Source organism: Ovis canadensis, chromosome 9 (genome assembly GCF_042477335.2).
Source record: "Ovis canadensis isolate MfBH-ARS-UI-01 breed Bighorn chromosome 9, ARS-UI_OviCan_v2, whole genome shotgun sequence".
NCBI classification, from domain to species: Eukaryota; Metazoa; Chordata; class Mammalia; order Artiodactyla; family Bovidae; genus Ovis; species Ovis canadensis.
In genome coordinates this window covers 1,136,971-1,204,848 of record NC_091253.1, presented here as the reverse complement: position 1 = coordinate 1,204,848, position 67,878 = coordinate 1,136,971, and the positions used below count along the sequence as shown (strand labels likewise).

Here is a 67,878-nt window from a genome sequence, read left to right as displayed (position 1 = left end):
CAGCGAGGCAAGTCTGGGCAAGGCTCGCCGAGGGCAGAGCAGCCTCGCGCCAGCAACTCTGCCAGATCGGTGCTCTCACCAGAGCTCGAGCTTTGCCGTCCTGGAGGCGCACTCGGCTCCAGCCAAGTAGGGCTTGAGACAAACGACGCTGGGCTGCCTCTTCTTCCCTCGAGGGCGCTCGCCTCCCCGCCAGCTGTTCACTCGGCTTCCAGGTGGGGGCGCTCAGCGACTCGTGCAAGTCTTGGCTCAGGGGCTGCTTGCCCCGAACTGGGGCTGTGGCGGGAGCCCAGCCACGCAGGGGCAGGCCCCAACCAGCTGCACACGTCTCTGCTGGGGAGGAGAGCGCTAGGGAAGCTACGTGTGTGAGTCAGCTGCTGGGTGCCCACGGAGTCAGCCTCCGGGTGTGCGGGGCTGCAGACCCCTGCCAGGGACCTTGGGAGCCTTTTGCACTCCGTGCGGCGAAGAGTCTGGGCAGCCCAGCAACCGCTGGATGAGCCCTGCACTAGCCCTTCCCTTCCCTCGCACAGAGCTCTTCCTACTGGAGCCCTTGGCGGTGTGCAAGCCACCGGCCCCTAAGCGCTCCCAAAGGACGCCTGGGGCCTAGGAGGCCAGGAAGGCGCCAGTGGCGTCTCCCAGCCTCGAGCAGCCGGCTCCTTCCTGGGCAGGAAGCCTAGCAGCGAGGCAAGTCTGGGCAAGGCTCGCCCAGGGCAGAGCAGCCTCGCGCCAGCAACTCTGCCAGATCGGGCCTCTGAGCAGAGCTGGAGCTCTGCCGTCCTGGAGGCGCACTCGGCTCCAGCCAAGTAGGGCTTGAGCCAAAAGAGGCTGGGCTGCCTCTTCTTCCTTCGAGGGGGCTCGCCTCCCCGCCAGCTGTTCACTCGGCTTCCAGGTGGGGGCGCTCTGCGCCTCCTGCAGGTCTTGGCTCAGGGGCTGCTTGCCCTGAGCTGGGGCTGTGGGCGGGAGCCCAGGCACGCAGGGGCAGGCCCCAACCAGCTGCACACGTTTCTGCTGGGGAGGAGAGCGCTAGGGAAGCTACGTGTGTGAGGCAGCTGCTGGACTCCCAGGGAGTCAGCCTCCGGGTGTGCGGGGCTGCAGACCCCAGCCAGGGGCCCTGGGAGGCTGCTGCACTCCGTTCGGCGCTGAGTCTGGGCGGCCAAGCAACCGCTGGAGGTGCCCTGCACTTGCCTTTCCTTCCCTCTCACAGAGCTCTCCCTGCTGGAACCCTTGGCAGTGTGCAAGCCACCGGCTCCTAAGCCCTCCCTAAGGACGCCTGGGGCCTAGGTGCAAAGGCAAGGTAGGAGCGGAAATGAGGCCAGGAAGGCGCCAGTGGCGCCTCCCAGCCTCGCGCAGCCTGCTTCTTCTTGGCAGGAAGCCTTGCAGCGAGGCAAATCTGGGCAAGGCTCGCCCAGGGCAGTGCAGCCTCGCGCCAGCAACTCTGCCAGATCGGGGCTCTGAGCAGAGCTGGAGCTCTGCCGTTCTGGAGGCGCACTCGGCTCCAGCCAAGTAGGGCTTGAGCCAAACGAGGCTGGGCTGCCTCTTCTTCCCTCAAGGAGGCTCACCTACCCGCCAGCTGTTCACTCGGCTTCCAGGTGGGGGCGCTCTGCGCCTCCTGCAGTTCTTGGCTCAGGGGCTGCTTGCCCTGAGCTGGGGCTGTGGGCGGGAACCCAGCCACGCAGGGGCAGGCCCCAACCAGCTGCACACGTCTCTGCTGGGGAGGAGAGCGCTAGGGAAGCTACGTGTGAGAGGCAGCTGCTGGGCGCCCAGGGAGTCAGCCTCCGGGTGTGCGGGGCTGCAGACCCCAGCCAGGGGCCCTGGGAGCCTGGTGCACTCCGTGCAGCGCTGAGTCTGGGAGGCCAAGCAACCGCTGGAGGAGCCCTGCACTAACCCTTCCCTTCCTTCGCACAGAGCTCTTCCTGCTGGAGCCCTAGCCACGGGCCCCTAAGCTCTCCCCAAGGACGCCTGGGGCCTAGGTGCAAAGGCGAGGCAGGAGCGGAGCTGAGGCGAGGAAGGAGCCGGTGGCGTCTCCCAGCCTCGCGCAGCCGGCTCCTTCCTGGGCAGGAAGCCTAGCAGCGAGGCAAGTCTGGGCAAGGCTCGCCCAGGGCAGAGCAGCCTCGCGCCATCAACTCTGCCAGATCGGGGCTCTGAGCAGACCTGGAGATCTGCCGTCCTGGAGGCGCACTCGGCTCCAGCCAAGTAGGGCTTGAGCCAAAGGAGGCTGGGCTGCCTCTTCTTCCCTCGAGGGGGCTCGCCTCCCCGCCAGCTGTTCACACGGCTTCCAGGTGGGGGCGCTCAGCGACTCGTGCAGGTCTTGGCTCAGGGGCTACTTGCCCTGAGCTGGGGCTGTGGGCGGGATCCCAGGCACGCAGGGGCAGGCCCCAACCAGCTGCACACGTCTCTGCTGGGGAGGAGAACGCTAGGGAATCTACGTGTGAGAGGCAGCTGCTGGGCGCCCAGGGAGTCAGCCTCAGGGTGTGCGGGGCTGCAGACCCCAGCCAGGGACCCTGGGAGCCTTTTGCACTCCGTGCGGCGATGAGTCTGGGCAGCCCAGCAACCGCTGGATGAGCCGTGCACTAGCCCTTCCCGTCCCTCGCACAGAGCTCTTCCTACTGGAGCCCTTGGCAGTGTGCAAGCCACCGGCCCCTAAGCCCTCCCAAAGGACGCCTGGGGCCTAGGAGGCCAGGAAGGCGCCAGTGGCGTCTCCCAGCCTCGCGCAGCCGGCTCCTTCCTGGGCAGGAAGCCTAGCAGCGAGGCAAGTCTGGGCAAGGCTCGCCCAGGGCAGAGCAGTCTCGCGCCAGCAACTCTGCCAGATCGGGCCTCTGAGCAGAGCTGGAGCTCTGCCGTCCTGGAGGCGCACTCGGCTCCAGCCAAGTAGGGCTTGAGCCAAACGAGGCTGGGCTGCCTCTTCTTCCTTCGAGGGGGCTCGCCTCCCCGCCAGCTGTTCACTCGGCTTCCAGGTGGGGGCGTTCTGCGCCTCCTGCAGGTCTTGGCTCAGGGGCTGCTTGCCCTGAGCTGGGGCTGTGGGCGGGAGCCCAGGCACGCAGGGGCAGGCCCCAACCAGCTGCACACGTCTCTGCTGGGGAGCAGAGCGCTAGGGAATCTTCGTGTGTGAGGCAGCTGCTGGGCGCCCAGGGAGTCAGCCTCCGGGTGTGCGGGGCTGAAGACCCCAGCCAGCGGCCCAGGGAGCCTGGTGCACTCCGTGCGGCACTGAGTCTGGGCGGCCAAGCAACCGCTGGAGGAGCCCAGCACTAACCCTTCCCTTCCCTCGCACAGAGCTCTTCCTGCTGGAGCCCTTGGCATGTGCAAGCCACCGGCCCCTAAGCCCTCCCAAAGGACGCCTGGGGCCTAGGTCCAAAGGTGAGGCAGGAGCGGAGCTGAGGCCAGGAAGGCGCCAGTGGCGTCTCCCAGCCTCGCGCAGCCTGCTCCTTCCTGGGCAGGAAGCCTAGCAGCCAGGCAAGTCTGGGCAAGGCTCGCCCAGGGCAGAGCAGCCTCGCGCCAGCATCTCTGCCAGATCGGGCCTCTGAGCAGAGCTGGAGCTCTGCCGTTCTGGAGGCGCACTCGGCTCCAGCCAAGTAGGGCTTGAGCCAAACGAGGCTGGGCTGCCTCTTCTTCCCTCGAGGAGGCTCGCCTCCCCGCCAGCTCTTCACTCGGCTTCCAGGTGGGGGCGCTCTTCGCCTCTTGCAGGTCTTGGCTCAGTGGCTGCTTGCCCTGAGCTGGGGCTGTGGGCGGGAGCCCAGGCACGCAGGGGCATTCCCCCAACCAGCTGCACACGTCTCTGCTGGGGAGGAGAGCGCTAGGGAAGCCAAGTGTGTAAGGCAGCTGCTAGGCGCCCAGGGAATCAGCCTCCAGGTGTGCGGGGCTGCAGACCCCAGCCAGGGGCCCTGGGAGCCTGGTGCACTCCGTGCGGCGCTGAGTCTGGGCGGCCAAGCAACTGCTGGAGGAGCCCTGCACTTGCCCTTCCCTTCCCTCTCACAGAGCTCTCCCTGCTGGAGCCCTTGACAGTGTGCAAGCCACCGGCCCTTAAGCCCTTCCCAAGGACGCCTGGGGCCTAGGTGCAAAGGCAAGGCAGGAGTGGAGCTAAGGCCAGAAAGGCGCCAGTAGCGTCTCCCAGCTTCTCGCAGCCTGCTTTTACTGCTGGAGCCCTTGCCTCTGCGGCACTCAGTAGCCCCTAATCGCGACTCCAATCCCGGAACTCCACCCTGACCTCAAAACCCTATATCCCAAACCTGTAAACTGAATGCCTAGCTCGAATCCCCAAACAATGAACCTGAAACCTGATACCTTAACCCTAACCCGACCTCAAACCAAAACACCTACCCCTTAATCCCAAACCCAAACTCCAATCTCCAAACCGCAACCCCAAACCGCAAACCTCTAACCCCGAAGCCGAACCCCAAACCCCAAGCCCCTAATCAGAACAAGAACCCCCAAACTCCGAACCCCAAACCCCTAACTCGAACACCATACCATGAACCCCAACCCATTTCCCGAATCCAAATCTCTAACCCCAAGCACCGAACTCCCAACCTGAACCCGAATCCCCTAACCCAATCCCCTACCTGAACCCTTTACCATAACCCGAAAACGAAACACCAAACCCCTAACCCATAACCTGAACTGCGACCCCCTACCCTAAAACAGAAGCCCCTGTCACTAACCCCTAACCAGAACAGCGAACCCCTTAACCGAACCTCAAAGGCCGAACCCCAAACCCCTAACCCGATCCGTGAACCCCTAACTCGTACCCGAACCCCTAACCCGAGCCCCAAACCCAAACCCCGACCCCCAAACCCCATACCACAAACCCCGAACCATGTAGCCCAAACCCCGAATCCATAACTCAAACCCCGAACCCCAAATCTGGAACCCGAACCCCCAACCCCAAACCGCTAACACGAACCCCACACCCAGACCGCACACCCCTAATGCCTTACCGGAAACGCAAACCCATAAAGTGAACCCCAAACCCTGAACCCAAACCCCTAACCCGTACCCCACACCCCACACCCCCAACCCAAACCCCAAACCCCTAACCCAAACTGCGAACACCTAACCCGAATTCTAAACCCCGAAACCCAAACCCCAAAACCCAACCCTCAAACCCAAACTCCAAACCCCTGATCCGAACCCCAAACCCCAAACCCCTAGCCGGAACCCCAAACCTCAAACCCCAAACCGCACACCCCAAACCCCTAAGCCGAACCCCGAACTCCCAACCCCTAACTCCTAACCTGAACAGCAAAACTCGAAACTGCACCTCACACCCCCATCCCCAAACCCTGAACCCAAACCCCCGAAGCCCAAACCCCAAACCTCAAATCTTGACCCCCGACCCACAAATCTCACTTACTGAACCTCTAATCGGAACCCCCAACCCCAATCCTCGAATCCCAATTCCCGAACCCCAAACCCAAACCCCAAACCCCTAATCCGTAACCCAAACTGCAAACCCAAAAACCGAACCCCAAACCCCCAACCCACAACCCTGAACCCAAACCCATAACTGGAACCCCAAACCACGAACCCCTGACCCAAATCCCAGACTCCAAACCCCAAATCCCTAACCCCTAACCAAATCCGCGAACCCCTATCCCAAACCGCGAACCCCAAACCCCAACCCTCAACCCCTAACCTGAAACGCGAACCCCAAACCTCGAACTCCAAACCCCAAACCCGAACCCCGAACCCCTAACCAGAACCCCAAACCCAAACCCAAACCGCGAACCCCAAAACCCAAACCCATAACCCGAATCCCAAACCCAAAACCCCTAACCCGAATCCCAAACCTCCAACCCAAACCGCGAACCCCAAACCCCAAACCCTTCACCCTAACCTCAAACCCAAACCCGAACTGTGAACCCCTAACCCAATCCGAGAGCCCCTAACCTGATCCCCAAACCCCAAACCCAAACCTCAAACCACAAACCCAAACCGCGAACCCCAAACCCTTTACCTGAACCTCAAACCCCAAACCCGAACTGCGAACCCCGAACCTGAACTGAGAACCCATAACCTGATCCCCAAATCTGAAACGCGAACCCCTAACCCGAACCCCAAACCCCAAACCCAAACCGCGAACCCCTAACCCGAACCCCAAACCCCAAACCCCTAAGCTGAACCTTGAACCCCTAATCGGAACCCCAAACTTCAAACTAGAACCGCGAACCCCTAACCCCAAACGCTGAACCCCAAACCACAAACACGAACCCTGAACCCGAACCCTAAGTAGAGAGGGGATTCCCCGCACCCGAACTCTGAACCTGAACCCTAACAAGTTGGGGGGATGCCAGAACCCTAAACCTAACCCTAACAATAAAACTCTAACATAAACATAAACTTTTCTGGCCTAAGCCCCGCCCCTTGCTGTCCCTCACCCCCTAAAAGCAAACGAGGCAAAACTGGGACTTGAATGCCTGACCTACAGAGCCAAGTTGGATGTTTAACTGGTTGTCAGCCTAACCGCTTCGCTAGAGAGGATTACTGGGTTTTGTTTTGCTCCCAGGCGCTCTTCAAGCCTCACCCCGCCACTGCAGGCTAATAAAGAACTATGGACCCTATTAGCGCTCACTTTAGCTGTAACCCTAGAGTTAATGCCAACCCTAACCGTAACCCGAACCCTGACCCTGACATGAACCCTAACCCAAACCCGAACTCTAAGAAGAGGGGGGTCCCCGAATTCTAACCTGAACCCGAACCCTAACAAGTGGGGGGGGGTTGCCCGAACCCTAACCCTAAGCTTAACAATAAACCTCTAAAATAAAAAAATTTTCTGGTCTAAGCCCTGGCTCTTGCAGTCCCCTGCCCCTGAAAAGCGAAAAGGTCAGACTGGAGACTTGAACTCCTGATTTACAGGCCATAGCCTACCTGCCTAGTGGCCCACCTAACCCCTATGCTACAGAGGCTTGCTGCTTCCAGCAGGGCTCCCGAACCCTCTTCAAGCCTCGGCCCACCAGGGCAGGCTAATAAAGAACTATGGGCCCTATTAGGGCTCGCTTTAAGCTGTAACCCCAACACTAATGCTAACCCTAACCGTAACCCGAACCCTGACCCTGACATGAACCCTAACCCAAACCCGAACTCTTAGAAGAGGGGGGATCCCCAAATTCTAACCCTAACCCTGAACCCGAACCTGAACAAGTTGGGGGGTTGCCCGAACCCTAACCCTAAGCTAAACAATAAACCTCTAAAATAAAAATAAACGTTTCTGGTCTAAGTCCCGCCTGTTGCTGTCCCCCGCCCCCTAAGAGCAAAAGAGTTAAGCTGCAGACTTGAACTCCTGACTTACAGACCATCGTCTGCCTGCTCACCAGCGCACCTAACCGCTACGCTACAGAGGCTTGCTGTTCTGACAGAGCTCCCGGACCCTCTTCAAGCCTCTGCCCGCCAGGGTCTGGCTCTATAGACTATCATGGCTGTCCTAGGTCATCTTTGCTTTCTATAGTCATAGTTTTATCCCTAAATCATAGACAGATCAGCTGAGAAAAAGCTTGGATTGTCTCGGTGGGGTGGATTTGCTTGTCCTTGTGTTTCACCTGGAGGCAGTCGCGGTCCCGCGGGCCTGTCCTGGAAGGGGGCGTGGGGGTGGGGCGCACCGTGAGCGCGTCGGGGGCGGGGCGAGCCTGGGCGGCTGGTCAGGAGCGCGGCTCACGTGAGCGGGTCTGGGGCGGGATGAACATGGCGGCGCGTCGGGGGCCAGGGCTCTCAGGGCTCGCCATTGCAGCTGGGAATGCTCGTTTCGTGGGCTCCTGGGTCCCCGTCGATTGGCATCCAGCGAGCAGAGCGCAGGGCTGTGGGCCACAGGTAAGGGAACTCGGACTGGGCGGAGCAGGGAACCATGTATTCTGCCCTCTTTGTTTGCAGTCTCGGAGCCGACTAAAATGGCGGTCGCAGAAAAGCCTCGCCTTTGGGGCCAAGGGTTTTACTGCTTTACCCCTTTGCATAAAGCTCAGACCCGCGCGGTTTTCCCAAGCAGCCTAGTGTATTGCTTCCTACAGGCCTGGAGAGGATAACAGGCAGGAAGGCCAGGGGTCTCCAGACAGAGAAAATAGACTGCAAGTGTCAGACGTTTTTTTCTCTCTCTTAAGAGGCCGGAGGAGACAAAAGAGTGCTGCATTTTTTTTTCTCCATCTTGATACAAATTTAAAAGGTTTCTCAGAAATTTCTGTGTTGCCATGACCACTCCTGGCTCCACCTGAATTTAACTTTCCTCAAACCTTGAACTAAGCAATGCATTTTTCTTATGGAAATGTTTGTCTTAAGGTATGCTAATGTACTATGTATTTACCCAAGGCTCTGTCTTCAGGTCAGTTTCCCCTAAAGGCTCAGAAAAAACTTGACAAACCAGTATGTTTTACTCATACCTTGTTCTCTTAATCTATGTGAATGAAACTATATATTTGCTTGGAAATCTGCCTTTCTTCAAGATTCATGTCCATCATTTTATGGCCTGGGATGACTCATCTGCTGCCAATGTTATCTCAATGCATGCTGTGGGTGAGGGGCCTGGTGCCATTCTCTGACACATTGTCTTTCTTTCATTAGCAGACTGCTAGTGGCTCTATAACATCTGGCTAAAGACTAGCAGGGGGTACTCTTCCCCCTTTTACTGTCTACGTCAGCAGCTCTCTCGATCTCTTTTATATTTTAATAAAACTTTTTAACAGAAAACCTCTGAGCCATCAAGCTTCGTCACTTGCCCTGGATTGAATTCTCCTCTGGAGTCCAAGAATGCTGGCATCTTTTGTGGTTTAGCAACCACCTTTCAGCCTTTTGAAATTCATATTGAATCTTCATTTCAGATTGAAGATGCATTCCATGGTATTGCCAACTGAAGCCTTTTCATCGCTATGGCATATCTGTCCATGTCTTTAGGGTATTTTTCAGCAATCATGTATCATTTCCAGTGTGCCAGTCTTGTTATCCTCATTCTGTCCATAGCAAAGTCTTTTATTAATGTTGACATGACTGAAAGGGAATCGTTTGTTTAAATTCCTTTTCAGATTGTTATTTGCTGGTGTATACAGATAACACTGTGTCATCATTCATTTGTATCAGTTTGGACAGCTTGATAGTTGTCTTTAGTTTCTTTAATTTCTCATAATTTAAGATGACCCTGTCTCATATATTTACAGTCTCACCCCTAGTCTCAGTCATTTCTTCAAAGAACTGTCCTTTTTTTAAACATTACATTATTTTTGACTGTGCTGGGTCTTTATTGCTCGTTTGTCTAGTTGTAGTGAGCAGAGGCTACCCTCTAGTTGCTGTGCCATGGCTTCTCATTGCAGTGCTTTCTCTGTTTGCAGAACTTGGGCTCTGGAGCATGCAAACTTCAAGAGCTGTTCAAGGGCTTCGTTGCCCCTGGGCGTGTGGAATCTCCTACACAGGAATTGAACCCGTGTTCCCTGCATCGGTAGGCAGATTCTTTACCACCGGGCCATTGGAGATGTTTCCTGTTCCCTTTTATTAGAGAATGATATTTAAAACATACATGTAGGAGCTCAATATGCTCAGCTGACAATACATGGATATATATATATATATCCATGTATTCCAGCTCACCTTTGAACATATTCAGTTAAAGGTAATTTGTGATGTCTCCAACCTGATCCACCACGACATGGACATTGTAACGTTTCCTTTTGTTTATCTGTAACTTTGCATTCCAATGGTAAGATACCTGGCTTCCACCGCTTGTCATACACAGAATTCAGTGCTTGTCCCACGTGGTTACTGAAAAAAAAACTGTCAGATTGTCTTTCAAAGGGGGCTCTGCATGCATTGCACCAGTATCTTGAGTATGTTTTTGTATGATAGTTTACTATCAGTATACCCTCAGTGGCCAGGTGTCTATTTCAGTCGCTACCAATTATGAATGGGCTTGTTTGCTCTAGTGTTCTTGGACAATTCGAATACAGTTTCTTTGTCAGATATGCATTGTTTTAGGAAAACAGTTTTATTGATTGTTGGCTGTGTTGCCTCTTTGTGTGTGGGCTTTTCTCTAGTTTTGGTGAGCATGGGCCATAACTAGTGGTTTGCAGGCTTCTCACTGCAGTGTCTCCTCTTGTTGAGGGGCACAGGCTCACGGGCTTCAGTGGCTGCAGCATGTGAACTCGGCATCGTGGCTTCCAGGATCTAGAGCACAGGCTCGCTCGGCTGTTGTGGCACACGGGCTCCATAGGATGTGGGATCTTCCCATCCTAGGGATCGCACATGCATCTCCAGCACCGGGGGGTGGATTCTTTACTATGGAACCACCAGGGCATATTTTAGACTAGTTTTCCACACATGTATCTAGTGAAAGAGGCCAGGATCAAGAGGCATGGCAGCTGGGAATCCTCAGCCCCAGCTCTGGTGTGCTATCCAAAGCTCTGGGGCCTTTGGTGAGCAGCTCAGCTTCCCTGGGACTGTTTCCTCCCATCAGAAATGCCCTGCTTTTGGACTGTAGCCCACCAAGCTCCTCTGTCCCTGGGATTTCTGAGACCAGAGTACTGCAGGTGGTGCCATTTCCTTCTCTGCTGCTGCTGCTGCTGCTGCTGCTGCTGCTGCTGCTGCTGCTGCTGCTGCTGCTGCTGCGTCGCTTCAGTCGTGCCTGACTCTGCGCGACCCCATAGACAGCAGCCTACCAGGCTCCTCTGTCCCTGGGATTCTCCAGGCAAGAACACTGGAGTGGGTTGCCATGTCCTTCTCCAGTGCATGAAAGTGAAAAGTGAAAGTGAAGCCACTCAGTGAAGTCGTGTCCGTCTCTTAGTGACCCCGGGGTTGCAGCCTACCAGGCTCCTCTGTCCGTGGGATTCTCCAGGCAATGGTACTGGAGTGGGCTGCCATTGCCTTCTCTGATTTCCTTCTCTGCAAGATAGCGTTTTGAAGATATTTTCTCCTGGATATTGCTTTTGATGAAGGAAGGGGGATCCCTTTCAGGGCTTGAGAGTGAGTTCTTGTCTGACACTGGGCAATGAGTTGTCTGAGGAGAGGAGTGCTGTCCAAGCGAGAGGCTTTATTGGGAAGGGCTGCCAGGGTGGAGGGCAGGAGGGTGAGGGAAACGGAGAGAACCACTCTGTCACGTGGCTCACAGTCTCAGGTTTTATGGTCATCGGGCTCATTTCTGGTTTGTCTCTTGCCAGGCATTCTGAATTGGGATCCTTCTTGGGGGCACACGCATCACTCAGCTGAGATGGATTCCAGCGAAGTGGATCCTGGGAGGTTGGTAGGACCTCTGAACTGGAGCCTCCCATCTCCTGACCTCTCCAGAATTCTGGTTGGTGGTAGCTTGTTCGTTCCTTGTTCCTTCCCAGGACCTCCTGTTGTAAGATGATTCCTGCAAGTGTTTTCTTTTCTCTGTTGCCTGGCCAGGGTGGGTGGTCCGTGGTTCATTTAACAGTTTGTTTTTGGTTCTCTCGAGTAAGGTCCTCCACAGGGTAAATGTATGAAATGATAAAAGGCAATGTTTTAAATAATTTATATTCATAATTTGGTAAGTTGGCTTGTTTTGTGTATGTTAGACCTGATCACCAGACCAACGGTCATGTAGAACTTTTGCAGTTTTCTAAAATTCTATAGTTTTTTAAATGGAGTTACCTTGTTGCAAAGTTTGTGTTTATGTTCATATTTTTTTAAAGTTATTTCTTTTAGTTGATTGATCATTGCTTTACAATACTGGTTTGATTTGTCATACATCCACATGAATTAACCATAGGTGTACCTATGTCCTCTTGCTCTTGAATCTCCCTCCCACCTCGCACGCATTCCCACCTCTCCAGGTTACTACTGAGCCCCAGTTTGAGTTCCCTGAATCATACAGCAAATTCCCATTGGTTATCTATTTACAAATGTAGGTGTACCTGCATCCATGCTGCTCTCTCCATTCATCTCACCCTCTCCCTCTTGTTCCCCACCCTCGTCTGTAAGTCTGTTCTCTATGTCTGCACCTCCATTGCTGCTCTGTGAACAGACTCGTCAGTACCATCCTTCTAGATTCCATGTTTTTCTCTCTTTGACTGACTTCCCTCCCCTTTATTAGAACAAACTCAAATGTGTTCCTTTTTATGGCTGCATTCCATGCAGGCTCTGATTGTTCCTTAGCCATGTTTTGCGGAGGGTCATGGAGCTATTCTGCTCCATTTCAGTTTGGGCTTCCAGTCTGAGTGCTCACAGCAGAGCTGCTTCTGGGTGAGCCCTCTGAGGTCTGTGAGCACCGGGCTGCCCGCTCTTCTCTTGTGGCCCGCAGGGGGCGCCAAAGGCCCCTCTGACCCGCGGGCGCAGGACGCTTTGCCTTTAGACTCTGCTCCGTGAGCAGCTGGCGGGAGCTTTGTCTCCTCAGGACCATCAGGGCTCAGGCTTCTGGATAACAGGGCTGCATCCAGGCTGAGAGGAGCAGGGTTGCCTCAGTGCCCACCAGCAGGGAGGCGCTGCAAGAGCGAAAAATGAGGATGGAGTAGACGTTTCCTGTGTCCAGCTGAGGGCTGACTGGAGGTCCATCTCAGAGGACTCAGGGGGAAAGAGCTCCGTGTGCAAAGCGGTGGGTTTTCAGTTAGATTTGCGTTAGATGATGTAGAGGATGAACACTGATGTTCTTCCGTGTAGGTGGCCATTTTCCTGTCACTGTTTCTTGAGAAGACTGTCCTTTCCTCTTCGCTCGTTCCTGGTTTGATTTTCAGGAACTGACCATGTACAGGTGGGTTCGTTTCTGGGCTCTCTATTCTCTCCTGGAGTCCATGTGTCTGTGTTCCTGCCAGTTCCTCACTGTGGTGGTCACTACAGCTCCGTGATGTAGTTTGAAGAGGGATAGGAAGATGCCTCCAGCTGTGTTCCTCTTTCTCAGAGTCTTTTTGGCCGTTTAAGGTCCTGTTCAACAGTAGCAGCCTAATATTAGGAATATTTCTATTTCTGTGAAAAATGCCATTGAATATTATTTTGTGATTGCAGTCCGTGTATTTGTTGATGACTTTGGTTGGAATGGACCTTTTAATTCCTCATTGTTCCAGTGCATGAGCGTGGAATAATTTTCTGTGTGTTTGTATTTTCTTTGGTTTCTTTATCAGTGCCTTCTAGTTTTCTGACTACTGGTTTTTTATGTTCTTGATTAAGTTTGTTGCTAGATGTTTTATTTAAGTGGAATTTTCTTAATATTTTTTTCCTGATTGTTATTAGTGTATAGAAATGCAAGTGATTTTTGGACTGTAAAGGGTAGTATTTTATGATTGTAAATTAATCCAAAATGATTCAGCTTTACTGAATGTAGTCTAACAACTTTTTGTGAAGTGATGTGGAACATTTTATCTGTAAGATCTGTTTCTCCTGCAGTAGGTCATCCAGAGGACCCAAGACATGGTGGTTACTAATAGACTTCCCACACTACTTCTTCATTCCACGTGGACTCCTTCACGGGCAGTGAGCATCCCAGCTTCCCTTGAACTTCATCTGGGTAAGTCTTGGCCTGTATCAGAAAGTTTCCTGCCTGTCTGCGCTAAATTTCTTTTGTGGTATTGACATGGTTGTTTTGAAACCTAGTATACTTTCCAGTCATTTAAAATGTACAGAAAATGCCTAGCAATGGGAACAAGTGCTAGCATTTGCCACATCATCTAAAATACTCTATGTGTTTTATCCAAAATGGGTACCTTCTGCAGAACCAGCACATAATCTCCAAAATCAGGAAATCATATGGTACCTACATTATAATGTAATCCACTGCCCCACTTCCACTTTTAGCAATTGTTCAAGTGTATGAATATATCTTTTGTTTCCATCTTCATCCTTTTTTCTTTATTTAGAGTGTTACTGAGATTTTCAGTTATTTGGACAAACTTGATGGATTGAAAGCAGACATGGTGAATAAGGGTTCTGGGTGGCCTTTTCGATGTGGATTTCTTTTTCACTGAAGATGGTTTTAATATTTATTCATGTGGTAACATGTATGAATCCTGCATTCTTTCCCCCCCCCCCCATAGTAATTAAAAATAAATAATATGCCATTTACCATTTAGATATTTGTAAGCATACAGTGTTGTAGCAGACAACCTTTTCTTGTTTTGCAAACCAGTTTAATAATGTGCACCTTGTGCGTGCTTTGGAGAAACTCAGGAAACTGAGTCAGTGACTGAAATGGCCCAAGATATCACCTTAGATTCCATCTTCATCTGAAAACAAAACAGGCACTTTCTGGTGGTCCAGTGGCTGAGACTGGACACTCCCAAAGAAGGAGGCCCAGGTTCATTCCCTGATCCAAGAGCTAGATCTCCCATGCCACCAAGGAGAATTTGCATGTTGTAGCTAAATATCTGGCTTACCTCAATGAAGGTTGACCTGGCGCAGCCAAATTAAAAAAGAAACAAATATTTTACAGATACAACCAAAGGAAAGGAAGGGTATGGTTGTTGTGCAGATTTACGGCTTAGCTTTCCCTATCGATAGAAAAGAAAAAAGAGTTTCAAAAGACTGTGTCTCATCCTTCTATCTGGCATATAGAGAGGATTCCTTTGAAATGAGATTTCTCTGGTAAATGTGACTCACAGAAGAGCTGTCTTGAACTTGGGTTTCAGAGATGATCATGTGTCCTCTAAAAAAAAAAGTTAATTGGGTCCCACTAATTATCATGCTGAGGTGGTATATTTTGTGGTAGCATTTGCTCCCCTTCACTTTGGATGTATCCCCATTTGTTTACACTGTCATCTACTGAAGACATCCTGATATTTGAAAGTTTTTAGTTATTACAAGTAGAGCTGTTGTATATAATCATGTGATACTTTTTGTCTGGACGTTTTCAAAGCTGTTTAGTAAGTGCTAGCCATATAGTATTCAGGTCACAGGTGAGCTTTGTTTAGCTGTGGAAAAATCCAGCTATGTTTCTCTGTGGCATGTGGGATCTTCTGGGGTAAGGGATCAAACTAGAGTGTCTTGCATTGTCAGGCAGATTCTTTACCACTGAGCCACCGGAGAAGTTGTGCCCTACCCCCGTTTTTTTTTTTGAGTTTACTGGATCTAATAGGTGTGCAGTGCTACCTCACTGTTATTTTAGTTTGTAATTTCCTAATGATATGTGATTTTGAGTCTTTTTGATAGGCTTATTTACTATCTTTATATTTTTGTAGGACAGGTGTTTAGGTGTATACATTTTTTATGAGATTGTTCTAGATTTTTTGGTATATTTGGAGTACAATCCTTTATCAGATATGTATTTTATAAATATATTTTCCTGTGGCTTGTGTTTAAGTTTTGTGAATAAGGTTTTTCACAGTTTAAATGTCTAATTCTTTAAAGTTAATGTTATATATGTTTTATATCCTTTTTTGGATAGACTTTAGTGTGTTGTTGTTGTTGTTGTTAAATTTTATAAGCAGAAGTGAGGTACTGTAGATACAGTTTTAAGCTAAGCTGAGGTACCATAGATACAGTTTTGCCTTTTGTCTGTTAAGAAGTTTGAGTGAGTTTGGTGTACACTGTATATAACATTATGTCTACATTCATTTGACTGGATATAGCTTCCAATTATTTGTCTAATTGGTTTTGGAGATATCACGGGAAGTCAGTTTTTCCAAGGGAAACTGAGGTCCATGAAACATGAACTCTTTTCGATCGGTCGGAATCACTCTCTGCTATTTCTGACAGATTTGACTTGTTTGGATATCTCATATGAGTGGAATCACAGAACGTTTGTCTTTTCTTGGTCTGGTTTATTTCACATGATCTAATGACCATAAGGTTTGTCCACATTGTCGCATTGTCAGAATTACTGACTTTGAAGGGCCGAATCAGATTCCATTGTGTGTATACCACAGTTTGTTTATGGAATTGGCTGCCATGGACACTTAGATCACTTCTGTTTGTTTGCCAGTGTGAATCATGCTGTTGTGAGTATGACGGAAGAAGTATCCATTTTTTCAGCCCCCTTTCCCAATCCTTTTGGGTACATAGCTTGAATTGGAATCGAACTATGTATTTATTCCATGTGTTTGTTTTGGAGCCATTTCTGTAATGTCTTGCAGAGTGGCAGCACCATTTAATGTACTTTTTCGTATGGTGGAATACCGTTCAAGCTTCTGAATATACCTTGTGTTGCATATTCAGTCTCCCACCAACGGACACTTGAATGAGTTCTACCTTTGAGCTATTGTGAATGTCACTATGAGTATTTGTGTACCAGTTTTTGTTTGAATTATTAACAAGTACATTACTATATATAAAAGAAGCCACAAGGACCTACTGTACAGTTTAGGAAACTATTAAATATCTTATGATAATGTATAATGGAAGAGAATCTCAAAAGGAATATATGAAAAGCACATAGTAACCATGATATTTATTGTGCCAACACTATGAGTTATCATAGCACTACTCAACGTGTATTTATACATGTCAGTAAAATATTCACATCTGTAAGGATATTATAAAAAATTATATAAAAAATCAAGAATTCAAACAGAGATTAAATAAACTTCCTGTCATTGCTCATCATCATTTATACATTCATACTACCTGTAACACTCATTGTATAAGTGCTGGACTAGCAATTGATGTTCTCGTAAACCAAGAGATTGTGAAGGTGTAAGGAAATATAGCTTATTGAATTCCTTAATGAAGGATTATAGAACTCTATGTCCATGAAGTGAATGAAATTCCATTTTTTTGAACCACATTCTTACTAGAGTGATGAGCTTCCACCCCACCCAACGTTAGTTCACAATGAAATCCTGCAGTCCTCTGGCCTCAATGTCTGCTTCCTGCTACCAAGAAAGAAAAGATGAGGAAGTCCTGACAAAACCGATGCTATTTTTCTTTTTCTGATTTGTATTTTATCGCAGGGCTTGGCAAAAAGAGGGCCCAACCTGTTTTTAGAGTTCCATCCCAAGGGTTCCTCTGGCATGTTCCCTATGTTGACAAAGTGCTGATTATTTTCAACAAAGGACAATGATCTGCACTTCACTATCTGTTGCTTGAGCTGGAATAGCGGGCATCCCTTGAAGTGCATTCCTTCATGCTGAAGTAGGCATCCCTGAAGCAATAGTATAAGAGGAACACATTTATCACGTAGACATCGCAGCCCATGCATTTGTAATAATTTTTCAGTTATACCCATCATCATCGGAGGAACTGACTTGTCCCAGTAACAACGAGAGTACCCAGTATAACAGTTCCTTGACTTATGAGTACTTCCTATGAGTACCCTTATGAGTACTTCTTCCAATATTGTTTCTCCTACTTTGGTCATGAACAGTAGAAGCTGATGGCAGTGGTCCTTGAAATGTATGTCGATTCCTAGGTGGCACAGTTGATAAATAAAAAATCTGCCTACCAGTGCAGGAGGGGGAAGTGATGTGGGTTTGATCCCTGGTTCAGGAAGATAACAATTCATACACATGTTTTATGTGAACCAGTTTGATACTCATGAGTTTTTTCTTCTGTATACAGAAAAACAAATGCTGTTCAAGGACACTGAAAGAACCCTGATGTTGAAAATCAGATCTGTATTGTGAGCAATGCTTAGATATCCATGAGTCGAAGCATAGTATTATGCCTATCATCCTTGTATTTCTCTCAGTGAAATATGTTGAGGAAAACTCTTCATTCGTGGCCTAGATTCACGAAGAAGCTAAATAGCATTCATCCTTTACGTTGACAACTGTGAATTTAAATCTCCTGTGAATCCTATGTGACAACCACACATACCAACATGAGTTATCAGTATTATATCAATATTTTTAGTCCTATTGTATGTCAACTAAAAAAATCAGTATATAATTGTACATGAAGTCAAGACATAAAATCAGTGCAAATACAAAATGTTCCATCCTTTGAGAAAGGGAGAAAAACATCTCTGTGCTTAGCCTATTGCATTTTTATGTATTAGACCCTTAAGTAGTTTATTCACCACACCCTGTGAATGATTCACAAATCTTCAGAGAAGAAAGGATCATTTCTCTTGAACAATGAGTAGTTCAACTATTCTCAAAGCAAAGCCATAAGTGAGTCTTATTTTGGGTGAGACCATGAAAACTCAGTGTTTTCATTATGCTTGTGCTTATGATGGGAGGAGGTCTGAGAAAGCACTTCTGAAGGTTTATTCATACCAGTCGTTCTCATATGTATCGAGTCTTTAAAGGTCGAATCACCAAGGTGTTGCTTCTACACTTGTACTAGGCTGAGCAGCAACATTCCCTTTCTCCGTAAGTGCAGTAGACGTGTTCCCAACCTGTCTGTCTTCTGTCCTCTGGAGTATGCATTGCTTGAGCTCATCACAGCCTAGTAGATGGAAATCATCAGGATATTCTGGAAACCCTTTTTATTTCAGTCTGTTCAGGAGGTTACCACTGCTGCAAACCTCTGGATTTTACCAAGCGCTTTTAACAACCTCAGATGAAGGATATAAGTCAACACTGGTGACAGCCACGGGCTTCCATGGCCTATCCATGATTGTTGGCTTTGCTTTCATAATCATCCTGTTTCTTATACCAGCTAAACTGTCAGTGTATTTTTTAATTACCATTTTATCTTTGATGGTTTTTAGAGCTATTATGGATTTTCCTATATATCTTCACTTATCGGTGAGGGTCTTATGTTAGTAGTAGTTATGACAACTGACTTTCTGTCTGTTAGCTGTGGCAGAATAAAAAAAGAATGACCCACTGTATATTATTAATATTATGTATCAATATATTGTTAGTTTTATTGTTTGCAGTCATCCAATTCCAAGTTTCTGAAATAAACTTTCAGAAAAATCACATCCTTTTGAATGCCCATTTGACTGAATAGGAGCACGGAAATGTTCTTCCATAAAATTGTTTACAGTTTCCATTCCGTTTCTCCTGTTTGATGTAGATATTGGCCTTTGGTTCTATCAGTAGCTTTGCAAGTAAAAAAAAAAATTAATTAGAGCTCGTATGGTAATTTTACTGTTAGCAATAAGTTTAGCATAAAATGAACACAGAAGAGGTTACAGTAGACCAAATATGAAAGTCAGTTTAAAAGAAAACATAGTGTTGAATGTTTACAGTAGGAATATAGTTATGAAGTTCCTTTATTATTATTCTATCCTTTCCTTTTGTTTTGCAGGGGTGTTAATGTACAGATTCCAGTACTATGGCTAGAGCGAATAATAGTATCATTATTCTTGAGAGCAACTCTACTAAGTCTTCACGCTCATGTCACTCAAGGTTTTTTAATACCTATTATGTTAGTCGTGTTTGTAGTTTGTGAAGTCACATAAGTTGCATTCATTCAAGCAATAGTATCAAACAGCTATGGCATCAATTATAGATGTGAATCGATATCGAATGTGAATCCATTTCACTGTGACAAGTTATTATTGTAGATATTCTATTCATGCCAGTAACAAAGCTGTGCAGAAATAATACAATGTTTATTAAGAAAATAAGAGTTACTAATTTGTTTTATTATTCTATTTCTTTTAAACAGATTTAATGACAACAGGCTCAACTTTTCATTCACTTGTATGACTATGAGCGGTTTGACCAAGTTGAAGAAGATGACTCGTTTGTAGTCTTCCTCATCAGCTCATTCCATCTACTGGCTTTAAAATCATTTAGTACAGAGCTCACCGTCTAGGTGTTCATCCAGTGTTTTGTTTGCTTATCATGCAGGATCATTTTAAAAGGAAAAGTATGTGTGTATGAGTTAGAGCTCTGATCCCAGGAGTCCATGTAGAAGCTTCCCCTGAGAAATGTATCGTTTTTGCACCAATGCTACTGAAATGTGTGAATGTGGTATACCACGCGTCCCAATAAGTGTAAACAGCGTCATAGGCTACTTATTTGAAATGACCAGTACTCATGACATTCCATTCAACTGAGGACTAAATATAGCCAACGTAGGCTGTGTTTGCCAAATAGACTTTGAAGTATTCTTCACACAGTCCTTCATCGATGCCAGTTTTCAGATCGAAGAAACCCTTGCTCCATGAAGTTTGTGAACACATATACTCATGTTTTGTTTGAGATTTTAAAGTCATTCTTCAGTTTTGTTGGAGGAATGGTTCTGTATATGCCCCGTGGATCCCCAAATCCACTGATGTTCATGTGTCTTGGGGCTTCCCAGGTGGTTCTAGTGGTAAAGAACATGCAGAACATACCCATGCAGGAGACATGGGAGGTATGGATTCCATCCCTGGGGCAGGAAGATCTCCTGAGGGAGAGCATGGCAACCCCCTCCAGTATCTTTGCCTAGAGAATCTCATGGAGAGAGGAGCCTGGTGGGGCCTAGTCCATATGATCCCAAGGAGTTGGACACAATGTAAGTGACTTCGCACAGCACATGATTCGTTGTCATAGCTAATATAATGGAGATGACATAAAAAGAAGCACCAGCGGGCGAAAGTCAATATCCATCACTTTTAAACTTTGGAATGTATTGTGATATTTTACATCCATATTTGTATGACTTGATAGTTGGAGAATCGATGCATGTGAAGGCCTGGTTGTGTTATATGTATGTTGAGGGAAGATATATTTTTATGTGGTTTGACATATAGGTCCCATTTCATTCGTAGACATATGCATACTCATCACTTATCATCATTTTTTTTTTTTGAAAAGACCATTGTTTGGAAAGGTTGTTGTCTAACCATGAAAGATGCTTGAATTCTTGGGCTCCTTAGAGGAAGAATTCAACCCGGGGCCAGTGATGAGGGTTGATCAGTCAGAGCTTTTGTGTCCCAACGTTTTATTAAAGTATAAAAGAGAGAAAGCTTCTGACATAGACATCAGAAGGGGGCAGAAAGAGTGCCCCCCTACTCATCTTTGGCTGGATGTTATCTAGCTACTAGCAGTCTACTCATTAGAGAAAGGAATGGCAGCAGACCCCTCACCCACAAGATATATGGAGATGACCGTGGCACCAGGTGAGTCATCCTGGGCCATAAAACGATTGATATGAGCAAATGGATAGCTTCATTCACATAGATCAGGAGAGCCATGTATGAGTAAAGCATATTGGTTTGTCAAGTCAGTTCTGAGCCTTTAGGCAGAACCTACTTGAAGATAGAGTCTAGGGTAAATACATAGTACATTCACATAGCTTAAGGCAAACCTTTCCATGAGAAAAATGCCTTGGTCAGCTCAAAGTATGAGAAAAGTGAAGTTCAGGCGGAACCAGGTGTCATTATAGCAACACAGAATTGTAAGAGAAAATCTCTGTTTAAATTTGTATCAAGAAGGGGAAAAAAGATAACAGCTTGTTTCCTCCTGCCTCGGAAGTGACAGATAACAACTGTCTGACACTTGCACCCCATTTCCTCCCTTTGGAGACCCCTGGCCTTCCTGGCTGTTACCCTCTCAGTTTCATTCATTGAGCGTTTTCTGCCTTGTGAAACATTGGGCATAGAAGTATGTGTTTATTTAGGGGTATTTCATCCAATTTCATTTAAATGCATATGTGAATTAGAAAGTTTGACATGCTGTTGCTTTGTATACCGATTGGGAAATGTGAGCCTCCAAGCTTAATTTAGTTTTTCATGTTCATTTTTCTTTTTAGGGGTACAAAGAAAAATAATATGACTGTTAAGATCAGCTTTCGTATTTTTTGCCAAATATGAATTGGGATCACATCGATCAGAGATGAGTCTGTGCATGAAAGCCCTAATAACTAATGCTAATTGACTTCACTACCATGGGATGTTTTCATATCTATTGAGGATTTACTTCATGTATTTCGATTTTAACTTTCTGTCTCACAGCCTTGTTTGTAGATCAAAGCTATTTGAAATTGTCATCTGGTTTCAAATGGCTTGTGAGGTTATTCATGAGTGGTTCATAAAACCGAATGGATTGTACGTAGCCATACTTTGTTGTCATTCTATGAATTTGAAGAATGTCTGAAGAATGTCTGCAGTTATGCCTTAAAGATTCATACAATTGATGTCCAATATTTATCTCAATAGACTTGCTTTCAATTTGTAGTTTCCTATGCGTATGTCTTTCTTTATGGATTTGGGTAGAACTTGTATTGGAACACTGAAAAATCTGTGATATCAACCGTGCTGACCTTTCTGGTGGTCATCATTAAGATTTTCACGCTCTATGGATCCTAGTGGAAACAGGTGCTGTTCATCCTACTTTTGTGAAGATTGAACTCATCGTAGAAAGTGGAATTTGTTGAAATATTTATGGTATAAATAAATCTTGTCTCTATAATTACCCAGAGTCCTGGTGCGTATTTGATTGCTAAGTTATAAAATGTATGAGATAGATGTGATCCATCAATGGCGACTGGATAAGTGGTGGAGAGGTATTTTGGTGATGCAAGAGATTTAAATGATGTGATCATAGTATTTATATCCCTTTTATGTGGATAATGGGTCTTGGATCCATGTTTGAAACCTTACAACCTCGTCTTTTGTTATGCATGGGAAGTGTCAAAAATGAAGAAGATGCGGGTAGGTACTTCAAGGGTAAGTATAGGGCTGAGGGCGTGACTATGATGTGGGTTAGGGTTAGGATGTGGATGGGGGTCCGGTTAGGGTAGGGTAAAGGTTAGAGTTCGTGGAACAGCCCTCCAAACTTGTTAGGGTGAGGGGTGAGGTGTGAGGGTTCAGGATGAGGGTGAGGGTAAGGATTCAGGGTGAGGGTTAGGATTCAGGATGAGGGTGAGGATTCAGGGAGAGGGTGAGGGTGAGGGTTCAGGGAGAGGGTGAGGGTGAGGGTTCAGGGAGAGGGTGAGGGTGAGGGTTCAGGGTGAGGGCGTGGGTGAGGGTAAGGGTTCGGGGTGAGGGTTCAGAGTGAGCGTTCAGGGTGAAGGTGTGGGCCTCACATCTGATACAGGATTGTACTCCAAATATACCCATCCCTTCCCTTGAACAGACCTCTCACTATGGGAGCCCTTGGCAGTGTGGAACCCACCGGCCCCTAAGGCCTCCCAAAGGACGCCTGGGGCCTAGGTGCAAAGGCAATACAGGAGTGGAGCTGAGGCCAGGAAGGCGCCAGTGGCGTCTCCCAACTTTGCAAAGGCTGCTCCTTCCTGGGTAGGAAGCCTAGCAGCGAGGCAAGTCTGGGCAAGGTTCGCCCAGGGCAGAGCAGCCTCGCACCAGGAACTCTGCCAGATCGGGCCTCTGAGCAGAGCTGGAGCTCTGCCATCCTGGAGGCGCACTCGACTCCGCCCAAGCAGGGCTTGCAGCCTAAGGCGGCTGGGCTGCTTCGTCTTCCCCCTAGGAAGCTCGATTCCCGCATGCTGTTCACTCGGCTTCCAGGCGCCGGCTCCCTGCCCCTCCTTACGGTCTAGGATCAGGGGCTGCTTCCCCTGAGCTGGGGCTGTGGGCAGGAGCCCAGACACACAGGTGCAGGACCCAACCACCTGCACACGTCTCTGCTGGAGAGGAGAGCGCTAGGGAACCTACGTGTGTGAGGCAGCTACTGGGCGCCCACGGAGTCAGACTCGAGGTGTGCGGGGCTCCAGAGCCCCGCCAGGGGTCCAAGGAGCCTGGTGCTCACCGTGCGGCGCTGAGTCTGGGCTGTCAAGCAACCGCTGGAGGAGACCTGCACTTGCCCTTCCCTTGCCTCTGACAGAGCTCTCCCTGCTGGAGCCCTTGGCAGTGTGCAACCCACCGGCCCCTAAGCCATCCCCAAGGACGCCTGGTGCAAAGGCAAGGCAGGAGCAGAGCTGAGGCCAGGAAGGCGACAGTGGCATCTCCCAGGCTCAAGGAGCCTGCTCCTTCCATGGCAGGAAGCCTAGCAGCCAGGCAAGTCAGGGCAAGGCTCGGCCAGGGCAGAGCAGCCTCAGACCAGGAACTCTGCCAGATCGGGCCTCTGAGCAGAGCTGGAGATCTGCCATACTGGAGGCGCGCTCAGATCCAGCCAAGCAGGGCTTGAGCCGCACGTGGCTGGGCTGCCTCTTCTTACCTCGAGGAGGCTTGCCACCTTGAATGCTCTTCCTTCGGCTTCCAGGCGCGGAAGCTCTGTGCCTCCTGCAGGTCTTGGCTCAGGGGCTGCTTGCCCTGAGCTGGGGCTGTGGGCGGGAGTCAAGACACGCAGGGGCATACCCCAAACTGCTGCACACTTCTCTGCTGGGGAAGAGAGCGCAAGGGAACGACATGTGAGAGGCAGCTGATCGGCACCCACGGAGTCAGCCTCCAGGTATGCCGGGATGGAGACCCCAGCCAGTGGCCCTGGGAGGTGCGTTTCTTCGTGCGGCGCTGAGTCTCGGCGACCAAGCAACCGCTGGAGGATCCCTGCACTTGCCCTTCCCTTCCCTCTCACAGAGCTCGCCCTGCCTGAGCTCTTGGCAGTATGCAAGCCACCGGCCCCTAAGCATTACCCACGGACGCCTGGGGTCTAGGTTCAAAGGCAAGGCAGATGCGGAGCTGAGGTCAGGAAGGCGCCAGTGGCGTCTCCCAGGCTCACGCAGCCGGCTCCTTCCTGGGCAGGAAGCCTAGCAGTGAGGTAAGTCTGGGCAAGGCTCGCCCAGGGCAGAGCAGCCTCGCGCCAGCAACTCTGCCAGATCGGGCCTCTGAGCAGAGCTGGAGCCCTGCCGTCCTGGAGGCACACTCGGCTCCAGCCAAGTAGGGCTTGAATCAAAGGAGGCTGGACGGCCTCTTCTTCCCTCGAGGAGGCTCGCCTCCCCGCCAGCTCTTCACTCAGCTACCAGGTGGCGGCGCTCTGAGCCTCCTGCAGCTCTTGGCTCAGGGGCTGCTTGCCCTGAGCTGGGGCTGTGGGCGGGAGCCCAGGCACGCAGGGGCAGGCCCCAACCAGCTGCACACGTCTCGCCTGGGGAGGAGAGCGCTAGGGAAGCTACGTGTGTGAGGCAGCTGCTGGGGGCCAGGGAGTCAGCGTCGGGGTGTGCGGGGCAGCAGACCCCAGCCAGGGACCCTGGGAGCCTGGTGCACTCCGTGCGGCGCTGAGTCTGGGCAGCCCAGCAACCGCTGGAGGAGCCCTGCACTAGCCCTTCCCTTCCTTCGCACAGAGCTCTTCCTGCTGGAGCCCTTGGCAGTGTGCAAGCCACCGGCCCCTAAGCCCTCCCAATGGACGCCTGGGGCCTAGGTGCAAAGGCAAGGCAGGAGCGGAGCTGAGGCCAGAAAGGCGCCAGTGGCGTCTCCCAGCCTCGCGCAGCCGGCTCCTTCCTGGGCAGGAAGCCTAGCAGCGAGGCAAGTCTGGGCAAGGCTCGCCATGGGAAGCGCAGCCTCGCGCCAGCAACTCTGCCAGATCGGGCCTCTGAGCAGAGCTGGAGCTCTGCCGTTCTGGAGGCGCAATCGGCTCCAGCCAAGTAGGGCTTGAGCCAAACGAGGCTGGGCTGCCTCTTCTTCCCTCGAGGAGGCTCGCCTCCCCGCCAGCTGTTCACTCGGCTTCCAGGTGGGGGCGCTCTGCGCCTCCTGCAGGTCTTGGCTCAGGGGCTGCTTGCCCTGAGCTGGGGCTGTGGGCGGGAGCCCAGGCACGCAGGGGCAGGCCCCAACCAGCTGCACACGTCTCTGCTGGGGAGGAGAGCGCTAGGGAAGCTACGTGTGTGAGTCAGCTGCTGGGTGCCCAGGGAGTCAGCCTCCGGGTGTGCGGGGCTGCAGACCCCAGCCAGGGGCCCTGGGAGCCTGGTGAACTCCGTGCGGCGCTGAGTCTGGGCGGCCAAGCAACCGCTGGAGGAGCCCTGCACTAGCCCTTCTCTTCCCTCGCACAGAGCTCTTCCGGCTTGAGCCCGTGGCAGTGTGCAAGCCACTGGCCCCTAAGCCCTCCCAATGGACGCCTGGGGCCTAGGTGCAAGGGCAAGGCAAGAGCGGAGCTGAGGCCAGGAAGGCGCCAGTGGCGTCTCCCAGCCTCACGCAGCCGGCTCCTTCCTGGGCAGGAAGCCTAGCAGCGAGGCAAGTCTGGGCAAGGCTCGCCCTGGGAAGAGCAGCCTCGCGCCAGCAACTCTGCCAGATCGGGCCTCTGAGCAGAGCTGGAGCTCTGCCGTCCTGGAGGCGCACTCGGCTCCAGCCAAGTAGGGCTTGAGCCAAACGAGGCTGGGCTGCCTCTTCTTCCCTCGAGGAGGCTCGGCTCCCCGCCAGCTGTTCACTCGGCTTCCAGGTGGGGGCGCTCTGCGCCTCCTGCAGGTCTTGGCTCAGGGGCTGCTTGCCCTGAGCTGGGGCTGTGGGCGGGAGCCCAGGCACGCAGGGGCAGGCCCCAACCAGCTGCACACGTTTCTGCTGGGGAGGAGAGCGCTAGGGAAGCTACGTGTGTGAGGCAGCTGCTGGACTCCCAGGGAATCAGCCTCCGGGTGTGCGGGGCTGCAGACCCCAGCCAGGGGCCCTGGGAGCCTGGTGCACTCCGTGCGGCGTTGAGTCTGGGCGGCCAAGCAACCGCTGGAGGAGCCCTGCTCTAGCCCTTCCTTTCCCTGGCACAGAGCTCTTCCTGCTGGAGCCCTTGGCAGTGTGCAAGCCACCGGCCCCTAAGCCTTCCCCAAGGAAGCCTGGGGCCTAGGTGCAAAGGCAAGGCAGGAGCGGAGCTGAGGCCAGGAAGGAGCCAGTGCCGTCTCCCAGCCTCGCTCAGCCGGCTCCTTCCTGGGCAGGAAGCCTAGCAGCGAGGCAAGTCTGGGCAAGGCTCGCCATGGGAAGCGCAGCCTCGCGCCAGCAACTCTGCCAGATCGGTGCTCTCACCAGAGCTCGAGCTTTGCCGTCCTGGAGGCGCACTCGGCTCCAGCCAAGTAGGCCTTGAGACAAACGACGCTGGGCTGCCTCTTCTTCCCTCGAGGGCGCTCGCTTCCCCGCCAGCTGTTCACTCGGCTTCCAGGTGGGGGCGCTCAGCGACTCGTGCAAGTCTTGGCTCAGGGGCTGCTTGCCCTGAACTGGGGCTGTGGGCGGGAGCCCAGCCACGCAGGGGCAGGCCCCAACCAGCTGCACACGTCTCTGCTGGGGAGGAGAGCGCTAGGGAAGCTACGTGTGTGAGTCAGCTGCTGGGTGCCCACGGAGTCAGCCTCCGGGTGTGCGGGGCTGCAGACCCCTGCCAGGGACCTTGGGAGCCTTTTGCACTCCGTGCGGCGAAGAGTCTGGACAGCCCAGCAACCGCTGGATGAGCCCTGCACTAGCCCTTCCCTTCCCTCGCACAGAGCTCTTCCTACTGGAGCCCTTGGCGGTGTGCAAGCCACCGGCCCCTAAGCGCTCCCAAAGGACGCCTGGGGCCTAGGAGGCCAGGAAGGCGCCAGTGGCGTCTCCCAGCCTCGAGCAGCCGGCTCCTTCCTGGGCAGGAAGCCTAGCAGCGAGGCAAGTCTGGGCAAGGCTCGCCCAGGGCAGAGCAGCCTCGCGCCAGCAACTCTGCCATATCGGGCCTCTGAGCAGAGCTGGAGCTCTGCCGTCCTGGAGGCGCACTCGGCTCCAGCCAAGTAGGGCTTGAGCCAAAAGAGGCTGGGCTGCCTCTTCTTCCTTCGAGGGGGCTCGCCTCCCCCCAGGTGTTCACTCGGCTTCCAGGTGGGGGCGCTCTGCGCCTCCTGCAGGTCTTGGCTCAGGGGCTGCTTGCCCTGAGCTGGGGCTGTGGGCGGGAGCCCAGGCACGCAGGGGCAGGCCCCAACCAGCTGCACACGTTTCTGCTGGGGAGGAGAGCGCTAGGGAAGCTACGTGTGTGAGGCAGCTGCTGGACTCCCAGGGAGTCAGCCTCCGGGTGTGCGGGGCTGCAGACCCCAGCCAGGGGCCCTGGGAGGCTGCTGCACTCCGTTCGGCGCTGAGTCTGGGCGGCCAAGCAACCGCTGGAGGTGCCCTGCACTTGCCTTTCCTTCCCTCTCACAGAGCTCTCCCTGCTGGAACCCTTGGCAGTGTGCAAGCCACCGGCTCCTAAGCCCTCCCTAAGGACGCCTGGGGCCTAGGTGCAAAGGCAAGGTAGGAGCGGAAATGAGGCCAGGAAGGCGCCAGTGGCGCCTCCCAGCCTCGCGCAGCCTGCTTCTTCTGGGCAGGAAGCCTTGCAGCGAGGCAAATCTGGGCAAGGCTCGCCCAGGGCAGTGCAGCCTCGCGCCAGCAACTCTGCCAGATCGGGGCTCTGAGCAGAGCTGGAGCTCTGCCGTTCTGGAGGCGCACTCGGCTCCAGCCAAGTAGGGCTTGAGCCAAACGAGGCTGGGCTGCCTCTTCTTCCCTCAAGGAGGCTCACCTACCCGCCAGCGGTTCACTCGGCTTCCAGGTGGGGGCGCTCTGCGCCTCCTGTAGGTCTGGGCTCAGGGGCTGCTTGCCCTGAGCTGGGGCTGTGGGCGGGAGCCCAGACACGCAGGGCCAGGCCCCAACCAGCTGCACACGTCTCTGCTGGGGAGGAGAGCGCTAGGGAAGCTACGTGTGTGAGGCAGCTGCTGGGCTCCCAGCGAGTCAGCCTCCGGGTGTATGGGGCTGCAGACCACAGCCAGGGGCCCTGCGAGCCTGGTGCACTCCGTGCGGTGCTGAGTCGGGGCGGACAAGAAACCGCGGGAGGAGCCCTGCACTAACCCTTCCCTTCCCTCGCACAGAGTTCTTCCTGCTGGGGCCCTTGGCAGTGTGCAAGCCACCGGCCCCTAAGCCCTCCCAATGGACGCCTGGGGACAAGGTGCAAGGGCAAGGCAGGAGCGGAGCTGAGGGCAGGAAGGCGCCAGTGGCGGCTCCCAGCCTCGCGCAGCCGGCTCCTTCCTGGGCAGGAAGCCTAGCAGCGAGGCAAGTCTGGGCAAGGCTCGCCCAGGGCAGAGCAGCCTCGCGCCAGCAACTCTGCCAGATCGGGCCTCTGAGCAGAGCTCGAGCTTTGCCGTCCTGGAGGCGCACTCGGCTCCAGCCAAGTAGGGCTTGAGCCAAACGAGGCTGGGCTGCCTCTTCTTCCCTCGAGGAGGCCGCCTCCCCGCCAGCTGTTCACTCGGCTTCCAGGTGGGGGCGCTCTGGGCCTCCTACAATTCTTGGCTCAGGGGCTCCTTACCCTGAGCTGGGGCTGTGGGCGGGAGCCAAGCACGCAGGGGCAGGCCCCAACCAGCTGCACACATCTCTGCTGGGGAGGAGAGCGCTAGGGAAGCTACGTGTGTGAGTCAGCTGCTGGGCGCCCACGGAGTCAGCCTCCGGGTGTGTGGGGCTGCAGACCCCAGCCAGAGGCCCTGGGAGCCTGGTTCACTCCGTGCATCGCTGAGCCTGTGCGGCCAAGCAACCTCTGGCGGAGCCCTGCACTAGCCCTTCCTTTCCCTGGAACAGAGATCTTCCTGCTGGAGCCCTTGGCAGTGTGCAAGCCACCGGCCCCTAAACCCTCCCATAGGACGCCTGGGGCCTAGGTGCAAAGGCAAGGCAGGAGCGGAGCTGAGGCCAGGAAGGCGCCAGTGCCACCTCCCAGCCTCGAGCAGCCGGCTCCTTCCTGGGCAGGAAGCCTAGCAGCGAGGCAAGTCTGGGCAAGGCTCGCCCAGGGCAGAGCAGCCTCGCGCCAGCAACTCTGCCATATCGGGCCTCTGAGCAGAGCTGGAGCTCTGCCGTCCTGGAGGCGCACTCGGCTCCAGCCAAGTAGGGCTTGAGCCAAAAGAGGCTGGGCTGCCTCTTCTTCCTTCGAGGGGGCTCGCCTCCCCCCAGGTGTTCACTCGGCTTCCAGGTGGGGGCGCTCTGCGCCTCCTGCAGGTCTTGGCTCAGGGGCTGCTTGCCCTGAGCTGGGGCTGTGGGCGGGAGCCCAGGCACGCAGGGGCAGGCCCCAACCAGCTGCACACGTTTCTGCTGGGGAGGAGAGCGCTAGGGAAGCTACGTGTGTGAGGCAGCTGCTGGACTCCCAGGGAGTCAGCCTCCGGGTGTGCGGGGCTGCAGACCCCAGCCAGGGGCCCTGGGAGGCTGCTGCACTCCGTTCGGCGCTGAGTCTGGGCGGCCAAGCAACCGCTGGAGGTGCCCTGCACTTGCCTTTCCTTCCCTCTCACAGAGCTCTCCCTGCTGGAACCCTTGGCAGTGTGCAAGCCACCGGCTCCTAAGCCCTCCCTAAGGACGCCTGGGGCCTAGGTGCAAAGGCAAGGTAGGAGCGGAAATGAGGCCAGGAAGGCGCCAGTGGCGCCTCCCAGCCTCGCGCAGCCTGCTTCTTCTGGGCAGGAAGCCTTGCAGCGAGGCAAATCTGGGCAAGGCTCGCCCAGGGCAGTGCAGCCTCGCGCCAGCAACTCTGCCAGATCGGGGCTCTGAGCAGAGCTGGAGCTCTGCCGTTCTGGAGGCGCACTCGGCTCCAGCCAAGTAGGGCTTGAGCCAAACGAGGCTGGGCTGCCTCTTCTTCCCTCAAGGAGGCTCACCTACCCGCCAGCGGTTCACTCGGCTTCCAGGTGGGGGCGCTCTGCGCCTCCTGTAGGTCTGGGCTCAGGGGCTGCTTGCCCTGAGCTGGGGCTGTGGGCGGGAGCCCAGACACGCAGGGCCAGGCCCCAACCAGCTGCACACGTCTCTGCTGGGGAGGAGAGGGATAGGGAAGCTACGTGTGTGAGGCAGCTGCTGGGCTCCCAGCGAGTCAGCCTCCGGGTGTATGGGGCTGCAGACCACAGCCAGGGGCCCTGCGAGCCTGGTGCACTCCGTGCGGTGCTGAGTCGGGGCGGACAAGAAACCGCGGGAGGAGCCCTGCACTAACCCTTCCCTTCCCTCGCACAGAGTTCTTCCTGCTGGGGCCCTTGGCAGTGTGCAAGCCACCGGCCCCTAAGCCCTCCCAATGGACGCCTGGGGACAAGGTGCAAGGGCAAGGCAGGAGCGGAGCTGAGGGCAGGAAGGCGCCAGTGGCGGCTCCCAGCCTCGCGCAGCCGGCTCCTTCCTGGGCAGGAAGCCTAGCAGCGAGGCAAGTCTGGGCAAGGCTCGCCCAGGGCAGAGCAGCCTCGCGCCAGCAACTCTGCCAGATCGGGCCTCTGAGCAGAGCTCGAGCTTTGCCGTCCTGGAGGCGCACTCGGCTCCAGCCAAGTAGGGCTTGAGCCAAACGAGGCTGGGCTGCCTCTTCTTCCCTCGAGGAGGCCGCCTCCCCGCCAGCTGTTCACTCGGCTTCCAGGTGGGGGCGCTCTGGGCCTCCTACAATTCTTGGCTCAGGGGCTCCTTACCCTGAGCTGGGGCTGTGGGCGGGAGCCAAGCACGCAGGGGCAGGCCCCAACCAGCTGCACACATCTCTGCTGGGGAGGAGAGCGCTAGGGAAGCTACGTGTGTGAGTCAGCTGCTGGGCGCCCACGGAGTCAGCCTCCGGGTGTGTGGGGCTGCAGACCCCAGCCAGAGGCCCTGGGAGCCTGGTTCACTCCGTGCATCGCTGAGCCTGTGCGGCCAAGCAACCTCTGGCGGAGCCCTGCACTAGCCCTTCCTTTCCCTGGAACAGAGATCTTCCTGCTGGAGCCCTTGGCAGTGTGCAAGCCACCGGCCCCTAAACCCTCCCATAGGACGCCTGGGGCCTAGGTGCAAAGGCAAGGCAGGAGCGGAGCTGAGGCCAGGAAGGCGCCAGTGCCACCTCCCAGCCTCGAGCAGCCGGCTCCTTCCTGGGCAGGAAGCCTAGCAGCGAGGCAAGTCTGGGCAATGCTCGCCCAGGGCAGAGCAGCCTCGCGCCAGCAACTCTGCCAGATCGGGCCTCTGAGCAGAGCTGGAGCTCTGCCGTCCTGGAGGCGCACTCGGCTCCAGCCAAATAGGGATTGAGCCAAACGAGGCTGGGCTGCCTCTTCTTCCCTCCAGGAGGCTCGCCTCCCCGCCAGCTCTTCACTCGGCTTCCAGGTGGGGGCGCTCTGCGCCTCCTGCAGGTCTTGGCTCAGTGGCTGCTTGTCCTGAGCTGGGGCTGTTGGAGGGAGCCCAGGCACGCAGGGGCAGGCCCCAACCAGCTGCACACGTCTCTGCTGGGGAGGAGAGCGCTAGAGAAGTTACGTGTGTGAGGCAGCTGCTGGGCGCCCAGGGAGTCAGCCTCCGGGTGTGCGGGGCTGCAGACCCCAGCCAGGGGCCCTGGGAGGCTGGTGCACTCCGTGCGGGGCTGAGTCTGGGCGGCCAAGCAACCGCTGGAGGAGCCCTGCACTAACCCTTCCCTTCCCTCGCACAGAGTTCTTCCTGCTGGAGCCCTTGGAAGTGTGCAAGCCACCGGCCCCTAAGCCCTCCCAAAGGACTCCTGGGGCCAAGGTGCAAGGCAAGGCAGGAGCGGAGCTGAGGCCAGGAAGGCGCAAGTGGCGTCTCCCAGCCTCGCGCTGCCTGCTTCTTCCGGGCAGGAAGCCTAGCAGCGAGGCAAGTCTGGGCAAGGCTCGCCCAGGGCAGAGCAGCCTCGCGCCAGCAACTCTGCCAGATCGGGCCTCTGAGCAGAGCTGGAGCTCTGCCGACCTGAAGGCGCACTTGGCTCCAGCCAAGTAGGTCTTGAGCCAAACGAGGCTGGGCTGCCTCTTCTTCCCTCGAGTTGGATCACCACCCCGCCAGCTGTTCACTCGGCTTCCAGGTGGGGGCGCTCTGCGCCTCCTGCAGGTCTTGGCTCAGGGGCTGCTTGCCCCGAGCTCGGGCTGTGGGCGGGAGCCCAGGCACTCAGGGGCAGGCCCCAACCAGCTGCACACGTCTCTGCTGGGGAGGAGAGCGCTAGGGAAGCTACGTGTGTGAGGCAGCTGCTGGGCGCCCAGGGAGTCAGCCTCCGGGTGTGGGGTGCTGCAGACAAGAGCCACGGGCCCTGGGAGGCTGGTGCACTCCGTGCGGCGCTGAGTCTGGGCGGCCAAGCAACCGCGGGAGGTGCCCTGCACTTGCCTTTCCTTCCCTCTCACAGAGCTCTCCCTGCTGGAACCCTTTGCAGTGTGCAAGCCACTGGCCCCTAAGCCCTCCCTAAGGACCTGGCGCCTAGGTGCAAAGGCAAGGCAGGAGCAGAGCTGAGGCCAGGTAGGGGCCAATGGCGACTCCCAGCCTCGCGCAGCCTGCTTCTTCCGGGCAGGAAGCCTATCAGCGAGGCAAGTCTGGGCAAGGCTCGCCCAGGGCAGAGCAGCCTCGCGCCAGCAACTCTGCCAGATCGGGCCTCTGAGCAGAGCTGGAGCTCTGCCGTCCTGGAGGCACAGTCGGCTCCAGCCAAGTAGGGCTTGAGCCAAACGAGGCTGGGCTGCCTCTTCTTCCCTCGAGGAGGCTGGCCTCCCCGCCAGCTGTTCACTCGGCTTCCAGGTGGGGGCGCTCAGCGACTCGTGCAGGTCTTGGCTCAGGGGCTGTTTGCCCTGATCTGGGGCTGTGGGCGGGAGCCCAGGCACGCAGGGGCAGGCCCCAACCAGCTGCACACGTCTCTGCTGGGGAGGAGAGCGCTAGGGAAGCTACGTGTGTGAGGCAGCTGCTGGGCGCCCAGGGGGTCAGCCTCCGGGTGTGCGGGGTTGCAGACCCCAGCCAGGGGACCTGGGAGCCTGGTGCACTCCGTGCGGCACTGAGTCTGGGCGGCCAAGCAACCGCTGGAGGAGCCCTGCACTGCCCTTCTCTTCACTCGCACAGAGCTCTTCCTGCTTGAGCCCTTGGCAGTGTGCAAGCCACCGGCCCCTAAGCCCTCCAAAGGACACCTGGGGCCTAGGTGCAAAGGCAAGGCAGGAGCGGAGCTGAGGCCAAAAAGGCGCCAGTGGCGTCTCCCAGCCTCGCGCAGCCTGCTTCTTCCGGTCAGGAAGCCTAGCAGCGAGGCTAGTCTGGGAAAGGCTCGCCCAGGGCAGAGCAGACTCGCGCCAGCAACTCTGCCAGATCGGGCCTCTGAGCAGAGTTGGAGCTCTGCCGACCTGGAGGCGCACTCGGCTCCAGCCAAGTAGGGCTTGAGCCAAACGAGGCTGGGCTGCCTCTTCTTCCCTCGAGGAGGCTCGCCTCCCCGCCAGCTGTACACTCGGCTTCCAGGTGGGGGCGCTCTGCGCCTCCTGCAGGTCTTGGCTCAGTGGCTGTTTGCCCTCAGCTGGGGCTGTGGGCGGGAGCCCAGGCACGCAGGGCAGGTCCCAACCAGCTGCACACGTCTCTGCTGGGGAGGAGAGCACTAGGGAAGCTACGTGTGTGAGGCAGCTGCTGGGCGCCCAGGGAGTCAGCCTCCGGGTGTGCGGGGCTGCAGACCCCAGCCAGGGGCCCTGGGAGCCTGGTGCACTCCGTGCGGCGCTGAGTCAGGGCGGCCAAGCAACCGCTGGAGGAGCCCTGAACTGCACTTCTCTTCCCTCGCACAGAGCTCTTCCTGCTGGAGCCCTTGGCATTGTGCAAGCCACTGGCCCCTATGCCCTCCCAAAGGACGCCTGGGGCCTAGGTGCAAAGGCAAGGCAGGAGCGGAGCTGAGGCCAGGAAGGCGCCAGTGGCGTCTCCCAGCCTCGCGCAGCCTGCTTCTTCCGGGCAGGAAGCCTAGCAGCGAGGAAAGTCTGGGCAAGGCTCGCCCAGGGCAGAGCAGCCTCGCGCCAGCAACTCTGCCAGATCGGGCCTCTGAGCAGAGCTGGAGCTCTGCCGTCCTGGAGGCGCACTCGGCTCCAGCCAAGTAGGCATTGAGCCAAACGAGGCTCGGCTGCCTCTTCTTCCCTCGAGGAGGCTCGCCTCCGGGCCAGTTTTTCACTCGGCTACCAGATGGGGGCGCTCAGCGACTGGTGCAGGTCTTGGCTCAGGGGCTGCTTGCCCTGAGGTGGGGCTGTGGGCGGGAGCCCAGGCACGCAGGTGCAGGCCCCAACCAGCTGCACACGTCTATGCTGGGGAGGAGAGCGCTAGGGAAGCTACGTGTGTGAGGCAGCTGCTGGGCGCCCAGGAAGTCAGCCTCCGGGTGTGCGGGGCTGCAGACAAGAGCCACGGGCCCTGGGAGGCTGGTGCACTCCGTTCGGCGCTGAGTCCGGGCGGCCAAGCAACCGCTGGAGTTGCCCTGCACTTGCCTTTCCTTCCCTCTCACAGAACTCTCCCTGCTGGAACACTTGGCAGTGTGCAAACCACCGGCCCCTAAGCCCTCCCTAAGGACGCCTGGGGCCTAGGTGCAAAGGCAAGGCAGGAGCAGAGCTGAGGCCAGGAAGGGGCCAATGGCGTCTCCCAGCCTCGCGCAGCCTGCTTCTTCAGGGAAGGAAGCCTAGGAGCGTGGCAAGTCTGGGCAAGGCTCGCCCAGGGCAGAGCAGCCTCGCGCCAGCAACTCTGCCAGATCGGGCCTCTGAGCAGAGCTGGAGCTCTGCCGTCCTGGAGGCGCACTCGGCTCCAGCCAAGTAGGGCTTGAGCCAAACGAGGCTGGGCTGCCTCTTCTTCCCTCGAGGAGGCTGGCCTCCCCGCCAGCTCTTCACTCGGCTTCTAGGTGGGGGAGCTCTGCGCCTCCTGCAGGTCTTGGCTCAGGGGCTGCTTGCCCTGAGCTGGGGCTGTGAGCGGGAGCCCCGGCACGCAGGGAAGGCCCCAACCAGCTGCACACGTCTCTGCTGGGGAGGAGAGCGCTAGGGAAGCTACGTGTGTGAGGAAGCTGCTGGGCGCCCAGGGAGTCAGCCTCCGGGTGTGCGGGACTGCAGACCCCAGCCAGGGGCCCTGGGAGCCTGGTGCACTCCGTTTGGCGCTGAGTCTGGGCGGCCAAGCAACCGCTGAAGGAGCCCTGCACTAGCCCTTCCTTTCCCTGGCACAGAGCTCTTCCTCCTGGAGCCCTTGGCAGTGTGCAAGACACCGGCCCCTAAGCCCTTCCAAAGGCAGCCATGGGCCTAGGTTCAAAGGCAAGGCAGGAGCGGAGCTGCGGCCAGGAAGGCGCCAGTGGCGAATCCCAGCCTCGCGCAGCCTGCTCCTTCCAGGGCAGGAAGCCTAGCAGCGAGGCAAATCTGGGCAAGGCTTGCCCAGGGCAGAGCAGCCTCGCGCCAGCAACTCTGCGAGATCGGGCCTCTGAGCATAGCTGGATCTCTGCCGACCTGGAGGCGCACTCGGCTCCAGCCAAGTAGGGCTTGAGCCAAACGAGGCTGGGCTACCTCTTCTTCCCTCGAGGGGGCTGGCCTCCCAGCCAGCTGTTCACACGGCTTCCAGGTGGGGGCGCTCAGCGACTGGTGCAGGTCTTGGCTTAGGGGCTGCTTGCCCTGAGCTGGGGCTGTGGGCAGGAGCCCAGGCACGCAGGGGCAGGCCCCAACCAGCTGCACACGTCTCTGCTGGGGAGGAGAGCGCTAGGGAAGCTACGTGTGTGAGGCAGCTGCTGGGCACCCAGGGAGTCAGCCTCCGGGTGGGCGATGCTGCAGACCCCAGCCAGGGGCCTGGGAGCCTGGTGCACTCCTTGCGGGGCTGAGTCTGGGCGGCCAAGCAACCGCTGGAGGAGCCCTGCACTATCCCTTCCCTTACCTCGCACAGAGTTCTTCCTGCTGGAGCCCTTGGCAGTGTGCAAGCCACCGGCCCCTAAGCCCTCCCAAAGGACGCCTGGGGCCTAGGTGCAAAGGCGAGGGGGGAGCGGAGCTGAGGACAGGAAGGCGCCAGTGGCGACTCCCAGCCTCGCGCAGCCTGCTCCTTCCTGGGCAGGAAGCCTAGCAGAGAGGCAAGTCTGGGCAAGGCTCGCCCAGGGCAGAGCAGCCTCGCGCCAGCAACTCTGCCTTATCGGGCCTCTGAGCAGAGCTGGAGCTCTGCCGTCCTGGAGGCGCACTCGGCTCCAGCCAAGTAGGCCTTGAGCCAAACGAGGCTGGGCTGCCTCTTCTTCCCTCGAGGAGGCTCGCCTCCCCGCCAGCTCTTCACTCGGCTTCCCGGTGGGGGCGCTCAGCTACTCATGCAGGTCTTGGCTCAGGGGCTGCTTGCCCTGAGCTGGGGCTGTGGGCGGGAGCCCAGGCACCCAGGGGCAGGCCCCCACCAGCTGCACACGTCTCTGCTGGGGAGGAGAGCGCTAGGGAAGCTACGTGTGTGAGGCAGCTGCTGGGCGCCCAGGGGGTCAGCCTCCGGATGTGCGGGGCTGCAGACCCCAGCCAGGGGCACTGGGAGCCTGGTGCACTCCGTGCGGCGCTGAGACTGGGCGGCCTAGCAACCGCTGGAGGAGCCCTGCACTGCCCTTCTCTTCCCTCGCACAGAGCTCTTCCTGCTGGAGCCCTTGGCATTGTGCAAGCCACCGGCCCCTAAGCCCTCCCAAAGGACACCTGGGGCCTAGGTGCAAAGGCAAGGCAGGAGCGGAGATGAGGCCAGGAAGGAGCCAGTGGCGTCTCCCAGCCTCGCGCAGCCGGCTTCTTCCTGGGCAGGAAGCCTAGCAGCGAGGGAAGTCTGGGCAAGGCTCGCTCAGGGAAGAGCACGCTCACGTCAGCAACTCTGCCAGATCGGGCCTCTGAGCAGAGCTGGAGCTCTGCCGTCCTGGAGGCGCACTCGGCTCCAGCCAAGTAGGGATTGAGCCAAACGAGGCTGGGCTGCCTCTTCTTCCCTCGAGGAGGCTCGCCTCCCCACCAGCTGTTCACTCGGCTTCCAGGTGGGGGCGTTCTGCGCCTCCTGCAGGTCTTGGCTCTGTGGCTGCTTGTCCTGAGCTGGGGCTGTTGGAGGGAGCCCAGGCACGCAGGGGCAGGCCCCAACCAGCTGCACACGTCTATGCTGGGGAGGAGAGCGCTAGGGAAGCTACGTGTGTGAGGCAGCTGCTGGGCGCCCAGGGAGTCAGCCTCCGGGAGTGCGGGGCTGCAGACAAGAGCCTCGGGCCAAGGGAGGCTGGTGCACTCCGTTCGGCGCTGAGTCTGGGCGGCCAAGCAACCGCTGGAGGAGCCCTGCACTTGCCTTTCCTTCCCTCTCACAGAACTCTCCCTGCTGGAACCCTTGGCAGTGTGCAAGCCACCGGCCCCTAAGCCCTCCCTAAGGACGCCTGGGGCCTAGGTGCAAAGGCAAAGCAGGAGCAGAGCTGAGGCCAGGAAGGGGCCAATGGCGTCTCCCAGCCTCGCGCAGCCTGCTTCTTCCGGGCAGGAAGCCTAGCAGCGAGGCAAGTCTGGGCAAGGCTCGCCCAGGGCAGAGCAGCCTCGCGCCAGCAACTCTGCCAGATCGGGCCTCTGAGCAGAGCTGGAGCTCTGCCGTCCTGGAGGCGCACTCGGCTGCAGCCAAGTAGGGCTTGAGCCAAACGAGGCTGGGCTGCCTCTTCTTCCCTCGAGGAGGCTCGACTCCCCGCCAGCTGTTCACTCGGCTTCCAGGTGGGGGCGCTCTGCGCCTCCTGCAGGTCTTGGCTCAGGGGCTGCTTGCCCTGAGCTTGGGCTGTGGGCGGGAGCACAGGCACTCAGGGGCAGGCCCCAACCAGCTGCACACCACTCTACTGGGGAGGAGAGTGCTAGGGAAGCTACGTGAGGCAGCTGCTGGGCGCCCAGGGAGTCAGCCTCTGGGTGTGCGGGGCTGCAGACCCCAGCCAGGGGCCCTGGGAGCCTGGTGCACTCCGTTTGGCGCTGAGTCTGGGCGGCCAAGCAACCGCTGAAGGAGCCCTGCACTATCTCTTCCTTTCCCGGGCACAGAGCTCTTCCTGCTGGAGCCCTTGGCAGTGTGCAAGACACCGGCCCCTAAGCCCTTCCAAAGGAATCCAGGGGACTAGGTTCAAAGGCGAGGCAGGAGCACAGCTGCGGCCAGGAAGCCGCCAGTGGCGAATCCCAGCCTCGCGCAGCCTGCTCCTTCCTGGGCAGGAAGCCTAGCAGCGAGGCAAGTCTGGGCATGGCTTGCCCAGGGCAGTGCAGCCTCGCGCCAGCAACTCTGCCAGATCGGGCCTCTGAGCAGAGCTGGAGCTCTGCCGACCTGGAGGCGCACTCGGCTCCAGCCAAGTAGGGCTTGAGCCAAACGAGCCTGGGCTACCTCTTCTTCGCTCGTGGGGGCTCGCCTCCCTGCCAGCTGTTCACTCGGCTTCCAGGTGGGGGCGCTCTGCGCGTCCTGCAGGTCCTGGCTCAGGGGCTGCTTGCCCTGAGCTGGGGCTGTGGGCGGGAGCCCAGACACGCAGGGCCAGGCCCCAACCAGCTGCACACGTCTCTGCTGGGGAGGAGAGCGCTAGGGAAGCTACGTGTGTGAGGCGCTCAGCGACTGGTGCAGGTCTTTGCTCAGGGGCTGCTTGTCCTGATCTGGGGCTGTGGGCGGGACCCCGGCAGGCTGGGCCAGGCCCCAACCAGCTGCACACGTCTCTGCTGGGGAGGAGAGCGCTAGGGAAGCTACGTGTGTGAGGCAGCTGCTGGGCGCCCAGGGAGTCAGCCTCCGGGTGTGCGGGGCTGCAGACCCCAGGCAGGGGCCCTGGGAGCCTGTTGCACTCCGTGCAGCACTGAGTCTGTGCGGCCAAGCAACCTCTGGCGGAGCCCTGCACTAGCCCTTCCTTTCCCTGGCACAGAGTTCTTCCTGCTGAAGCCCTTGGCAGTGTGCAAGCCACCGGCCCGTAAGCCCTCCCAAAGGACGCCTGGGGCCTAGGTGCAAAGGCAAGGAGCGAGGGGACCTGAGGCCAGGAAGGCACCAGTGGCGTCTCCCAGCCTCGCGCAGCCTGCTACTTCCAGGCAAGAAGCCTAGCAGCGAGGAAAGTCTGGGCAAGGCTCGCCCAGGGCAGAGCAGCCTCGCGCCAGCAACTCTGCCAGATCGGGCCTCTGAGCAGAGCTGGAGCTCTGCCGTCCTGGAGGCGCACTCGGCTCCAGCCAAGTAGGGCTTGAGCCAAACGAGGCTGGGCTGCCTCTTCTTCCCTTGAGGAGGCTCGCCTCCCCACCAGCTGTTCACTCGGCTTCCAGGTGGAGGCGCTCTGCGCGTCCTGCAGGTCCTGGCTCAGGGGCTGCTTGCCCTGAACTCGGGCTGTGGGCGGGAGCCCAGACACGCAGGGCCAGGCCCCAACCAGCTGCACACGTCTCTGCTGGGGAGGAGAGCGCTAGGGAAGCTACGTGTGTGAGGCAGCTGCTGGGCGCCCAGGGAGTCAGCCTCCGGGTGTGGGCGGCTGCAGACCCCAGCCAGGGGCCCTGGGAGCCTGGTGCACTCCGTGCGGCGCTGAGTCTGGGCGGCCAAGCAACCGCTGGAGGAGCCCTGCACTGCCCTTCTCTTCCCTCGCACAGAGCTCTTCCTGCTTGAGCCCTTGGCAGTGTGCAAGCCACCGGCCCCTAAGCCCTCCAAAGGACGCCTTGGGCCTAGGTGCAAAGGCAAGGCAGGAGCGGAGCTGCGGAGAGAAAGGCGCCAGTGGCATCTCCCAGCCTCGCGCAGCCTGCTTCTTCCGGGCAGGAAGCCTAGCAGCGAGGCTAGTCTGGGAAAGGCTCGCCCAGGGCGGAGCAGCCTCGCGCCAGCAACTCTGCCTTATCGGGCCTCTGAGCAGAGTTGGAGCTCTGCCATCCTGGAGGCGCACTCGGCTCCAGCCAAGTAGGGCTTGAGCCAAACGAGGCTGGGCTGCCTCTTCTTCCCTCGAGGGGGCTCGCCTCCCCGCCAGCTGTTCATTCGGCTTCCAGGTGGGGAGGCTCAGCGACTCATGCAGGTCGTCGCTCAGGGGCTGCTTGCCCTGAGCTGGGGCTGTGGGCGGGAGCCCAGACACGCAGGGGCAGGCCCCAACCAGCTGCACACGTCTCTCCTGGGGAGGAGAGCGCTAGGGAAGCTACGTGTGTGAGGCAGCTGCTGGGCGCCCAGGGAGTCAGCCTCCGGTTGTGCGGGGCTGCAGACCCCAGCCAGGGGCCTTGGGAGCTTGGTGCACTCCGTGCGGGGCTGAGTCTGGGCAGCCAAGCAACCGCTGGAGGTGCCCTGCACTAGCACTTCCTTTCCCTGGCACAGAGCTCTTCCTCCTGGAGCCCTTGGCAGTGTGCAAGACACGGGCCCCTAAGCCCTTCCAAAGGAAGCCAGGGGCCTAGGTTCAAATGCAAGGAAGGAGCGGAGCTGCAGCCAGGAAGGCGCCAGTGGCGTGTCCCAGCCTCGCGCAGCAGGCTCCTTCCGGGCACGAAGCCTAGCAGCGAGGCACGTCTGGGCAAGGCTCGCCCAGGGCAGAGCAGCCTCGCGCCAGCAACTCTGCCAGATCGGGCCTCTGAGCCGAGCTGGAGCTCTGCCGTCCTGGAGGCGCACTCGGCTCCAGCCAAGTAGGGCTTGAGCCAAACGAGGCTGGGCTGCCTCTTCTTCCCTCCAGGAGGCTCGCCTCCCCGCCAGCTTTTCACTCGGCTTCCAGGTGGAGGCGCTCTGCGCGTCCTGCAGGTCCTGGCTCAGGGGCTGCTTGCCCTGAGCTGGGGCTGTGGGCAGGAGCCCAGGCACGCAGGGGCAGGCCCCAACCAGCTGCACACGTCTCTGCTGGGGAGGAGAGCGCTAGGGAAGCTACGTGTGTGAGACAGCTGCTGGGCACCCAGGGAGTCAGCCTCCGGGTGGGCGATGCTGCAGACCCCAGCCAGGGGCCTGGGAGCCTGGTGCACTCCTTGCGGGGCTGAGTCTGGGCGGCCAAGCAACCGCTGGAGGAGCCCTGCACTATCCCTTCCCTTACCTCGCACAGAGTTCTTCCTGCTGGAGCCCTTGGCAGTGTGCAAGCCACCGGCCCCTAAGCCCTCCCAAAGGACGCCTGGGGCCTAGGTGCAAAGGCGAGGGGGGAGCGGAGCTGAGGACAGGAAGGCGCCAGTGGCGACTCCCAGCCTCGCGCAGCCTGCTCCTTCCTGGGCAGGAAGCCTAGCAGAGAGGCAAGTCTGGGCAAGGCTCGCCCAGGGCAGAGCAGCCTCGCGCCAGCAACTCTGCCAGATCGGGCCTCTGAGCAGAGCTGGAGCTCTGCCGTCCTGGAGGCGCACTCGGCTCCAGCCAAGTAGGCCTTGAGCCAAACGAGGCTGGGCTGCCTCTTCTTCCCTCGAGGAGGCTCGCCTCCCCGCCAGCTCTTCACTCGGCTTCCCGGTGGGGGCGCTCAGCGACTCATGCAGGTCTTCGCTCAGTGGCTGCTTGCCCTGAGCTGGGGCTGTGGGAGGGAGCCCAGGCACGCAGGGGCAGGCCCCTACCAGCTGCACACGTCTCTCCTGGGGAGGAGAGCGCTAGGGAAGCTACGTGTGTGAGGCAGCTGCTGGGCGCCCAGGGAGTCAGCCTCCGGTTGTGCGGGGCTGCAGACCCCAGCCAGGGGCCTTGGGAGCCTGGTGCACTCCGTGCGGGGCTGAGTCTGGGCAGCCAAGCAACCGCTGGAGGTGCCCTGCACTAGCACTTCCTTTCCCTGGCACAGAGCTCTTCCTCCTGGAGCCCTTGGCAGTGTGCAAGACACGGGCCCCTAAGCCCTTCCAAAGGAAGCCAGGGGCCTAGGTTCAAATGCAAGGCAGGAGCGGAGCTGCAGCCAGGAAGGCGCCAGTGGAGTGTCCCAGCCTCGCGCAGCAGGCTCCTTCCGGGCACGAAGCCTAGCAGCGAGGCACGTCTGGGCAAGGCTCGCCCAGGGCAGAGCAGCCTCGCGCCAGCAACTCTGCCAGATCGGGCCTCTGAGCCGAGCTGGAGCTCTGCCGTCCTGGAGGCGCACTTGGCTCCAGCCAAGTAGGGCTTGAGCCAAACGAGGCTGGGCTGCCTCTTCTTCCCTCCAGGAGGCTCGCCTCCCCGCCAGCTATTCACTCGGCTTCCAGGAGGAGGCGCTCTGCGCGTCCTGCAGGTCCTGGCTCAGGGGCTGCTTGCCCTGAGCTGGGGCTGTGGGCGGGAGCCCAGGCACTCAGGGGCAGGCCCCAACCAGGTGCACACGTCTCTGCTGGGGAGGAGAGCGCTAGGGAAGCTACGTGTGTGAGGCAGCTGCTCGGCGCCCAGGGAGTCAGCCTCCGTGTGTGCGGGGCTGCAGACCCCAACCAGGGGCCCTCGGAGTCTGGTGCACTCCGTGCGGCGCTGAGTCTGGGCGACCAAGCAACCGCTGGAGGTGCCCTGCACTAGCCCTTCCTTTCCCTGGCACAGAGCTCTTCCTCCTGGAGCCCTTGGCAGTGTGCAAGACACCGGCCCCTAAGCCCTTCCAAAGGAAGCCAGGGGCCTAGGTTCAAAGGCAAGGCAGGAGCGGAGCTGCGGCCAGGAAGGCGCCAGTGGCGTTTCCCAGCCTCGCGCAGCCGGCTCCTTCCTGGGCAGGAAGCCTAGAAGCGAGGCAAGTCTGGGCAAGGCTTGGGCAGGGCAGAGCAGCCTCACGCCAGCAACTCTTCCAGATCGGGCCTCTGAGCAGAACTGGAGCTCTGCCGACCTGGAGGCGCACTCGGCCTCAGCCAAGTAGGGCTTGAGCCAAAGAGGCTGGGCTGCCTCTTCTTCCCTCGAGGAGGCTCGCCTCCCCGCCAGCTGTTCACCCGGCTTCCAGGTGGGGGCGCTCTGGGCCTCCTACAATTCCTGGCTCAGGGGCTCCTTACCCTGAGCTGGGGCTGTGGACGGGAGCCCAGGCACGCAGGGGCAGGCCCCAACCAGCTGCACAGGTCTTTGCTGGGGAGGAGAGCGCTAGGGAAGCTACGTGTGTGAGGCAGCTTCTTGGCGCCCATGGAGTCAGCCTCCGGGTGTGCGGGGCTGCAGACCCCAGCCAGGGGCCCTGGGAGGCTGGTGCACTCCGTTCGGCACTGAGTCTGGGCGGCCAAGCAACCGCTGGAGGTGCCCTGCACTTGCCTTTCCTTCCCTCTCACAGAGCTCTCCCTGCTGGAACCCTTGGCAGTGTGCAAGCCACCGGCTCCTAAGCCCTCCCTAAGGACGCCTGGGGCCTAGGTGCAAAGGCAAGGCAGGAGCGGAAATGAGGCCAGGAAGGCGCCAGTGGCGTATCCAAGCCTCGCGCAGCCTGCTCCTTCCGGGCAGGAAGCCTAGCAGCGAGGCAAGTGTGGGCAAGGCTCGCCCAGGGCAGAGCAGCCTCGCGCCAGCAACTCTGCCAGATCGGGCCTCTGAGCAGACCTGGAGCTCTGCCGTCCTGGAGGCGCACTCGGATCCAGCCAAGTAGGGCTTGAGCCAAAGGAGGCTGGGCTGCCTCTTCTTCCCTCGAGGGGGCTCGCCTCCCCGCGAGCTGTTCACTCGGCTTCCAGGTGGGGGCGCTCAGCGACTCGTGCAGGTCTTGGCTCAGTGGCTGCTTGCCCTGAGCTGGGGCTGTGGGCGGGAGCCCAGGCACGCAGGGGCAGGCCCCAACCAGCTGCACACGTCTCTGCTGGGGAGGAGAGCGCTAGGGAAGCTACGTGTGTGAGGCAGCTGCTGGGCGCCCAGGGAGTCAGCCTCCGGGTGTGCAGGGTTGCAGACCCCAGCCAGGGGCCCTGGGAGCCTGGTGCACTCCGTGGGGCAATGAGTCTGGGCGGCCAAGCAACCGCTGGAGGAGCCCTGCTCTAGCCCTTCCTTTCCCTGGCACAGAGCTCTTCCTGCTGAGGCCCTTGGCAGTGTGCAAGCCACCGGCCCCTAAGCCCTCCCAAAGGACGCCTGGGGCCTAGGTGCAAAGGCAACGCAAGAGCAGAGATGAGGCCAGGAAGGGGCCAATGGCGTCTCCCAGCCTCGCGCAGCCGGCTCCTTCCTGGGCAGGAAGCCTAGCAGCGAGGCAAGTCTGGACAAGGCTCGCCCAGGGCAGAGCAGCCTCGCGCCAGCAACTCTGCTTGATCGGGCCTCTGAGCAGAGTTGGAGCTCTGCCGTCCTGGATGCGCACTTGGCTCCAGCCAAATAGGGCTTGAACCAAACTAGGCTGGGCTGCCTCTTCTTCCCTCGAAGGGGCTCGGCTCCACCGCCAGCTGTTCACTCGGCTTCCAGGTGGGGGCGCTCAGCGACTCATGCAGGTCTTCTCTCAGAGGCTGCTTGCCCTGAGCTGGGGCTGTGGGTGGGAGCCCAGGCACCCAGGGGCAGGCCCCCACCAGCTGCACACGTCTCTGCTGGGGAGGAGAGCGCTAGGGAAGCTACGTGTGTGAGGCAGCTGCTGGGCGCCCAGGGAGACAGCCTTCGGGTGTGCGGGGCTGCAGACCCCAGGCAGGGGCCCTGGGAGCCTGTTGCACTCCGTGCAGCACTGAGTCTGTGCGGCCAAGCAACCTCTGGCGGAGCCCTGTACTAGCCCTTCCTTTCCCTGGCACAGAGTTCTTCCTGCTGAAGCCCTTGGCAGTGTGCAAGCCACCGGCCCGTAAGCCCTCCCAAAGGACGCCTGGGGCCTAGGTGCAAAGGCAAGGAGCGAGGGGAGCTGAGGCCAGGAAGGCACCAGTGGCGTCTCCCAGGCTCGCGCAGCCTGCTTCTTCCAGGCAAGAAGCCTAGCAGCGAGGAAATTCTGGGCAAGGCTCGCCCAGGGCAGAGCAGCCTCGCGCCAGCAACTCTGCCAGATCGAGCCTCTGAGCAGAGCTGGAGCTCTGCCGTCCTGGAGGCGCACTCGGCTCCAGCCAAGTAGGGCTTGAGCCAAACGAGGCTGGGCTGCCTCTTCTTCCCTCGAGGAGGCTCGCCTCCCCGCCAGCTGTTCACTCGGCTTCCAGGTGGAGGCGCTCTGCGCGTCCTGCAGGTCCTGGCTCAGGGGCTGCTTGCCCTGAGCTGGGGCTGTGGGCGGGAGCCCAGACACGCAGGGCCAGGCCCCAACCAGCTGCACACGTCTCTGCTGGGGAGGAGAGCGCTAGGGAAGCTACGTGTGTGAGGCAGCTGATGGGCGCCCAGGAAGTCAACCTCCGGGTGTGCAGGGCTGCTCACCACAGCCAGGGGCCCTGGGAGCCTGGTGCACTCCGTGCGGCGCTGAGTCTGGCCGGCCAAGCAACCGCTGGAGGAGCCCTGCACTGCCCTTCTCTTCCCTCGCACAGAGCTCGTCCTGCTTGAGCCCTTGGCAGTGTGCAAGCCACCGGCCCCTAAGCCCTCCACAGGACGCCTAGGGCCTAGGTGCAAAGGCAAGGCAGGAGCGGAGCTGAGGCCAGAAAGGCGCCAGTGGCGTCTCCCAGCCTCGCGCAGCCTGCTTCTTCCGGGCAGGAAGCCCAGCAGCGAGGCTAGTCTGGGAATGGCTCGCCCAGGGCAGAGCAGGCTCGCGCCAGCAACTCTGCCTTATCGGGCCTCTGAGCAGAGCTGGAGCTCTGCCATCCTGGAGGTGCACTTGGCTCCAGCCAAGTAGGGCTTGAGCCAAACGAGGCTGGGCTGCCTCTTCTTCCCTGGAGGGGGCTCGCCTCCCCGCCAGCTGTTCATTCGGCTTCCAGGTGGGGAGGCTCAGCGACTCGTGCAGGTCTTCACTCAGGGGCTGCTTGCCCTGAGCTGGGGCTGTGTGCGGGAGCCCAGACACGCAGGGGCAGGCCCCAACCAGCTGCACACGTCTCTGCTGAGGAGGAGAGTGCTAGGGAAGCTACGTGTGTGAGGCAGCTGCTGGGCGCCCAGGGAGTCAGCCTCCGGGTGTGCGGGGCTGCAGACCATAGCCAGGGGCCCTGGGAGCCTGGTGCACTCCGTGCGGCGCTGAGTCTGGGCGGCCAAGCAACCGCTGGAGGAGCCCTGCACTGCCCTTCTCTTCCCTCGCACAGAGCTCTTCCTCCTTGAGCCCTTGGCAGTGTGCAAGCCACCGGCCCCTAAGCCCTCCAAAGGACGCCTGGGGCCTAGGTGCAAAGGCAAGGCAGGAGCGGAGCTGAGGACAGAAAGGCGCCAGTGGCATCTCCCAGCCTCGCGCAGCCTGCTTCTTCCGGGCAGGAAGCCTAGCAGCGAGGCAAGTCTGGGCAAGGCTCGCCCAGGGCAGAGCAGCCTCGCGCCAGCAACTCTGCTTGATCGGGCCTCTGAGCAGAGTTGGAGCTCTGCCGTCCTGGAGGCGCACTTGGCTCCAGCCAAATAGGGCTTGAGCCAAACGAGGCTGGGCTGCCTCTTCTTCCCTCGAAGGGGCTCGGCTCCCCCGCCAGCTGTTCACTCGGCTTCCAGGTGGGGGCGCTCAGCGACTCATGCAGGTCTTCTCTCAGGGGCTGCTTGCCCTGAGCTGGGGCTGTGGGTGGGAGCCCAGGCACCCAGGGGCAGGCCCCCACCAGCTGCACACGTCTCTGCTGGGGAGCAGAGCGCAAGGGAAGCTACGTGTGTGAGGCAGCTGCTGGGCGCCCAGGGAGTGAGCCTCCGGGTGTGCGGGGCTGCAGACCCCAGGCAGGGGCCCTGGGAGCCTGTTGCACTCCGTGCAGCACTGAGTCTGTGCGGCCAAGCAACCTCTGGCGGAGCCCTGTACTAGCCCTTCCTTTCCCTGGCACAGAGTTCTTCCTGCTGAAGCCCTTGGCAGTGTGCAAGCCACCGGCCCGTAAGCCCTCCCAAAGGACGCCTGGGGCCTAGGTGCAAAGGCAAGGAGCGAGGGGAGCTGAGGCCAGGAAGGCACCAGTGGCGTCTCCCAGCCTCGCGCAGCCTGCTTCTTCCAGGCAAGAAGCCTAGCAGCGAGGAAATTCTGGGCAAGGCTCGCCCAGGGCAGAGCAGCCTCGCGCCAGCAACTCTGCCAGATCGGGCCTCTGAGAAGAGCTGGAGCTCTGCCGTCCTGGAAGCGCACTCGGCTCCAGCCAAGTAGGGCTTGAGCCAAACGAGGCTGGGCTGCCTCTTCTTCCCTCGAGTAGGCTCGCCTCACCGCCAGCTGTTCACTCGGCTTCCAGGTGGAGGCGCTCTGCGCGTCCTGCAGGTCCTGGCTCAGGGGCTGCTTGCCCTGAGCTGGGGCTGTGGGCGGGAGCCCAGACACGCAGGGCCAGGCCCCAACCAGCTGCACACGTCTCTGCTGGGGAGGAGAGCGCTAGGGAAGCTACGTGTGTGAGGCAGCTGCTGGGCGCCCAGGGAGTCAGCCTCCGGGTGTGCGGGGCTGCAGACCCCAGCCAGGGGCACTGGGAGCCTGGTGCACTCCGTGCAGCGCTGAGTCTCGGCGGCCAAGCAACCGCTGGAGGAGCCCTGCACTGCCCTTCTCTTCCCTCGCACAGAGCTCTTCCTGCTTGAGCCCTTGGCAGTGTGCAAGCCACCGGCCCCTAAGCCCTCCACAGGACGCCTGGGGCCTAGGTGCAAAGGCAAGGCAGGAGCGGAGCTAAGGCCAGAAAGGCGCCAGTGGCGTCTCCCAGCCTCGCGCAGCCTGCTTCTTCCGGGCAGGAAGCCTAGCAGCGAGGCTAGTCTGGGAAAGGCTCGCCCAGGGCAGAGCAGCCTCGCGCCAGCAACTCTGCCTTATCGGGCCTCTGAGCAGAGCTGGAGCTCTGCCATCTTGGAGGCGCAGTCGGCTCCAGCCAAGTAGGGCTTGAGCCAAACGAGGCTGGGCTGCCTCTTCTTCCCTCGAAGGGGCTCGGCTCCCCGCCAGCCGTTCACTCGGCTTCCAGGTGGGGGCTCTCAGCGACTCATGCAGGTCTTCGCTCAGGGGCTGCTTGCCCTGAGCTGGGGCTGTGGGCCGGGGCCCAGGCACCCAGGGGCAGGCCCCCACCAGCTGCACACGTCTCTGCTGGGGAGGAGAGCGCTAGGGAAGCTACGTGTGTGAGGCAGCTGCTGGGCGCCCAGGGAGTCAGCCTCCAGGTGTGCGGGGCTGCAGACCCCAGCCAGGGGCCCTGGGAGCCTGTTGCACTCCGTGCAGCACTGAGTCTGTGCGGCCAAGCAACCTCTGGCGGAGCCCTGCACTAGCCCTTCCTTTCCTTGGCACAGAGTTCTTCCTGCTGAAGCCCTTGGCAGTGTGCAAGCCACCGGCCCCTAAGCCCTCCCAAAGGACGCCTGGGGCCTAGGTGCAAAGGCGAGGGGGGAGCCGAGCTGAGGTCAGGCAGTCGCCAGTGGCGACTCCCAGCCTCGCGCAGCCTGCTCCTTCCTGGGCAGGAGGACCAGCAGCGAGTCAAGTCTGGGCAAGGCTCGCCCAGGGCAGAGCAGCCTCGCGCCAGCAACTCTGCCAGATCGGGCCTCTGAGCCGAGCTGGAGCTCTGCCGTCCTGGAGGCGCACTCGGCTCCAGCCAAGTAGGGCTTGAGCCAAACGAGGCTGGGCTGCCTCTTCTTCCCTCTAGGAGGATCACCTCCCCGCCAGCTGTTCACTCGGCTTCCAGGTGGGGGCGCTCTGCGCCTCCTGCAGGTCTTGGCTCAGGGGCTGCTTGCCCTGAGCTGGGGCTGTGGGCGGGAGCCCAGGCACGCAGGGGCAGGCCCCAACCAGCTGCACTCGTCTCTGCTGGGGAGGAGAGCGCTAGGGAAGCTACGTGTGTGAGGCAGCTGCTGGGCGCCCAGGGAGTCAGCCTCCGGGTGTGCGGGGCTGCAGACCCCAGCCAGGGGCCCTGGGAGCCTGGTGCACTCCGTTTGGCGCTGAGTCTGGGCGGCCAAGCAACTGCTGGAGGTGCCCTGCACTAGCCCTTCCTTTCCCTGGCACAGAGCTCTTCCTCCTGGAGCCCTTGGCAGTGTGCAAGCCACCGGCCCCTAAGCCCTCCCAAAGGACGCCTGGGGCCTAGGTGCAAATGCATGGCAAGAGCAGAGATGAGGCCAGGAAGGGGCCAATGGCGTCTCCCAGCCTCGCGCAGCCTGCTTCTTCCGGGCAGGAAGCCTAGCAGCGAGGCAAGTCTGGGCAAGGCTCGCCCAGGGCAGAGCAGCCTCGCGCCAGCAACTCTGCTTGATCGGGCCTCTGAGCAGAGCTGGAGCTCTGCCCTCCTGGAGGCGCACTCGGCTCCAGCCAAGTAGGGCTTGAGCCAAACGAGGCTGGGCTGCCTCTTCTTCCCTCGAAGGGGCTCGGCTCCCCGCCAGCTGTTCACTCGGCTTCCAGGTGGGGGCGCTCAGCGACTCATGCAGGTCTTCGCTCAGGGGCTGCTTGCCCTGAGCTGGGGCTGTGGGCCGGGGCCCAGGCACCCAGGGGCAGGCCCCCACCAGCTGCACACGTCTCTGCTGGGGAGGAGAGCGCTAGGGAAGCTACGTGTGTGAGGCAGCTGCTGGGCGCCCAGGGAGTCAGCCTCCCAGTGTGCGGGGCCTCAGACCCCAGCCAGGGGCCCTGGGAGCCTGGTGCACTCCGTGCGGCGCTGAGTCTGGGCGGCCAAGCAACCGCTGGAGGAGCCCTGCACTGCCCTTCTCTTCCCTCGCACAGAGCTCTTCCTGCTTGAGCCCTTGGCAGTGTGCAAGCCACCGGCCCCTAAGCCCTCCAAAGGACGCCTGGGGCCTAGGTGCAAAGGCGAGGGGGGAGCCGAGCTGAGGTCAGGCAGTCGCCAGTGGCGACTCCCAGCCTCGCGCAGCCTGCTCCTTCCTGGGCAGGAGGACCAGCAGCGAGTCAAGTCTGGGCAAGGCTCGCCCAGGGCAGAGCAGCCTCGCGCCAGCAATTCTGCCATATCGGGCCTCTGAGCAGAGCTGGAGCTCTGCCGTCCTGGAGGCACACTCGGCTTCAGCCAAGTAGGGCTTGAGCCAAAGGAGGCTGGGCGGCCTCTTCTTCCCTCGAGGAGGCTCGCCTCCCCGCCAGCTGTTCACTCGGCTTCCAGGTGGGGGCGCTCTGCGCGTCCTGCAGGTCCTGGCTCAGGGGCTGCTTGCCCTGAGCTGGGGCTGTGGGCGGGAGCCCATACACGCAGGGCCAGGCCCCAACCAGCTGCACACGTCTCTGCTGGGGAGGAGAGCACTAGGGAAGCTACGTGTGTGAGGCAGCTGCTGGGCGCCCAGGGAGTCAGCCTCCCGGTGTGCGGGGCTGCAGACCCCAGCCAGGGGCCCTGGGAGCCTGGTGCACTCCGTGCGGCGCTGAGTCTGGGCGGCCAAGCAACCGCTGGAGGAGCCCTGCACTGCCCTTCTCTTCCCTCGCACAGAGCTCTTCCTGCTTGAGCCCTTGGCAGTGTGCAAGCCACCGGCCCCTAAGCCCTCCAAAGGACGCCTGGGGCCTAGGTGCAAAGGCAAGGCAGGAGCGGAGCTGAGGCCAGAAAGGCGCCAGTGGCGTCTCCCAGCCTCGCGCAGCCTGCTTCTTCCGGGCAGGAAGCCTAGCAGCGAGGCTAGTCTGGGAAAGGCTCGCCCAGGGCAGAGCAGCCTCGCGCCAGCAACTCTGCCTTATCGGGCCTCTGAGCAGAGCTGGAGCTCTGCCATCCTGGAGGCGCACTCGGCTCCAGCCAAGTAGGGCTTGAGCCAAACGAGGCTGGGCTGCCTCTTCTTCCCTCGAGGGGGCTCGCCTCCCCGCCAGCTGTTCATTCGGCTTCCAGGTGGGGAGGCTCAGCGACTCATGCAGGTCTTCGCTCAGGGGCTGCTTGCCCTGAGGTGGGGCTGTGGGCGGGAGCCCAGGCACGCAGGGGCAGGCCCCAACCAGCTGCACACGTCTCTGCTGGGGAGGAGTGCGCAAGGGAAGCTACGTGTGTGAGGCAGCTGCTGGGCGCCCAGGGAGTCAGCCTCCGGGTGTGCGGGGCTGCAGACCCCAGCCAGGGGCCCTGGGAGCCTGGTGCACTCCGTTTGGCGCTGAGTCTGGGCGGCCAAGCAACTGCTGGAGGTGCCCTGCACTAGCCCTTCCTTTCCCTGGCACAGAGCTCTTCCTCCTGGAGCCCTTGGCAGTGTGCAAGCCACCGGCCCCTAAGCCCTCCCAAAGGACGCCTGGGGCCTAGGTGCAAAGGCATGGTAAGAGCAGAGATGAAACCAGGAAGGGGCCAATGGCGTCTCCCAGGCTCGAGCAGCCTGCTTCTTCCGGGCAGGAAGCCTAGCAGCGAGGCAAGTCTGGGCAAGGCTCGCCCAGGGCAGAGCAGCTTCGCGCCAGCAACTCTGCTTGATCGGGCCTCTGAGCAGAGCTGGAGCTCTGCCGTCCTGGAGGCGCACTCGGCTCCAGCCAAGTAGGGCTTGAGCCAAACGAGGCTGGGCTGCCTCTTCTTCCCTCGAAGGGGCTCGGCTCCCCGCCAGCTGTTCACTCGGCTTCCAGGTGGGGGCGCTCAGCGACTCATGCAGGTCTTCGCTCAGGGGCTGCTTGCCCTGAGCTGGGGCTGTGGGCCGGGGCCCAGGCACCCAGGGGCAGGCCCCCACCAGCTGCACACGTCTCTGCTGGGGAGGAGAACGCTAGGGAAGCTACTTGTGTGAGGCAGCTGCTGGGCGCCCAGGGAGTCAGCCTCTGGGTGTGCGGGGCTGCAGACCCCAGCCAGGGGCCCTGGGAGCCTTTTGCACTCCGTGCGGCGCTGAGTCTGGGCGGCCAAGCAACCGCTGGAGGAGCCCTGCTCTAGCCCTTCCTTTCCCTGGCACAGAGCTCTTCCTGCTGTAGCCCTTGGCAGTGTGCAAGCCACGGCCCCTAAGCCCTCCCAAAGGACGCCTGGGGCCTAGGTGCAAAGGCAAGGCAGGAGCGGAGCTGCGGCCAGGAAGGCGCCAGTGGCGTTTCCCAGCCTCGCGCAGCCGGCTCCTTCCTGGGCAGGAAGCCTAGAAGCGAGGCAAGTCTGGGTCAGGCTCGCCCAGGGCAGAGCAGCCTCGCGCCAGCAACTCTGCCAGATCGGGCCTCTGAGCAGAGATGGAGCTCTGCCGACCTGGAGGCGCACGCGGCTCCAGCCAAGTAGGGCTTGAGCAAAACGAGGCTGGGCTGCCTCTTCTTCCCTCGAGGAGGCTCGCCTCCCCGCCAGCTGTTCACCCGGCTTCCAGGTGGGGGCGCTCTGGGCCTCCTACAATTCATGGCTCAGGGTCTCCTTTCCCTGAGCTGGGGCTGTGGACGGGAGCCCAGGCACGCAAGGGCAGGCCCCAACCAGCTGCACAGGTCTTTGCTGGGGAGGAGAGCGCTAGGGAAGCTACGTGTGTGAGGCAGCTGCTGGGCGCCCAGGGAGTCAGCCTCCGGGTGTGCGGGGCTGCAGACCCCAGCCAGGGGCCCTGGGAGCCTGGTGCACTCCGTTTGGCGCTGAGTCTGGGCGGCCAAGCAACTGCTGGAGGTGCCCTGCACTAGCCCTTCCTTTCCCTGGCACAGAGCTCTTCCTCCTGGAGCCCTTGGCAGTGTGCAAGCCACCGGCCCCTAAGCCCTCCCAAAGGACGCCTGGGGCCTAGGTGCAAAGGCATGGCAAGAGCAGAGATGAGGCCAGGAAGGGGCCAATGGCGTCTCCCAGCCTCGCGCAGCCTGCTTCTTCCGGGCAGGAAGCCTAGCAGCGAGGCATGTCTGGGCAAGGCTCGCCCAGGGCAGAGCAGCCTCGCGCCAGCAACTCTGCTTGATCGGGCCTCTGAGCATAGCTGGAGCTCTGCCGTCCTGGAGGCGCACTCGGCTCCAGCCAAGTAGGGCTTGAGCCAAACGAGGCTGGGCTGCCTCTTCTTCCCTCGAAGGGGCTCGGCTCCCCGCCAGCTGTTCACTCGGCTTCCAGGTGGGGGCGCTCAGCGACTCATGCAGGTCTTCGCTCAGGGGCTGCTTGCCCTGAGCTGGGGCTGTGGGCTGGGGCCCAGGCACCCAGGGGCAGGCCCCCACCAGCTGCACACGTCTCTGCTGGGGAGGAGAGCGCTAGGGAAGCTACGTGTGTGAGGCAGCTGCTGGGCGCCCAGGGAGTCAGCCTCCCAGTGTGCGGGGCCTCAGACCCCAGCCAGGGGCCCTGGGAGCCTGGTGCACTCCGTGCGGCGCTGAGTCTGGGCGGCCAAGCAACCGCTGGAGGAGCCCTGCACTGCCCTTCTCTTCCCTCGCACAGAGCTCTTCCTGCTTGAGCCCTTGGCAGTGTGCAAGCCACCGGCCCCTAAGCCCTCCAAAGGACGCCTGGGGCCTAGGTGCAAAGGCGAGGGGGGAGCCGAGCTGAGGTCAGGCAGTCGCCAGTGGCGACTCCCAGCCTCGCGCAGCCTGCTCCTTCCTGGGCAGGAGGACCAGCAGCGAGTCAAGTCTGGGCAAGGCTCGCCCAGGGCAGAGCAGCCTCGCGCCAGCAATTCTGCCATATCGGGCCTCTGAGCAGAGCTGGAGCTCTGCCGTCCTGGAGGCACACTCGGCTTCAGCCAAGTAGGGCTTGAGCCAAAGGAGGCTGGGCGGCCTCTTCTTCCCTCGAGGAGGCTCGCCTCCCCGCCAGCTGTTCACTCGGCTTCCAGGTGGGGGCGCTCTGCGCGTCCTGCAGGTCCTGGCTCAGGGGCTGCTTGCCCTGAGCTGGGGCTGTGGGCGGGAGCCCATACACGCAGGGCCAGGCCCCAACCAGCTGCACACGTCTCTGCTGGGGAGGAGAGCGCTAGGGAAGCTACGTGTGTGAGGCAGCTGCTGGGCGCCCAGGGAGTCAGCCTCCCGGTGTGCGGGGCTGCAGACCCCAGCCAGGGGCCCTGGGAGCCTGGTGCACTCCGTGCGGCGCTGAGTCTGGGCGGCCAAGCAACCGCTGGAGGAGCCCTGCACTGCCCTTCTCTTCCCTCGCACAGAGCTCTTCCTGCTTGAGCCCTTGGCAGTGTGCAAGCCACCGGCCCCTAAGCCCTCCAAAGGACGCCTGGGGCCTAGGTGCAAAGGCAAGGCAGGAGCGGAGCTGAGGCCAGAAAGGCGCCAGTGGCGTCTCCCAGCCTCGCGCAGCCTGCTTCTTCCGGGCAGGAAGCCTAGCAGCGAGGCTAGTCTGGGAAAGGCTCGCCCAGGGCAGAGCAGCCTCGCGCCAGCAACTCTGCCTTATCGGGCCTCTGAGCAGAGCTGGAGCTCTGCCATCCTGGAGGCGCACTCGGCTCCAGCCAAGTAGGGCTTGAGCCAAACGAGGCTGGGCTGCCTCTTCTTCCCTCGAGGGGGCTCGCCTCCCCGCCAGCTGTTCATTCGGCTTCCAGGTGGGGAGGCTCAGCGACTCATGCAGGTCTTCGCTCAGGGGCTGCTTGCCCTGAGGTGGGGCTGTGGGCGGGAGCCCAGGCACGCAGGGCCAGGCCCCAACCAGCTGCACCCGTCTCTGCTGGGGAGGAGTGCGCAAGGGAAGCTACGTGTGTGAGGCAGCTGCTGGGCGCCCAGGGAGTCAGCCTCCGGGTGTGCGGGGCTGCAGACCCCAGCCAGGGGCCCTGGGAGCCTGGTGCACTCCGTTTGGCGCTGAGTCTGGGCGGCCAAGCAACTGCTGGAGGTGCCCTGCACTAGCCCTTCCTTTCCCTGGCACAGAGCTCTTCCTCCTGGAGCCCTTGGCAGTGTGCAAGCCACCGGCCCCTAAGCCCTCCCAAAGGACGCCTGGGGCCTAGGTGCAAAGGCATGGTAAGAGCAGAGATGAGACCAGGAAGGGGCCAATGGCGTCTCCCAGGCTCGAGCAGCCTGCTTCTTCCGGGCAGGAAGCCTAGCAGCGAGGCAAGTCTGGGCAAGGCTCGCCCAGGGCAGAGCAGCTTCGCGCCAGCAACTCTGCTTGATCGGGCCTCTGAGCAGAGCTGGAGCTCTGCCGTCCTGGAGGCGCACTCGGCTCCAGCCAAGTAGGGCTTGAGCCAAACGAGGCTGGGCTGCCTCTTCTTCCCTCGAAGGGGCTCGGCTCCCCGCCAGCTGTTCACTCGGCTTCCAGGTGGGGGCGCTCAGCGACTCATGCAGGTCTTCGCTCAGGGGCTGCTTGCCCTGAGCTGGGGCTGTGGGCCGGGGCCCAGGCACCCAGGGGCAGGCCCCCACCAGCTGCACACGTCTCTGCTGGGGAGGAGAGCGCTAGGGAAGCTACGTGTGTGAGGCAGCTGCTGGGCGCCCAGGGAGTCAGCCTCTGGGTGTGCGGGGCTGCAGACCCCAGCCAGGGGCCCTGGGAGCCTTTTGCACTCCGTGCGGCGCTGAGTCTGGGCGGCCAAGCAACCGCTGGAGGAGCCCTGCTCTAGCCCTTCCTTTCCCTGGCACAGAGCTCTTCCTGCTGTAGCCCTTGGCAGTGTGCAAGCCACGGCCCCTAAGCCCTCCCAAAGGACGCCTGGGGCCTAGGTGCAAAGGCAAGGCAGGAGCGGAGCTGCGGCCAGGAAGGCGCCAGTGGCGTTTCCAGCCTCGCGCAGCCGGCTCCTTCCTGGGCAGGAAGCCTAGAAGCGAGGCAAGTCTGGGTCAGGCTCGCCCAGGGCAGAGCAGCCTCGCGCCAGCAACTCTGCCAGATCGGGCCTCTGAGCAGAGATGGAGCTCTGCCGACCTGGAGGCGCACGCGGCTCCAGCCAAGTAGGGCTTGAGCCAAACGAGGCTGGGCTGCCTCTTCTTCCCTCGAGGAGGCTCGCCACCCCGCCAGCTGTTCACCCGGCTTCCAGGTGGGGGCGCTCTGGGCCTCCTACAATTCATGGCTCAGGGTCTCCTTACCCTGAGCTGGGGCTGTGGACGGGAGCCCAGGCACGCAGGGGCAGGCCCCAACCAGCTGCACAGGTCTTTGCTGGGGAGGAGAGCGCTAGGGAAGCTACGTGTGTGAGGCAGCTGCTGGGCGCCCAGGGAGTCAGCCTCCGGGTGTGCGGGGCTGCAGACCCCAGCCAGGGGCCCTGGGAGCCTGGTGCACTCCGTTTGGCGCTGAGTCTGGGCGGCCAAGCAACTGCTGGAGGTGCCCTGCACTAGCCCTTCCTTTCCCTGGCACAGAGCTCTTCCTCCTGGAGCCCTTGGCAGTGTGCAAGCCACCGGCCCCTAAGCCCTCCCAAAGGACGCCTGGGGCCTAGGTGCAAAGGCATGGCAAGAGCAGAGATGAGGCCAGGAAGGGGCCAATGGCGTCTCCCAGCCTCGCGCAGCCTGCTTCTTCCGGGCAGGAAGCCTAGCAGCGAGGCAAGTCTGGGCAAGGCTCGCCCAGGGCAGAGCAGCCTCGCGCCAGTAACTCTGCTTGATCGGGCCTCTGAGCAGAGCTGGAGCTCTGCCGTCCTGGAGGCGCACTCGGCTCCAGCCAAGTAGGGCTTGAGCCAAAGGAGGCTGGGCTGCCTCTTCTTCCCTCGAAGGGGCTCGGCTCCCCGCCAGCTGTTCACTCGGCTTCCAGGTGGGGGCGCTCAGCGACTCATGCAGGTCTTCGCTCAGGGGCTGCTTGCCCTGAGCTGGGGCTGTGGGCCGGGGCCCAGGCACCCAGGGGCAGGCCCCCACCAGCTGCACACGTCTCTGCTGGGGAGGAGAGCGCTAGGGAAGCTACGTGTGTGAGGCAGCTGCTGGGCGCCCAGGGAGTCAGCCTCCCAGTGTGCGGGGCCTCAGACCCCAGCCAGGGGCCCTGGGAGCCTGGTGCACTCCGTGCGGCGCTGAGTCTGGGCGGCCAAGCAACCGCTGGAGGAGCCCTGCACTGCCCTTCTCTTCCCTCGCACAGAGCTCTTCCTGCTTGAGCCCTTGGCAGTGTGCAAGCCACCGGCCCCTAAGCCCTCCAAAGGACGCCTGGGGCCTAGGTGCAAAGGCAAGGCAGGAGCGGAGCTGAGGCCAGGAAGGCGCCAGTGGCGTCTCCCAGCCTCGCGCAGCCTGCTTCTTCCGGGCAGGAAGCCTAGCAGCGAGGAAAGTCTGGGCAAGGCTCGCCCAGGGCAGAGCAGCCTCGCGCCAGCAACTCTGCCAGATCGGGCCTCTGAGCAGAGCTGGAGCTCTGCCGTCCTGGAGGCGCACTCGGCTCCAGCCAAGTAGGCATTGAGCCAAACGAGGCTCGGCTGCCTCTTCTTCCCTCGAGGAGGCTCGCCTCCGGGCCAGTTTTTCACTCGGCTACCAGATGGGGGCGCTCAGCGACTGGTGCAGGTCTTGGCTCAGGGGCTGCTTGCCCTGAGGTGGGGCTGTGGGCGGGAGCCCAGGCACGCAGGTGCAGGCCCCAACCACCTGCACACGTCTATGCTGGGGAGGAGAGCGCTAGGGAAGCTACGTGTGTGAGGCAGCTGCTGGGCGCCCAGGAAGTCAGCCTCCGGGTGTGCGGGGCTGCAGACAAGAGCCACGGGCCCTGGGAGGCTGGTGCACTCCGTTCGGCGCTGAGTCCGGGCGGCCAAGCAACCGCTGGAGTTGCCCTGCACTTGCCTTTCCTTCCCTCTCACAGAACTCTCCCTGCTGGAACACTTGGCAGTGTGCAAACCACCGGCCCCTAAGCCCTCCCTAAGGACGCCTGGGGCCTAGGTGCAAAGGCAAGGCAGGAGCAGAGCTGAGGCCAGGAAGGGGCCAATGGCGTCTCCCAGCCTCGCGCAGCCTGCTTCTTCAGGGAAGGAAGCCTAGGAGCGTGGCAAGTCTGGGCAAGGCTCGCCCAGGGCAGAGCAGCCTCGCGCCAGCAACTCTGCCAGATCGGGCCTCTGAGCAGAGCTGGAGCTCTGCCGTCCTGGAGGCGCACTCGGCTCCAGCCAAGTAGGGCTTGAGCCAAACGAGGCTGGGCTGCCTCTTCTTCCCTCGAGGAGGCTGGCCTCCCCGCCAGCTCTTCACTCGGCTTCTAGGTGGGGGAGCTCTGCGCCTCCTGCAGGTCTTGGCTCAGGGGCTGCTTGCCCTGAGCTGGGGCTGTGAGCGGGAGCCCCGGCACGCAGGGGCAGGCCCCAACCAGCTGCACACGTCTCTGCTGGGGAGGAGAGCGCTAGGGAAGCTACGTGTGTGAGGAAGCTGCTGGGCGCCCAGGGAGTCAGCCTCCGGGTGTGCGGGACTGCAGACCCCAGCCAGGGGCCCTGGGAGCCTGGTGCACTCCGTTTGGCGCTGAGTCTGGGCGGCCAAGCAACCGCTGAAGGAGCCCTGCACTAGCCCTTCCTTTCCCTGGCACAGAGCTCTTCCTCCTGGAGCCCTTGGCAGTGTGCAAGACACCGGCCCCTAAGCCTTTCCAAAGGCAGCCATGGGCCTAGGTTCAAAGGCAAGGCAGGAGCGGAGCTGCGGCCAGGAAGGCGCCAGTGGCGAATCCCAGCCTCGCGCAGCCTGCTCCTTCCAGGGCAGGAAGCCTAGCAGCGAGGCAAATCTGGGCAAGGCTTGCCCAGGGCAGAGCAGCCTCGCGCCAGCAACTCTGCGAGATCGGGCCTCTGAGCATAGCTGGATCTCTGCCGACCTGGAGGCGCACTCGGCTCCAGCCAAGTAGGGCTTGAGCCAAACGAGGCTGGGCTACCTCTTCTTCCCTCGAGGGGGCTGGCCTCCCAGCCAGCTGTTCACACGGCTTCCAGGTGGGGGCGCTCAGCGACTGGTGCAGGTCTTGGCTTAGGGGCTGCTTGCCCTGAGCTGGGGCTGTGGGCAGGAGCCCAGGCACGCAGGGGCAGGCCCCAACCAGCTGCACACGTCTCTGCTGGGGAGGAGAGCGCTAGGGAAGCTACGTGTGTGAGGCAGCTGCTGGGCACCCAGGGAGTCAGCCTCCGGGTGGGCGATGCTGCAGACCCCAGCCAGGGGCCTGGGAGCCTGGTGCACTCCTTGCGGGGCTGAGTCTGGGCGGCCAAGCAACCGCTGGAGGAGCCCTGCACTATCCCTTCCCTTACCTCGCACAGAGTTCTTCCTGCTGGAGCCCTTGGCAGTGTGCAAGCCACCGGCCCCTAAGCCCTCCCAAAGGACGCCTGGGGCCTAGGTGCAAAGGCGAGGGGGGAGCGGAGCTGAGGACAGGAAGGCGCCAGTGGCGACTCCCAGCCTCGCGCAGCCTGCTCCTTCCTGGGCAGGAAGCCTAGCAGAGAGGCAAGTCTGGGCAAGGCTCGCCCAGGGCAGAGCAGCCTCGCGCCAGCAACTCTGCCTTATCGGGCCTCTGAGCAGAGCTGGAGCTCTGCCGTCCTGGAGGCGCACTCGGCTCCAGCCAAGTAGGCCTTGAGCCAAACGAGGCTGGGCTGCCTCTTCTTCCCTCGAGGAGGCTCGCCTCCCCGCCAGCTCTTCACTCGGCTTCCCGGTGGGGGCGCTCAGCTACTCATGCAGGTCTTGGCTCAGGGGCTGCTTGCCCTGAGCTGGGGCTGTGGGCGGGAGCCCAGGCACCCAGGGGCAGGCCCCCACCAGCTGCACACGTCTCTGCTGGGGAGGAGAGCGCTAGGGAAGCTACGTGTGTGAGGCAGCTGCTGGGCGCCCAGGGGGTCAGCCTCCGGATGTGCGGGGCTGCAGACCCCAGCCAGGGGCACTGGGAGCCTGGTGCACTCCGTGCGGCGCTGAGACTGGGCGGCCTAGCAACCGCTGGAGGAGCCCTGCACTGCCCTTCTCTTCCCTCGCACAGAGCTCTTCCTGCTGGAGCCCTTGGCATTGTGCAAGCCACCGGCCCCTAAGCCCTCCCAAAGGACACCTGGAGCCTAGGTGCAAAGGCAAGGCAGGAGCGGAGATGAGGCCAGGAAGGAGCCAGTGGCGTCTCCCAGCCTCGCGCAGCCGGCTTCTTCCTGGGCAGGAAGCCTAGCAGCGAGGGAAGTCTGGGCAAGGCTCGCTCAGGGAAGAGCACGCTCAGGTCAGCAACTCTGCCAGATCGGGCCTCTGAGCAGAGCTGGAGCTCTGCCGTCCTGGAGGCGCACTCGGCTCCAGCCAAGTAGGGATTGAGCCAAACGAGGCTGGGCTGCCTCTTCTTCCCTCGAGGAGGCTCGCCTCCCCACCAGCTGTTCACTCGGCTTCCAGGTGGGGGCGTTCTGCGCCTCCTGCAGGTCTTGGCTCTGTGGCTGCTTGTCCTGAGCTGGGGCTGTTGGAGGGAGCCCAGGCACGCAGGGGCAGGCCCCAACCAGCTGCACACGTCTATGCTGGGGAGGAGAGCGCTAGGGAAGCTACGTGTGTGAGGCAGCTGCTGGGCGCCCAGGGAGTCAGCCTCCGGGAGTGCGGGGCTGCAGACAAGAGCCTCGGGCCAAGGGAGGCTGGTGCACTCCGTTCGGCGCTGAGTCTGGGCGGCCAAGCAACCGCTGGAGGAGCCCTGCACTTGCCTTTCCTTCCCTCTCACAGAACTCTCCCTGCTGGAACCCTTGGCAGTGTGCAAGCCACCGGCCCCTAAGCCCTCCCTAAGGACGCCTGGGGCCTAGGTGCAAAGGCAAAGCAGGAGCAGAGCTGAGGCCAGGAAGGGGCCAATGGCGTCTCCCAGCCTCGCGCAGCCTGCTTCTTCCGGGCAGGAAGCCTAGCAGCGAGGCAAGTCTGGGCAAGGCTCGCCCAGGGCAGAGCAGCCTCGCGCCAGCAACTCTGCCAGATCGGGCCTCTGAGCAGAGCTGGAGCTCTGCCGTCCTGGAGGCGCACTCGGCTGCAGCCAAGTAGGGCTTGAGCCAAACGAGGCTGGGCTGCCTCTTCTTCCCTCGAGGAGGCTCGACTCCCTGCCAGCTGTTCACTCGGCTTCCAGGTGGGGGCGCTCTGCGCCTCCTGCAGGTCTTGGCTCAGGGGCTGCTTGCCCTGAGCTTGGGCTGTGGGCGGGAGCACAGGCACTCAGGGGCAGGCCCCAACCAGCTGCACACCACTCTACTGGGGAGGAGAGTGCTAGGGAAGCTACGTGAGGCAGCTGCTGGGCGCCCAGGGAGTCAGCCTCTGGGTGTGCGGGGCTGCAGACCCCAGCCAGGGGCCCTGGGAGCCTGGTGCACTCCGTTTGGCGCTGAGTCTGGGCGGCCAAGCAACCGCTGAAGGAGCCCTGCACTATCTCTTCCTTTCCCGGGCACAGAGCTCTTCCTGCTGGAGCCCTTGGCAGTGTGCAAGACACCGGCCCCTAAGCCCTTCCAAAGGAATCCAGGGGACTAGGTTCAAAGGCGAGGCAGGAGCACAGCTGCGGCCAGGAAGCCGCCAGTGGCGAATCCCAGCCTCGCGCAGCCGGCTCCTTCCTGGGCAGGAAGCCTAGCAGCGAGGCAAGTCTGGGCATGGCTTGCCCAGGGCAGTGCAGCCTCGCGCCAGCAACTCTGCCAGATCGGGCCTCTGAGCAGAGCTGGAGCTCTGCCGACCTGGAGGCGCACTCGGCTCCAGCCAAGTAGGGCTTGAGCCAAACGAGCCTGGGCTACCTCTTCTTCGCTCGTGGGGGCTCGCCTCCCTGCCAGCTGTTCACTCGGCTTCCAGGTGGGGGCGCTCTGCGCGTCCTGCAGGTCCTGGCTCAGGGGCTGCTTGCCCTGAGCTGGGGCTGTGGGCGGGAGCCCAGACACGCAGGGCCAGGCCCCAACCAGCTGCACACGTCTCTGCTGGGGAGGAGAGTGCTAGGGAAGCTACGTGTGTGAGGCGCTCAGCGACTGGTGCAGGTCTTTGCTCAGGGGCTGCTTGTCCTGATCTGGGGCTGTGGGCGGGACCCCGGCAGGCTGGGCCAGGCCCCAACCAGCTGCACACGTCTCTGCTGGGGAGGAGAGCGCTAGGGAAGCTACGTGTGTGAGGCAGCTGCTGGGCGCCCAGGGAGTCAGCCTCCGGGTGTGCGGGGCTGCAGACCCCAGGCAGGGGCCCTGGGAGCCTGTTGCACTCCGTGCAGCACTGAGTCTGTGCGGCCAAGCAACCTCTGGCGGAGCCCTGCACTAGCCCTTCCTTTCCCTGGCACAGAGTTCTTCCTGCTGAAGCCCTTGGCAGTGTGCAAGCCACCGGCCCGTAAGCCCTCCCAAAGGACGCCTGGGGCCTAGGTGCAAAGGCAAGGAGCGAGGGGACCTGAGGCCAGGAAGGCACCAGTGGCGTCTCCCAGCCTCGCGCAGCCTGCTACTTCCAGGCAAGAAGCCTAGCAGCGAGGAAAGTCTGGGCAAGGCTCGCCCAGGGCAGAGCAGCCTCGCGCCAGCAACTCTGCCAGATCGGGCCTCTGACCAGAGCTGGAGCTCTGCCGTCCTGGAGGCGCACTCGGCTCCAGCCAAGTAGGGCTTGAGCCAAACGAGGCTGGGCTGCCTCTTCTTCCCTCGAGGAGGCTCGCCTCCCCACCAGCTGTTCACTCGGCTTCCAGGTGGAGGCGCTCTGCGCGTCCTGCAGGTCCTGGCTCAGGGGCTGCTTGCCCTGAACTCGGGCTGTGGGCGGGAGCCCAGACACGCAGGGCCAGGCCCCAACCAGCTGCACACGTCTCTGCTGGGGAGGAGAGCGCTAGGGAAGCTACGTGTGTGAGGCAGCTGCTGGGCGCCCAGGGAGTCAGCCTCCGGGTGTGGGCGGCTGCAGACCCCAGCCAGGGGCCCTGGGAGCCTGGTGCACTCCGTGCGGCGCTGAGTCTGGGCGGCCAAGCAACCGCTGGAGGAGCCCTGCACTGCCCTTCTCTTCCCTCGCACAGAGCTCTTCCTGCTTGAGCCCTTGGCAGTGTGCAAGCCACCGGCCCCTAAGCCCTCCAAAGGACGCCTTGGGCCTAGGTGCAAAGGCAAGGCAGGAGCGGAGCTGCGGAGAGAAAGGCGCCAGTGGCATCTCCCAGCCTCGCGCAGCCTGCTTCTTCCGGGCAGGAAGCCTAGCAGCGAGGCTAGTCTGGGAAAGGCTCGCCCAGGGCAGAGCAGCCTCGCGCCAGCAACTCTGCCTTATCGGGCCTCTGAGCAGAGTTGGAGCTCTGCCATCCTGGAGGCGCACTCGGCTCCAGCCAAGTAGGGCTTGAGCCAAACGAGGCTGGGCTGCCTCTTCTTCCCTCGAGGGGGCTCGCCTCCCCGCCAGCTGTTCATTCGGCTTCCAGGTGGGGAGGCTCAGCGACTCATGCAGGTCGTCGCTCAGGGGCTGCTTGCCCTGAGCTGGGGCTGTGGGCGGGAGCCCAGACACGGAGGGGCAGGCCCCAACCAGCTGCACACGTCTCTCCTGGGGAGGAGAGCGCTAGGGAAGCTACGTGTGTGAGGCAGCTGCTGGGCGCCCAGGGAGTCAGCCTCCGGTTGTGCGGGGCTGCAGACCCCAGCCAGGGGCCTTGGGAGCTTGGTGCACTCCGTGCGGGGCTGAGTCTGGGCAGCCAAGCAACCGCTGGAGGTGCCCTGCACTAGCACTTCCTTTCCCTGGCACAGAGCTCTTCCTCCTGGAGCCCTTGGCAGTGTGCAAGACACGGGCCCCTAAGCCCTTCCAAAGGAAGCCAGGGGCCTAGGTTCAAATGCAAGGCAGGAGCGGAGCTGCAGCCAGGAAGGCGCCAGTGGCGTGTCCCAGCCTCGCGCAGCAGGCTCCTTCCGGGCACGAAGCCTAGCAGCGAGGCACGTCTGGGCAAGGCTCGCCCAGGGCAGAGCAGCCTCGCGCCAGCAACTCTGCCAGATCGGGCCTCTGAGCCGAGCTGGAGCTCTGCCGTCCTGGAGGCGCACTCGGCTCCAGCCAAGTAGGGCTTGAGCCAAACGAGGCTGGGCTGCCTCTTCTTCCCTCCAGGAGGCTCGCCTCCCCGCCAGCTTTTCACTCGGCTTCCAGGTGGAGGCGCTCTGCGCGTCCTGCAGGTCCTGGCTCAGGGGCTGCTTGCCCTGAGCTGGGGCTGTGGGCAGGAGCCCAGGCACGCAGGGGCAGGCCCCAACCAGCTGCACACGTCTCTGCTGGGGAGGAGAGCGCTAGGGAAGCTACGTGTGTGAGACAGCTGCTGGGCACCCAGGGAGTCAGCCTCCGGGTGGGCGATGCTGCAGACCCCAGCCAGGGGCCTGGGAGCCTGGTGCACTCCTTGCGGGGCTGAGTCTGGGCGGCCAAGCAACCGCTGGAGGAGCCCTGCACTATCCCTTCCCTTACCTCGCACAGAGTTCTTCCTGCTGGAGCCCTTGGCAGTGTGCAAGCCACCGGCCCCTAAGCCCTCCCAAAGGACGCCTGGGGCCTAGGTGCAAAGGCGAGGGGGGAGCGGAGCTGAGGACAGGAAGGCGCCAGTGGCGACTCCCAGCCTCGCGCAGCCTGCTCCTTCCTGGGCAGGAAGCCTAGCAGAGAGGCAAGTCTGGGCAAGGCTCGCCCAGGGCAGAGCAGCCTCGCGCCAGCAACTCTGCCAGATCGGGCCTCTGAGCAGAGCTGGAGCTCTGCCGTCCTGGAGGCGCACTCGGCTCCAGCCAAGTAGGCCTTGAGCCAAACGAGGCTGGGCTGCCTCTTCTTCCCTCGAGGAGGCTCGCCTCCCCGCCAGCTCTTCACTCGGCTTCCCGGTGTGGGCGCTCAGCGACTCATGCAGGTCTTCGCTCAGTGGCTGCTTGCCCTGAGCTGGGGCTGTGGGAGGGAGCCCAGGCACCCAGGGGCAGGCCCCCACCAGCTGCACACGTCTCTGCTGGGGAGGAGAGCGCTAGGGAAGCTACGTGTGTGATGCAGCTGCTGGGCGCCCAGGGGGTCAGCCTCCGGATGTGCGGGGCTGCAGACCCCAGCCAGGGGCCCTGGGAGCCTGGTGCACTCCGTGCGGCGCTGAGTCTGGGCGGCCTAGCAACCGCTGGAGGAGCCCTGCACTGCCCTTCTCTTCCCTCGCACAGAGCTCTTCCTGCTGGAGCCCTTGGCATTGTGCAAGCCACCGGCCCCTAAGCCCTCCCAAAGGACACCTGGGGCCTAGGTGCAAAGGCAAGGCAGGAGCGGAGATGAGGCCAGGAAGGAGCCAGTGGCGTCTCCCAGCCTCGCGCAGCCGGCTCCTTCCTGGGCAGGAAGCCTAGCAGCGAGGGAAGTCTGGGCAAGGCTCGCTCAGGGAAGAGCACGCTCGCGCCAGCAACTCTGCCAGATCGGGCCTCTGAGCAGAGCTGGAGCTCTGCCGTCCTGGAGGCGCACTCGGCTCCAGCCAAGTAGGGATTGAGCCAAACGAGGCTGGGCTGCCTCTTCTTCCCTCGAGGAGGCTCGCCTCCCCGCCAGCTGTTCACTCGGCTTCCAGGTGGGGGCGTTCTGCGCCTCCTGCAGGTCTTGGCTCTGTGGCTGCTTGTCCTGAGCTGGGGCTGTTGGAGGGAGCCCAGGCACGCAGGGGCAGGTCCCAACCAGCTGCACACGTCTATGCTGGGGAGGAGAGCGCTAGGGAAGCTACGTGTGTGAGGCAGCTGCTGGGCGCCCAGGGAGTCAGCCTCCGGGAGTGCGGGGCTGCAGACAAGAGCCTCGGGCCAAGGGAGGCTGGTGCACTCCGTTCGGCGCTGAGTCTGGGCGGCCAAGCAACCGCTGGAGGAGCCCTGCACTTGCCTTTCCTTCCCTCTCACAGAACTCTCCCTGCTGGAACCCTTGGCAGTGTGCAAGCCACCGGCCCCTAAGCCCTCCCTAAGGACGCCTGGGGCCTAGGTGCAAAGGCAAAGCAGGAGCAGAGCTGAGGCCAGGAAGGGGACAATGGCGTCTCCCAGCCTCGCGCAGCCTGCTTCTTCCGGGCAGGAAGCCTAGCAGCGAGGCAAGTCTGGGAAAGGCTCGCCCAGGGCAGAGCAGCCACGCGCCAGCAACTCTGCCAGATCGGGCCTCTGAGCAGAGCTGGAGCTCTGCCGTCCTGGAGGCGCACTCGGCTGCAGCCAAGTAGGGCTTGAGCGAAACGAGGCTGGGCTGCCTCTTCTTCCCTCGAGGAGGCTCGACTCCCCGCCAGCTGTTCACTCGGCTTCCAGGTGGGGGCGCTCTGCGCCTCCTGCAGGTCTTGGCTCAGGGGCTGCTTGCCCTGAGCTGGGGCTGTGGGCGGGAGCACAGGCACTCAGGGGCAGGCCCCAACCAGCTGCACACCACTCTGCTGGGGAGGAGAGCGCTAGGGAAGCTACGTGAGGCAGCTGCTGGGCGCCCAGGGAGTCAGCCTCTGGGTGTGCGGGGCTGCAGACCCCAGCCAGGGGCCCTGGGAGCCTGGTGCACTCCGTTTGGCGCTGAGTCTGGGCGGCCAAGCAACCGCTGAAGGAGCCCTGCACTATCTCTTCCTTTCACGGGCACAGAGCTCTTCCTGCTGGAGCCCTTGGCAGTGTGCAAGACACCGGCCCCTAAGCCCTTCCAAAGGAAGCCAGGGGCCTAGGTTCAAAGGCGAGGCTGGAGCGCAGCTGCGGCCAGGAAGACGCCAGTGGCGAATCCCAGCCTCGCGCAGCCTGCTTCTTCCTGGGCAGGAAGCCTAGCAGCGAGGCAAGTCTGGGCATGGCTTGCCCAGGGCAGTGCAGCCTCGCGCCAGCAACTCTGCCAGATCGGGCCTCTGAGCAGAGCTGGAGCTCTGCCGACCTGGAGGCGCACTCGGCTCCAGCCAAGTAGGGCTTGAGCCAAACGAGCCTGGGCTACCTCTTCTTCGCTCGTGGGGGCTCGCCTCCCCGCCAGCTGTTCACTCGGCTTCCAGGTGGGGGCGCTCTGCGCGTCCTGCAGGTCCTGGCTCAGGGGCTGCTTGCCCTGAGCTGGGGCTGTGGGCGGGAGCCCAGACACGCAGGGCCAGGCCCCAACCAGCTGCACACGTCTCTGCTGGGGAGGAGAGCGCTAGGGAAGCTACGTGTGTGAGGCGCTCAGCGACTGGTGCAGGTCTTTGCTCAGGGGCTGCTTGTCCTGATCTGGGGCTGTAGGCGGGACCCCGGCAGGCTGGGCCAGGCCCCAACCAGCTGCACACGTCTCTGCTGGGGAGGAGAGCGCTAGGGAAGCTACGTGTGTGAGGCAGCTGCTGGGCGCCCAGGGAGTCAGCCTCCGGGTGTGCGGGGCTGCAGACCCCAGGCAGGGGCCCTGGGAGCCTGTTGCACTCCGTGCAGCACTGAGTCTGTGCGGCCAAGCAACCTCTGGCGGAGCCCTGCACTAGCCCTTCCTTTCCCTGGCACAGAGTTCTTCCTGCTGAAGCCCTTGGCAGTGTGCAAGCCACCGGCCCGTAAGCCCTCCCAAAGGACGCCTGGGGCCTAGGTGCAAAGGCAAGGAGCGAGGGGACCTGAGGCCAGGAAGGCACCAGTGGCGTCTCCCAGCCTCGCGCAGCCTGCTACTTCCAGGCAAGAAGCCTAGCAGCGAGGAAAGTCTGGGCAAGGCTCGCCCAGGGCAGAGCAGCCTCGCGCCAGCAACTCTGCCAGATCGGGCCTCTGACCAGAGCTGGAGCTCTGCCGTCCTGGAGGCGCACTCGGCTCCAGCCAAGTAGGGCTTGAGCCAAACGAGGCTGGGCTGCCTCTTCTTCCCTCGAGGAGGCTCGCCTCCCCACCAGCTGTTCACTCGGCTTCCAGGTGGAGGCGCTCTGCGCGTCCTGCAGGTCCTGGCTCAGGGGCTGCTTGCCCTGAACTCGGGCTGTGGGCGGGAGCCCAGACACGCAGGGCCAGGCCCCAACCAGCTGCACACGTCTCTGCTGGGGAGGAGAGCGCTAGGGAAGCTACGTGTGTGAGGCAGCTGCTGGGCGCCCAGGGAGTCAGCCTCCGGGTGTGGGCGGCTGCAGACCCCAGCCAGGGGCCCTGGGAGCCTGGTGCACTCCGTGCGGCGCTGAGTCTGGGCGGCCAAGCAACCGCTGGAGGAGCCCTGCACTGCCCTTCTCTTCCCTCGCACAGAGCTCTTCCTGCTTGAGCCCTTGGCAGTGTGCAAGCCACCGGCCCCTAAGCCCTCCAAAGGACGCCTTGGGCCTAGGTGCAAAGGCAAGGCAGGAGCGGAGCTGCGGAGAGAAAGGCGCCAGTGGCATCTCCCAGCCTCGCGCAGCCTGCTTCTTCCGGGCAGGAAGCCTAGCAGCGAGGCTAGTCTGGGAAAGGCTCGCCCAGGGCAGAGCAGCCTCGCGCCAGCAACTCTGCCTTATCGGGCCTCTGAGCAGAGTTGGAGCTCTGCCATCCTGGAGGCGCACTCGGCTCCAGCCAAGTAGGGCTTGAGCCAAACGAGGCTGGGCTGCCTCTTCTTCCCTCGAGGGGGCTCGCCTCCCCGCCAGCTGTTCATTCGGCTTCCAGGTGGGGAGGCTCAGCGACTCATGCAGGTCGTCGCTCAGGGGCTGCTTGCCCTGAGCTGGGGCTGTGGGCGGGAGCCCAGACACGGAGGGGCAGGCCCCAACCAGCTGCACACGTCTCTCCTGGGGAGGAGAGCGCTAGGGAAGCTACGTGTGTGAGGC

General features: G+C 60.6%; 1 long non-coding RNA gene across 1 annotated transcript; it reads left to right on the top strand.

Annotated features, from left to right (window-relative positions):
• Positions 1 to 7,640: 7,640 nt before the first annotated feature.
• On the top strand, positions 7,641 to 22,140 carry LOC138446121 (uncharacterized). Its single transcript, XR_011259131.1, has 6 exons — positions 7,641 to 7,794; positions 9,297 to 9,403; positions 11,115 to 11,248; positions 13,294 to 13,414; positions 19,402 to 20,235; positions 21,475 to 22,140. It is a non-coding gene; the product is annotated as an uncharacterized lncRNA (long non-coding RNA).
• Positions 22,141 to 67,878: the final 45,738 nt, after the last annotated feature.